Here is a 72,089-nt window from a genome sequence, read left to right as displayed (position 1 = left end):
TCTAGTTTTACCTTCTCCCATTCATAATAATTCATAGTATTGTAATAAAGATAAGTACTTCCTCAATCCAGTTGCCTGCAGTTTGTCAAAATTTGGAATTTGTATTTTAATTTTCTTTGGGATATTTGTGAAAATTAGTTTGGTCCAGTATTGAATGGTAAGCTTAAATTTGCTCTTAAGTTACTAAGCTTTCAAATTGAATTTTTCTCGCATTATTCAAAGGCAGTTGAAACTATAGAATCATAGAACGGTTTGGGTTGAAAGGGAATTATAAACTTCAAATAGGAGCCATTTATCAGTCATATATCAAGTCAAATCTGAGAATATATATTAAATTATTTTGAAAGCTCATAATTTTCTAGTTTATTTTCAGCACATATTTATTTAAACTTTTCCCTTAATTCCTAACATGATGGGGATATCCACTCAGTTGTCATTGCTAGACTGTAAATTCTAGAAAGCGAACATTCAGCATTCAAATACTAAGTCAAGTAGCAAGAACTTGACATATTTTATTGAAAAATCTAACCCAATTAGTGAACAAAAACAATTCAAATCATGGAATAAGTAATGTTAGGTTATCAATAAATAGCTGAAACGACATGTTTGCATGAAGGATGTGTTTACGTTTACAAACTTCTCAGGCAATACATCTCTGGTCTAGGCAGCCTTTAATAAAACCTCCATGATTCTGGTTTTGTAGGGCACACAGCTTAAATTGGAATAGTTGAAAAACCTTCCTCCCAAAAATGTATGAGGATTGTTTTTTCATAGATTCATTCATAGATTCATAGATTTCTAGGTTGGAAAAGACCTTAGAGATCGAGTCCAACCGTCCCTAATCCCCATTAAACCATATCGCTAAGTAGATCATCCACCCTATTCTTAAACACATCCAGGGATGGGGACTAAACCACCTCCCTGGGCAGCCTTCTTTCTATTTCTTTTTTAGGTAGCAATCCTAATTTTAAATTGCTTTCATATGCTTGATATTTTAACTAGCTAGCAGGAAGCAAATTTTGAGAAGTACACCCCACCCCCTGGCTCCCGAATTCTCAACAGAATAGTAGTAGAAAAATAAGGAAAATATCACCATTGGGCCCAAAGACATCTTACTAGGATACTCCAGATGAAAACTGACTAATTTTTCAGTCTTGTTTAGAAAAATAGCTTAAAATTTAAAATTTCATTATTTTGGAACAGTTCTAGTTTTAACACTAATTTAGGAATAAAGCCAACACTTGTGCTGTTGCATTTTTCCCCCTACACGTACTAATTAAGGTGTGTTTAACTCCCATACCCAGGACCTACTCCCTCCATTATGAAACTAGTATTAATCTTCCTACAAAGCAGAAGATATTTCTGTGCCTTCAGCACGATGAGGGGAATTCACATGACTGATAGCAATCAGTTATTCACCCCGGGTGAGGGAATTGGTAACAGACTGGCAAGTTAATGAAGAATTAGCTGTTGGATCTGGGATCTGGGAAAGATTTCTTCAGAGATTATTCAAAACATGTTAAATCTTTCCTCTGGCATCAAAATCACCACCTGAGTTGAAGGGACATCAACAAGGAGACTAAATCACGTCTCCCACCTGCCAACTTTTCACTCAATGACTCCCATCAAGTCAGCACAAAAATATGCCACTGCACATGGATGTTGCTCAGTTTCTACAACAAATAAATATGAAATCAAATGTTTTCATCATATAAAATACTGCAGACTGAAATCTCCACACCTGCTCATGCAAGCAGTGTTTTACTCTGAGGACAGCAGGTCCCTTAGGATGAGGGGGATTGAGGTTTTGTGGCATCCAGCTCCAGTCTGGTTGCTGGGCAGGACTGAGGTCTCAGGTTAAGAACCTAGATGTGTGTTTCTCCTGCGTAGCATCCCACATACCTCTTAAACTTGCTCTGGCTTTGTATACAGTTTTCCAAACATAGGGTCAGCCTCTGAGCTGAGATGAAGTCATCTTCTTAATCAGTAGTAGAAGTTTTCAAAAGGAGATTATCACTCCAGGAGCCTCGTGTTCAGCGTGTGTATTTCAAGATCCCATATGCATTTTACTGGGCTCACAAAACTCGAGGTCCCCAAAAAGGTGGTCTCTTAGACACTTTGATTTACATGGTCTGTAGGCTTCTATCCTCCTTTAAAGTAACGTAAAGATTTACCTACATTTTTCTTTATCTCACATTGAAACATGAATGTGGACTAAGCTTCAGAAACCTGGCAAGGAACAGAACAACTTCTAAAAGCACAGACCTGGATGCCTCCTGGTGCCTGAGGGCTAAATCCTGGTGTTAGTGAGTCCAGCATGCTATTTCTGTTTCTAGGAGACAGTTCCTATCCTCTCCCTAAACAAAGAGGTGTAATTCCCAGAGCCAAATTCTGAGAGTTTGGGATCCAAGTAGAAGACAGACAAACAGAAAATAATCTGTCAAGACACTTGGCATAACGTAATGCATGAGCATGGGAGCAAAATTCTTTCCTCTTCGACATACGCCTTTACTCATCAAGAGGAAAAAAAGAAGACTCTTTTCAATGACTCAAACAGAATTTCTCTTAGCCAAGGGCTACCTTGTTGCTTTGTGAGTCTCAAGCCTTCTTTAGGTAAAGACGGAGACAACCTAGTGATGTACAAAACAATTATTCTGACGAGCGTGGGCAGAAAAGCGATGTGTTAGCCCCAGCAGTTCAACTGCCTTTGTGAATAAAACAGTGGGCTCCTCTTTGCATTTGTCACATCTGCAATATATGCTAGCCATGAGATAATTGTGAAGGGAACAGGAACATAAGGTTTTATCACTATTTTCCATAGTCTTCCTTTATTAGAACAAACCTTTGTACTCTCAGGGATTAGGGTTAATCAAGGTCTGTTGAGCTCTCAGCCACCCTGTTGCTGGTCTTTACACTAAAGCATAGAATATAGAGTAAAAAGAAATTATTTGCACCCAAATCAGAGCTTAGACATTAAATGGCTCAAAGTACCTTATGCCAAATATGCTTTAGCACCTAACGAACAACTCCTGTGGGTGCTGCCCTGGGACAGGCAAGTGACTGTCCTGACTCCCCTGGAGCCTGCAAGCTTTCGATGGGAGAAGCGAAAGTAGAGCTAGAGGCAGGGAAACATGCTTCAGACTTCACCATGCCTGAAATCTCAGGAAGTTCATCAGAGAAATGAGGTTTGGGGTTTGATTGTGGGTTTTTTTCTTTTCAAAAACCACAAAGAGATGCAATTAGCTGTTGGCTAGGCAGACACTGCCCACAGCTAGAGCCTTCTAGGCAGCGAACATTTTCTGTATGACACTCAGTCAAATACAGCTTTGTTTAAATTTTCAATTCCTCTCTGTGCAGTTGGTTGGTTAATTATGTTTCACTAGTGGCAATTTACAGTTGGAGACAACACACTTTTTCCTAAACAGAAGTCACCTACCCTCAAGTCACTGTATTCAGCTCTGATATAGCTAGTATACTCAGCCTGTATGGTCTATCCTCAGTGATTAGTCTTGATTATTTCAAGCTTGTTTTATAGAAGTTCCAGGTTTCCTGAAGTGGAAATTTCTCCTCAGCGAAAGAGGCAGTGTAGAAGCACAAGCTTGGAATGCAAAAACCAGAGAAAACAACCTGTGTCCAACAGCCACACCAAAGAAATCTCCTTTTTTTGTGCTCATTATCCACAAATCTCATCACATTTTAACTGTGAGAACCATGTGGTGATGTGGGTATGATAAGAATTCCCAAATGGAGGACATAGTAAGACCAGAGTGTGATTCCTGAGACAATCTGCCCTAAATTACAGCTTGTGTACCTGTCTGAAAGTAAAAGGATGAGATGATAGGAGGTCTGAGGAGCAGCTAGATGGATATATTGTGTGTGTGTGTGTTGGCCCATGGGAGAAAGTGAGTATGCCAGAGTCAAACTGTAATCGGTCTAACTAAAGAATAGAACTAATTTAACCTTGTGAGATATAGTCCGTTCCCAAAATGAAACACCTGGGCTGAAAGGAGGCTTTCCATGGAGCAGAAAACAAACCAGATAAACCTTGAAATTCTGTTATTCAAAGCATTACTTCTCCTTTATTCATGCTAAGAGCTAAAGAGGGCTTTTGACAATCAGCTCTGATGTCTTCCCTGCTCTCTTGTCCATGAGATGTCACCATCTCTCTCTTGCCAAAGGCAAACTCCTACCTAATCCCAGGTTTCAGTTCCTAAAAATGCATAAACATTCAATGGAAAAGTAGCAGAAATCCAGAGCCTTCCTCTCCTAACTGAGTGTCCTTATCACTAGCATACTAGGTCACATTTACACATTTTCTCTCCCTCTGCTGAAGGACATTTAGCAATATCTTTAAAAGGTTAGCATCAGTGATGAAGCCCATGTAAGAGTAACTGGCAGTTATGACATGCCCCAGGGTTTGGGAAACTTTCCCAGAAGGGCATTGGAGTTGAGTCTCCCACATCCTTGGTGAGTTCCCTAAATTCTGATTTTTCCAAAAGGGAAACTGAGGCTGGAGCTTCATTGATCAAAATGTAGGTGAAAATTTAAGTATCTTTAAAGAGCAGCAGAATATGAACTGGGGTCATAATGGCTGAAGTTTCAGATCTAGGCACTAACAGGTGGTATTTAGCACATATGTTGGGGGGGACTTGATTGTCCAATTTATATTTGCATGTGTGGAGAGGGGTGATGCTGGATATGCAGGTGTTTCAGTTTTTTTCTAAGTGAGTACTTTACATAGGAGATGCCATTCTAACTTCCTATAGATGCTTAAGCAAAAAAAAAACCCAAAGAAACATGAGGGACTCAAATGCTTAGCAATGGGTTGAAGAACAGGAAGAATAAAGACAGTTGAAGAACAGGTGCTCCTACTTATGTTTGGATTGGTGAGAGTGATAGACAATCCATGGTCTCTCAGCCCCTCATCTGAAAGTGATGAACATGGAGGAGAGGCAGGGGAAGGAATTCACCCCTCAAGTCTTCGCTATTAGCTGAACAGTGGAATTCGGTTTTCATTCTAACTTACTGCAAGTGGGCACAAAGATGTCATGGGTGCTAGTTTTATCCTTAATCCTTGAAGAAGCAACAGGGTTTGTGGATAGGGCACATGATTCGTTCTTGGGAGGGGCAAAGGGAGGAGAAAGGAAGGAAGGATCACGGTGACACTGGTTACACGCACCTCAGCTGGGAACAACATGTCCTCCCTCAGTGCAGTTTTGACATTCAGCAGTCTAAATCATCATTGTTCATCAGATGTTTTCTTCTTTTACTGCCTGCTTTGAAAACCCTCTAGCATGCTTTTGGCGGAGCAGTTCTCCCTCATGAGCTAGGGCCCTCTCTCTAGAAGTGTCAATTTCTTAAGATAGCCCTGTGATAAAAAAGTGTTTATCACATAGTTCTCCAATTTCTCATGTGTCTCTGATGAACTCACCTGCTCCTTGCTCACTAATCCATCTCCCTCGGGCTGCTCTCAGCATGCCAGATCTCTGGGGAGTCTTCTGCAGCTGCCATATGTGAAAAAAAAAGAAATAATTTATCGCTAAAATGTTGTTCTCTTCTTCTGCCTCTCAGTGTAAAACTCCCCCAAAATGCAGCAATAGCTATTCACCACATGTTGATGACTGGTACAAAAAATTTATCTGGCAGAGCTCAAAACAAGAACAATTTTAATAAATAAGAAGGGAGAATGATGATGTCACTTGCTTCCAATCCTGGGCATACCCAAAAAGTTAGTTCTTAAAACTGAAATATGTTTGTCTCTAAATTTTTCTTTTTTTCTTTTTTTGGGTCTTACTGAACTCCAAATAGCTGACTTCATAGAAGTCGAAGAAGTTTATAAACCCTATAAAAACTTAGGTTTATAGGGCTAGTGACACAACTAAAAGAAGCAATTATAATTTAAGATATCCAATTACATGAATATGTGTGGATGCATTTAAAACTCCACAACCTGTCTAAACCACATTTTTCCTTTAAATATCCAGGTAAATACAGAATATTTGTTGATAAAATGAAGCATAAATGATCTATTGCCCTCTCTTTGAAACTTTCTGACTAATTTACAACCAGTTGGCATGACAACTATCTCCAAATAATCAGAAAAATCTCTTATAGATCATCATGTCAATTGCCTTTTTACAGATAAGTAACAATTATAAGCCTTGAACATTAAAATAAACTCTTTCTTTAACTTCAGGGAAATTAACATAATCATAGCCTACCACCAAATTCCCATTTTCATTAAGATTGTTTATTACATTCCGAAACTCTCTTTGCATCATGTTTGGTTAGGCATCATGTTGACAGTCAATAAAGTCAGAGACACAATACCTGAAGGCATTTAGTCACATGAATATTGTAGACCCATATTGGTAACCTCCATGGAAAAAAATAGATAGTTCCTCTGAGCAATAATTTGTACAGTTGACACGTTTGTCATCGGGATTTTGGTCTGTCATGACACAATGACTTAGCTTGATAGGTCTCACTCCTGTCACACTCTGTCTTTAAAGAAAAGTCTACAGTGACTAGTGTCAAGGAAAGGAGATAGTATAGACAACAGGCCACATTTAAGGGGACTTGGTTTCACAAACTAAAGAAAATGTGTTGAGGCTACTGTGGTGAAATGTTTTCCTTTTGCACTATTTCCTGCTTTGAGGGCTATGAGCACTGAGGTGGCAGCTTGTCGTGGTTTAGGTCCAGCTGGCAACTAAGTACCGCACATCTGTGACACTAAACTGGGAGGAGTGGTTTTAGTGACAAAACTAAATTGGGAGGAGTGGCTGACACACCTGAAGGCTGTGCTGCCATTCAGAGAGACCTGGACAGGCTGGAGAGTTGGGCAGGGAGAAATTTAATGAAATACAACAAGGGCAAGTGTAGAGTCTTGCATCTGGGTAAGAACAACCCCATGTACCAGTACAAGTTGGGGACTGAACTGTTGGGAAACAGCACAGGGGAAAGGGACCTGGGAGTCCTGGTGGACAACAGGATGACCATGAGCCAGCAATGTGCCCTTGTGGCCAAGAAGGCCAATGACACCCTGGGGTGTATTAGAAGGGGTGTGGTTAGTAGGTCGAGAGAGGTTCTCCTCCCCCTCTACTCTGCCCTGGTGAGGCTGCATCTGGAATATTGTGTCCGGTTCTGGGCCCCTCAGTTCCAGAAGGACAAGGAACTGCTTGAGAGAGTCCAGCACAAGGCCACAAAGATGATTAAGGGAGTGGAGCATCCCCCTTATGAGGAAAGGCTGAGGGAGCTGGGTCTCTTTAGCTTGGAGAAGAGGAAACTAAGGGGTGACCTCATTAATGTTTATAAATATGTAAAGGGTGACTGTCATGAGGACGGAGCCAGGCTCTTCTCACTTGCATCCAATGATAGGACAAGGGGAAATGGATATAAGCTGGAACGTAGGAGGTTCCACTTAAACATGAGGAAGAACTTCTTCCCAGTAAGGGTAACAGAACACTGGAACAGGCTGCCCAGAGAGGTTGTGGAGTCTCCTTCTCTGGAGATGTTCCAAACCTGCCTGGACGCGTTCTTGTGTGATCTGATCTAGGTGGTCCTGCTTCGGCAGGAGGATTGGACTAGATGATCCTTTGAGGTCCCTTCCAATCCCTAACATTCTGTGATTCTGTGATTCTGTGATCTGCTCCCTCACTCCTCCCTGTCCTCGGTGGGATGAGGAGGAGAAGATATAACAAGGACAGGGAGGGATTACAGACCAGTAATGGTGACGGGCAAAACAGACTCGACTTGAGAAAAAAGTAAATTTGTTACTGACCAAATCAGAGTAGGATAATGAGAAACAAACAAACAAAATCTTAAAAACACCTTCCCACCAACTCTCCCTTCATCACAGGCTTAGCTTTACTCCAGATCTTCTCTACATCCTCCACCACAGTGGAGCAAGGGGACGGCGAATGGTTGTTGCAGTCAGTTCATCACATGTTGTTTATGCCGCTACTTCCTCCTCAGGGGGAGGACTCCTCACAGTCTTCCACTGCTCCAGTATGCGGTCCCTCCCACAGGCTGCAGTTCTTCATGAACTGCTCCAGCGTGGGTCCCACCCACAAGGTGCAGTCCTTCAGGAACAGCCTGCTTCAGTGCAGGCTTCCCATGGAGTCACAGCTTTTTTCAGGTGCAGGCACCCGCTCTGGCATGGGGTTCTCCACGGGCCATGGGTGGATGTCTGCTCCTACATCATCTGCAGGGAGGCAGCCTGCCATCTCACCACGGGCTGCAGGGGAACCTCACTGCTGGCACACCTCCTCCTCCTCCTTCTTCACTGACCTGGTGTCTGCGTAGCTGTCTGTCTCACACCCCACTCCTGTCGAGTCTCAGTTTAGGGGGATGAAGGTGCTTAGCTGCCGACGCTGGGCTGCGGGGAGACATTCCCAGGCCTGGAGCCGCACATGGGACTGCAAGGTGCTCCACTGCACAGCTGTGCAGATGCCCGCCCATGCCTCCCCCCTCTCTCTGCTGCAGGTTCCACCACATTTTTTTTTCCTTTCTTAAATATGTTATCACAGAGGCGCTACACCATCGCTGATCGGCTTGTCCTTGGCCAGAGGTGAGTCCGACGTAGAGCCACAAAAGATTCTTACAGGGGCCACCCCTGCAGCCCCTCCCTGCTACCAAAACCCCACTGCACAAATCCGACTCACAGCTACAGCCTCAGATACTTTACCCAACTAAAAAGCTAGTGGTTTTCAGCAACTGAAGATCATCAACAGGCTGAAGAAATACTCTTTGGTGTCTTCCTTTGTTTCTTGCCTCGTGTCTTCTTGTCCAATGCATGTGAAAAACCAACTTCAACGCGAGCAAGCTCTATCCAGGATTTGAGGACTGGAGCATTGCTTGAGGATTAATACATTGCTGTCTTTATCTCCCAGACTGCACTGCACCAGCAGCAGGACTGAAATTAAGAAAGTAATAACATGGGCTACTTGTTTTATAGCTTTTACATGTGTTGGTTGCAACAAAAAAGCTGACCTATAATTTTCAATTGACACAGGTAGGTACAAGCTATGAATTTGAGTAGCACTGTTCACTTCAAAGAGCCATTTCAGGACAGAGTGGTAGGAAATGCATGTTTACAAACAACATACTGCACAAGGTATTATTATTTAAGTTGAGAGAATATTTGCCATTATTGTCCAATAATTTTTTGCATTTTTCTAGAAGGATAGCAGGCCGTGTTTCACAGTAACTACGCAAGGACTGGATATCACCCTCGTGGATGGCTGCTAGCCATGTGGCTCCTACCTCAAACGTGGGTTGATGCAGCTGTTTTGCAGCTTTAGCCTCTTCAAGGTGTGAGAGCAACTTAAAAGATTTTCCTTACAAAACACACTGATAGAGCTCAAGAGAGCATTTTAAGCCTGAGGAACAGATTCACTTAGTGGAGGCATAGATTGCACTGAACTAAAACTAGTGATAGGAACAGTAAAATACACATATGCCTAGATGGATATAAATGAAATTTAGGACATATACATAGAGAAAAACTCAAATAATGCTATGCAGAGCACTATTATGTTCACTATAAGATAGTTGGCAAATGTTGGTTAAAAATCACAGCCCCTTGTAACGCATATAGGAGTCATCACACAATATGTAGGGATGAATTTAACAGCTCTTTAAAATTACGTATCAGCACTCCATTCTTTGGATCCTTTGCTGTGCAAGGGAATATCTATGTATTTACCTGAGTTTGTTCTGTTTTCTCTTTTGCTCTGTCTTTTTTTGCTAAAGCTGGAAAACTTTAAATAAAATTTATCTAGCATTCAAATCTATAAATTAATATCTAGAGTTTCTGCCTAGATAAAAACATACTTCCTTTCACCTACTGGTGACTTCCAGCCTGCTCTAATTTCTGCCTCCACTAAATCGGTCAAAATGACAACCTCCACTTTCCTGGTAACCCTTTCAATCATCTGTCTAATAAAGAGTTTTTAATTACTTGTAGAGCTTAAATTTTTGTCTCTGCATGTATGTTAGGTAGAAATAGACACCAAGATAATACAGCTTGAGACGTGGTGTCAATACAATAACCTTAAAAGTAGCCACAAAGGATAGATAAGAGACGATGTGATTTTAGAAGCTTGCTGAAATTTCACAATTTGCCATAACATTGTGCATTTGAATAGCACAAGCAATTAGATTCTTTAATATCATTGGTAGATAAAATTATTATTAAAGATACACTGCATTCAGTGGTTTTGAGTTTGCAAGTCTAGCTATTACAACAGCACACATAATTTGCCAATTGAAATCTGTGTTGGAAAGACAAAGAATGGGAGAAAATCCATGATTCAAAGAAATTTCAACCCAAATGGACAGGGTGTGTCAATTTTCTCTGTTTTCTCTGCTGCATTATGTAGCAATCTGGAAAGGTTCACAGAAATCTCACCCATTTTGGAACCATAAAATAAACTACAGGAAGACTTTTGAGGCTGATGTTTGAGGATAGGAGCAGGAAAAAAATACAGCATACTTGAAATGAGGATGAATTAACATTTTAAGAACTCAATCTCTTGCCCTGTTAAACATTTGTATCTTGAAATACTGTACAAACTATTTACATAATCTTTCATTCTCTTTCCCTCTGTTTTCTACAGAGTTTGTATAATTTACACTTGAGTGCGGAGATGAATCTGTAGCACCTCTCACAAAAAGCTACATACCCAAATACCCAGTTCCTAACACAGAGCTTTGCATGTCTTATAGAGTCCCATCTGGTGTACTTGTAGCCTCTGATGCTGGATATTTCCTTACCAAAGGCTGAAGGAAGAGCACTCCTCTGTCTTGGGGGACAGTAAGCAGTTTGAGCAGATACAGTGTCTCCAAAGCATGAAGGACAGCCACCATATGTTCAGGTAGTCTTCTACAACCTCCCTCTGTCTCCTCCCTGACCCCTCTGTAAACTAATCTCCATAAACTCTGGAGGTACTACCTGGTGCAGACTCTTCTCAAGGTACCAGAAATATAGCAGCGGTGGTGGTAGGCCCATATCTCTTTGAAAATAGAAAGAAAGATGCAATTCATAAAGTCGTTTTGCTGCTCATTTACCAATTTTAATCCTGACTTGGGAGTTATTGCTACTGTTAATTTAAATATTATTATGATTATTCAAATATATTACCAGTTCAATTCTTCTCTGGAACATAAAATGAACCATCAGAAAATTTTCTTCTGAAAAAATACAGGTTGTAAAGCTGGTGCAGTAGTATCTGATTTATTCCTTCTAAATTGTCCAGGAAAGAAAGAGGTTTTAGGAGATAATTTAGAATCACAACATTACTTAGCCACCTTGTTGGGATATCTCTGTGACTTTCTACTTCTAATTAATGAGTAATGGCACTTTGAACTTATGAAAGCAAGTCTCTTTGACTACATGAGAAGAATTCATGTCTAATACTGTAATGCTGAAGTGCATTATGGGAACGAGGTAAATCACAGTAAGTCATTTTGAAGATAGCCTGACTGTCCACACGGGCATAAAACATAAAACATCGAGCTTATAGTCCCACTGGAAAGATTTCTTTTCATTGCCATCCTCTTCTCTAAAGCATCTTTTGTCTGGCATTAGATTAGACAAAAGTTAAAAGCAATGCTGATAATTGTGTCACCAACAGAATTTAACCAAACATAGTTTATTTCCAACACAGAATTAAATTCCTATTTTAAATAGACATGTCCATCTTGGATCCATTTATCAAAAGCAAATGTCTAGGAAACTAGCTGAAATTAAATTAATGCCACACACTTTATAGGCACTGGCTAATATCCAGAGTGCTAAAATGGCAATGCAGAATTGTAAAGGCACAGGCATATTGTTTATATGCACTGGCTGAAATCCAAAATGGTTACAGTAAGTAGGAGAATAAAACATTAGTTACAGGCCCTCTACTCCTCAGTTTAGCTGGGAATAGGTGATAATTATGAAACATCGGCACATAAACCTCCAGGCACAGATCCTTCATGATCCTGAGCGCTCACACCTGGCAGACACTGGAGGAGAGAAAGCAAATGGCATAGGCACACTCTGACAGCCTGACAAATGGACCAAAGCAACAGGCTTTGGTTCTGCTCCAAGCAGTGTGTCTGTCAGATGAGCAAGGGTGCTGATGGCTTTTCAAGGGTGCTATGCTGGATTGTATTTTATTTTACAAAATTAGAGGCTGAGCGTGTTAGCCTCTAACACACTCCTAGCCTTCAGCAGGAGCCAGGAGAGGCTGTATCTCAGAGAGGCAGCCAGTCTGATAGTTGGCCTTTGTGAGAAATGGTGCTTAGCAGGAATACCCCTGCCATCTGCAGGGTCTGGAAAAAGCTTTCTGCAGCCTAATGAAGAGCTTTCCAAGACATTTAAGGCTCTCCAGCAAAATGTCCCCAGTTCCTTAAGTAACAGTAATGTAGCAATGGCATGGATCTCATTTGGTATTTTCAAAATTTATTTTTTTTTTAGCAAAAAGAAGTCTCCAGAGGCAAGGCTTCATCCTGTTTCACGGCTATGCAGTGCTGACAGTGCACACAGGAAGCAGCACGGGTAACCTAGGCTGCTTTCCAAAGGTGGGAAAGACATGTCATAAGACATGTCAAGATTCTTGAAATCTGTATCCGCATCTTAGAGAGGTCATCCCAAACTCCAGCTGAGTGCATAACTCACAGAAATTACATTGATTTTGTAGTCGTTAATCTATTTTTCATATTTATTTGCCATTAGAAATTATTGCCCAAAAGCTTAATAATAGATTTGGCCCAGAGAAACAGAATCAACATCCCATGGAAAATGTTGAGAGACTGGAAAACAAGTTCGTATTGATTCACAACAAACACAACAAAACAGAAAACCCAGGCGTTGTTCATGGGATAGGAATTCTAAAATATTCCATTTTGGGAGTTTGGTGGCTTGCTTGCTGTCCAGCTTGAAAGTATCATTGTTTCTGCTTTCTCAATGCAGGAAGAAAACCACAATAATTTAAATAAATAAAATAAATTTTTTTTTAAAAGCACCCTTTTAGGTTCTATTGTCTATGAACTCTTTGCCTTCTTCATCATCACCTTTTTTCTGCATTCAATCTTGTGCTCAACTCCTCTACAGGCAGCCTTAACGTCTTTACTTTTCTTCAATAAAAATGGAAGATTCAGAGAGAAATGGATGAGAGTCTTCAAGGCAGGCTGCTGGGAAGATACCATTTCAATTTTCCGAAGAGAAAACGGCAATATTCCAGTAAAATTGTAATTGTCCCATACAGGATCTAAGTTGTTCAAAACCAGAGTTTTTTCATCAGGAAAATAACCCTCCAACGAGTCTGCTTCATCCCAAACAGTCTAGACAAGGTCTGCAATTAGCTGCTGGCCATTAGATGATTTATAGGCAACTCACTACGAAAATTTGATTCAAACTCTGCAGATTTATTAAGATGTTATAGAAGATGAATAAATGGAAATATCTCTGAGAACTGTCTGAACACTATTAGTACTTTTGTATCTTTATTTCAAAGGCTGTGATTCAATTGTGTACACACAAGTATCTGGTGCAATTTGGGACACTTGAGGATATCTAAGACATTCACATGAGTTAGACAGAAATGACACAGGACTAGTGAAAAGCCTACCCCTTCCGAAGCAGTAGCTCCAGACAAACAGGATATCAAAGAACAGCTCAGATTATATTAGGTGCTGACGAACACCATCCCAAACCTGCTTTTTACATAGAGCCTTTAAGATTTGCTTTTTCAAGTATCTCTACCCACAAGTGTATTTATGAAAATTTTGTCCAAAAGTAAACCTACTTTAAATGAGTTCCAGCTCATTGACTTAGTTCTAAGAAGATGAATGTTTTGAAAAACTCTTCTTCATTAAACTGCTGTCTTTAACTCGGTTTCCCAGGGACATCTGTGCAATGTTGATACCCACACAGGCTTTCTGGAAGAGCAGTAATAGGCAGTTTGATAGAGTAGTTGCTTAACGTTCTGCAGAGGAGAGTTTGTATACACATTTGTATGTACAGGAGGGAGATTTCGCTCTTTTTGGCAGCACTAAAAAGGATGAAGGCTTACTTTTATGCCTAAAGAAAGCACATGTGACTGACTGCATACATAGTACAGAAGCGTTGAGCTAAGGGAAAGGATCAAATTCTCAATGATCACTTTTCAGAACAGAGAAAAAACTTTTACTGTCACTTACTATTACTAGTAGGATCACAGGGTATAGCTGAAGAGAACAACCTCTGAAAGCCACGACAGTGTATCGATCATTTGACGAATTTCTTACCCTTATCTCTTACCAACATAAAGGTAGTAATAACAGACCAAAACATGGCTTTATAAAGGCAACACTCAGACTGTGTTGCAAAAACTGGTTTGGAAGTCTTACAGAGTGTTACACTATCATAAAATCAGGTATGTGTCCAAGACACTGCTGTAAAAGATTGTGGTCATGTTTTCTCCATTTAAATAAATGTTTTTCCTTATACAAACAAGATAAAGATTATTTTATCTTTCAAGGGAAAATATAATGAAAGAAAGATTTAATAACACACAGAGATAACAATGTACAATTTGACCATTTTAAAAGAAAAATGGATAAAGAGGAGGTATTGTCAGACAACAAGAGAAGATTCCTGCATTTCACTGGAATGATGTTAGGAAAGTAGTTCTTCAGAAACATGCAGTATCCTGGGGCGAGAGCTATTTGTGATACATCTGTGATGACAGCAGTTTGTTAGAGACCCAGATTATAGGGAAATGTTCCAGCATGCAGAAGACTTTAAGGCTTTAACAATATGAAAAGGACGGCAATGGCTCGACAGAGCAGAAATCCTAAGGGGAGCCACAGTCGAGTTTGAAGATATTCAGGGTATGGTCTAAGCAGTTAGTTCACCTCATATCCTGGTTGAGAGAGAGCACGTTTATGTAAACAGACGGTATAAACTCATTGCAAGGGCTCTTTTTTATTACAGCTCCCACTTCAAAGCTGCTCTGCTTAACATCACTGCGAACCTCCACCGTGCAGCTCAGCACAACACCGCCATTCCCTGTCTGTCAGCTTGCTGTGGCCCTGTCTCACACATACAGCTCATCATGGGTGTTCAGCTCAGCTCCTGACACAGCAGTAAATAAGCTTGTTCGCCTCTTCACAGCGACTCCTTGCCCTCCACACTTCCAGCATTTTATAGCACTGCCATCACTTACTTGCATGTCTCGTCTTTCAGCTCCTGTTGTGCCCCAGACGGCACGTGTCTATGCCACTTCCCGTGTGAATGTTGTTGCAGCTGCTTGATTGGGGAGCATAATGGGCCGTCTTCACCTACAGCATCTCGCTTGCAGGAGCTACCATGGTTCTTGTGGCAATAGACCAGCATCGGCACTCATGGTCATCTTAGAATCATAGAATCATAGAATCATAGAATGGTTAGAGTTGGAAGGGACCTCAAAGGTCATCTAGTTCCAACCCCCCAGCCATGGGCAGGGACACCCTCCACTACACCAGGTTGCCCAAAGCCTCTTCCAGCCTGGCCTTGAACACTTCCAGGGATGGGGCATCTACAACTTCTCTGGGAAACCTGTTCCAGTGCCTCACCACCCTCTGAATGAAGAATTTCTTCCATATATCTAATCGAAATCTGCCCTCTTTCAGTTTAAAGCTATTGCCCTTTGTCCTATCACTACACGTCCTTGTAAAAAGTCTCTCTCCAGCTTTCCTGTAGGCCCCCTTTAAGTACTGAAAGGCTGCAATAAGATCACCCCGGAGCCTTCTCTTCTTCAGGCTGAACAGCCCCAACTCTCTCAGCCTGTCTTCATAGCAGAGGTGTTCCAGCCCTCGGATCATCTTCATGGCCCTCCTCTGGACTCGCTCCAGCAGCTCCATGTCCTTCCTCCAGAGCTGAATGCAGTATTCTAGGTGGGAAATATCATAATGAGAGAACATATGGACTGGTGATGACACAAGCAGACAGAGAAAGAAGATGAGCACTACAGGGAAAAAGAGACTTTAGTAGTTGGATTTTTTGTGTTTGTTATTCACTGCTTAATTTAAACTACTAATGAATTTGAGAAAATGAAATCTTGTTCAGCTTTTAGCAGAATTTGTCTCCTTTAGCCAAAGCATGAGATCACATCATATGTATCTCTAAAGATCCCCAGAAAGGAAGATAGAATTTGATGTGGCATTCTTGAGGATTTAGACTGAAATAGAAAGGGGAAAAAACAAAAATAATTCCATCCCATCACAACTAGTCTCCTCCAACAAGTGTCTTTGCACTTCATAAAGAAGCAAACACATAAAAAATACATGTACACGGGTCCAAGATTTTCAAAGACCCTTTACAAACAGCTTTCTAAAATATTAAAGAGAGGTCCTTTATTTGAGGTAAAGGTTTGCTGCATAGCTTCAAGAGGATGAGAAGTCATGCTTTGATTAATTCTGGTCTCAACAGTCACATGACTTTGCTGCTTCTTCCCGATCTGGAGTGTACAAAAAGAGACCTTAGATGAAATCAGAGAATGTTGCAAATATTACCCAGGCTCATGTAAAACCATGATCTCAGTAGGTGTGAGATGGAGTAGAACTACTGATTCTGTGATATGAGTAGCCAAACCAAGTTTCTGTCTAGCACACGGATGCTGCAAATTGTGCTTATAGAAAGGAAGCAAAAACTACCAAACAAAGAATACAAGGTAGTGTATCTGTTCATCCTGCTATCCAGCAAGTTGTTTGACAGTGCTAGAGAATGCCAGACCTCTCACTATCTTTTCTTAGGGAATTTTAAAACTACCTTTAATATTATAACCAATATCTAAAGAGCTTTTGATTTAACTCAAGCTGTGATGAATGAACTCAAATACGAGACGAACCAAGACTCGTTTTTACAGCTTCTGTAAGGAGGAACATGCAAAAGAAACATTTGGTGAGTTGCTGCTCTCTACTGGGGAAAGGATGTAATAAAGACTACCCAAGAAGAATCACATGGCACATGCATTATTTAGTAGTTGTATCAATTCCCTGTATTAAAAGTTATTCCAGTCTTATCTGTGAGCTGATTTATTAATTAAGTGATTTTGATACTGACTTCCCGAGTTAAGTCAGCATAAGTAATTTCATACATGATTTCATATGCATGCGTATACCTATCTTAAAATTTCAACAGACTAATTTGCCAGAAATTTACATCTTCTCCCTCCCTCTCCCAAACACACACATCACCATATTATCACATGGTCCATCTAAAACACATCTTTTCTGTAAAGAAATTATCTGATTCATCTTAGGCTAGCATATTCAGATTTTACCAAATCATTCAAAACAGGATCTGGCATATGTGGCACAGGGTATAATGACTGACACCAGAGTATTGTGATGATGACAAAAGAAGGAATTAGGAAACAAATAGGCTGACTGAGTGAGTCAAATGTGTATGATTAGCTTTGGCAACACACTTGAGCACGGGTCTGAAGATACAAAGCAGAAGATGAGGTTACCAAACAGCAAACTGTTTGCCTAGTTAATGTGCTTTTGTTGGAGCAAGAAACACTTTATTCTTATTAATGGTCACTGACAAAGCTAATGGGACAAGATAGAGGTCAGTGCCCCCAGAAGAAGGAGTCATGAAAGTTATATCTTGCTAAAAGATAGTGTTATTAATCCTCTCTCTCCATATTATAAGTACTGGACGGGAATTTAGTCCTGAGATGAGTCTGAAGCCTGGCAGGACAGAGGAAGTATGAAATCTTTTCTGATGCTCATTTTGGTTCATGCCCAAAACTGTTCTCATCAAAGCATCTACCTTCAGACTGTTAGATCACTTCACAGCCCTAGTGGGAGAAACACTCCCTGCCATCTGCACTTGACTTGCAATTGTGCCTTACTCTCTGGGATATGGGCTTGGCTGCTCTATATATAACTTCTTGCCTAGGTTTTACTGTAGTTCCAGGAGATGGAAACTAAATTTTCCCTCTGAAGTAAGCTGCAGCTGCTCTTGAGTACAGCATCCACCTCTTCCCTCTTTAGAAACACAGATGAGTGGGAATGCACTATCCTTATTCACTGCTCCTTCCACTGACCTACCAAGCATCAAGTCTGGTTCAAAGACCGTTGTCCAGTTTCAGAGATACGCCTGGCTGTGGCTGTCACTGATTGCTAGGCTAATTTCTTCCACAGTGAAGACCTCACACAACTGTGAGTCAAGAGCTACCTTATTTCTCCTTGTGCAGAAAGCACTTTTCTTCTACTAAATGCAGTCAGTCTGCTGGCTTCATGAAGAGTGAGACTTGAGAACCCCTACAGGCATGACTTGATTCATCCTTGGCTTGGTCAATCTTAAATGTTGTTACAATGCAACACAGATAGATAATAATCTCTTAAGACAGCTGCATCCTAATCTTTTTGGGTCAAGCACTGGTACCTCGAAATGAACCTAGTAAGAGCTCACAGTCCATGCTGCCCTGCAGGTAACAGCATTCAGCGAAACCTTGCCCTCTGCCATTCCAAAAGCACCAGAATGGCGCACTTACAGCACCTGTCCAATCCATGGCCAACTGACAGCACCTATGCTGAGAATGGCAAATTACTTTTGGGAGTTTGGCATAAAGTAAATGTAACAGTCTCCTCATCTTGCTTGTCTTTATTACTGCAGAAAAAAAACCACAGTAGCAGCACAGAAATAAGAGAATCACAGCTCATGGCATTCCGGGCATTTTGATATTGCACACAGGTATTTTTTGGTTTGTTTTTTCAGTAGGATAGAAGTAGTTGAAAAACTTTCTAATGTTTTAGTTACCTTATACTATGACAAGCATTAGACATTTCGCGGCCAACACCCTAAGCAGGTTTCTGCTTTTCTTCAGGACTTGGTGAAAAGAAATGATTATTTTTTATATACTTCATCTATTTGGGGTATGCAGGATGATTGAAAGCTCTAGCCTCAATGCATCACATGTTTGTGAAACCCCATATATACATACCAGCATATTATAGGTCTCCTGACACACAAATCACCTGTGGACCAGATGCAGTTTGATTACAAGACAGAAGCTAAATCTGGGGGAAATTTTTTAGGACACTGCAAGAAATCTGAGTGCAGATTGGTTATTAACATGGACTGCAAGCTGGTCTAACTGATCTTGATTTAAGCTATTTTTTTCCAGAGTTTTTATAAAGCATTTATAAAACATTGAAAAAAAAATATCAGACCATTCCCTAAGTGAAGCATACCAGTTATAAGATCAATAGGGGCTAACTAAAAATTACTTTCTAGAAGTGTTTTTGAATTGAAATACGTATCTAATGTGTATGTTAAGTACAGAGTGCATGCACCTAGCTTTTAGGGGGGTATGTACATGAATTCCTCCTCTTAGAAATTTATTAGAACACGGCTAGAGTTGTAAAGTCAAGCATTTAAAGATAGAAAAATGTCAAAAATTAAGTTATGTCTGAAGAATTGTAATTCAGCTTCTTTGTCAGACTGATATGTGATAAATTCTGGAACTGAGTGATCCTAGTCCTATTTTAACTTTTCCTTTTAAAGTACTTCTCTCTTTCTCTCTCTCTCTCAGTGCTCAAAGTGCTTGGCCTGGTCTGTACTCATTTAAACCATTCTCCTCATTAATTTCACCTCATCCTGTATGTGGCCTCAAGACACGCTTATTCAAATCCTGTTCTGAAGACAGAAGGCTTAATTTGCCCATGGGATTTCCCACAAGTAGCAAGTGTAAATCATCTGCCTGAATCCTTCAGTGCCACAGTGAGGGAAAGTGAAGACACGCTTGACTGTCTTGTACTTCTTTCTTGCTTGGCAGCACCATGTCTGAAGGCTTCATGAACAGGAATGATGTTACCCCCTAAAACATCCTTTACCACTGGGGACAAGAAACAGAGAGATGTTAAAATAAAAAGTATCACTCGTGACAGTCTAGTTTGAAAGCCCCGGTTATTCAGAGTTCTTAGCAAGATTAGCATGCTCTGTATCTAATACCCAGTTTCTGAGATATCAGTTGCAGCCATGAGGACTCAGAGCTCCTGCAAATCTAAAACCAGGATGCCAGGATGCAAAGGCATCCACCGTAACACCCAGTGCTGGGCATGATTCAAGGCTGTGCTCTGAAAGATGGTGCTGTTGGAAAGCTCCTCAGATCCACCCATTGCATTGACAGCAACCACCAGGAGTCCATCCTGAGTCTCATATTTGGCAGAGTCCATGCGTGTGTACTACCACGTATCACACATCACATCTGCTCTAAAATTGCCAAGTGAATAAAAAGGAAACTTAATCATATGGCATTTTACTGACACTTATGTGAGTCACCTCGATCTAATCTCAGTTCCTGGAGATTATGGAGTAGATGACAGCTGCAACCATTTAGCATTTCTAGTGTGAACCATCATATTTTGCCAGTAAGCTGCAGAGCTGTGTGCTGGCACAACTCCTGGGTTCCCTTCCAGTTCTAGGAAGAAGTATTTTGTTGGCTTCAATTCCTTTTGCAACTAGACCTTGTCCACTTGTTGCCTTTAGGTACTTTTCTTCTTTTCCAGCTACTTCTTACTTGACCACTTGCCTCCATTCTCTTCCTTATCATGCCTACCCCATTTCTCCTGCTATATCTTTGCTCTTGTCAGACATCTATCCCAACGCTCACCAAATTTACACCTAGCTTTCCTAATTCCTAATCCACAGCTTTCCACTGAGACTGAGGAAATTAGTGAATTTGTGGTTCTGATCCCTGCGTCAGAAATAATTTCTGTGTTTTATAGGAAAGAATCCTTGAATAAGAGCCAGCAACTGTCTTAGAAATCACCTGGAACCTGGAACTTGGGCAACGTGACATGAGTAGTTACTGCACAAGTATAGACGAGGTAGATAAAGCAGTTTATCAGTTCAATTCAGGTTCATGGACAAGATAAGCATTATGCACAAGGAGGTACAATCTTGCCAGTTCTGAAATTTCTACCAACTTCAGTGAGGCAGGGATTTTTCCTGTAGTGTCTACTTTAAAGTAACCAAAGGCAAACATCTGTAATGTAGGACCCTTTAAATGCCAGACTGCAAGAATTAATCAAACTGTGCTCCTGTCTCTGTACTATTTTCTTTTTCAAATCTGAGGTTCATACGTTATGCACTCTCACGAGTCGAACATATATTCCCATTCTATGCTGTGTAGAAATTCCAAGTAAATTGTACTCATTTTGGCAAAATTACTTTAAGAGAAAAGCACTATTCATTGCAAATTGGAATACACACTGCCATTATAAAGTACTGGGACAGACACAGCTCCACAATACATGTTCTGTCCTTAATCATTGTGGCTGTTGGAGTGAGAGTTTTACTCTACTTTCCTTTTAGGAAAGAGGAAAGCTAAATTTAATTGTCTTGAACTTCAAAAATAGGGGTTTTTTTTAAGTCCTCAAGTCATAACTTCCCTCTTTTATTGCATATGCAATATATTTACACCCAGATATTCTGGACTTACATTACATTCATGGCCCAAGATAATGAATGCCTTCAATTCATATCAGCTTCCAGGTTCAGGCTTTTGAACAGTACCTATTCCAAGAGTAATCTATAATAAAAATAATGAGATATTGACATTGGAAAAATAAATTGCAGGTATCTAATACCTGAGGTCTGATCCGGTACTCATTCACATCTATTTAAAACAAAGGAGTTCACTTAAAATCAAAGGAATGACACCATGAGGAGACCGAGATCTAGTCTTGCTCCTGCACTAATTTGTTACTTCAGTAGGCATAGGATGGTTCAAAATAAGGAAGACAGGCACTGCAATTGTCCTTCAAAATGTTCTCTTTTTGTTCCCTGCTGTTCCCAACCCCAAGCCATTAAATGACAGAACTACTGTTAAATGTCTGACCTCAGAATAGTTCCCAGAACAACCAGCATGTTGTTGATCAAAGACCTCAGCAAGACAACATCTACCCAGAAGGGCATGAGTAGACCTTTGAAAATCTTTTCCTCTGTTGGGCAGTTTGATCCATGATTTGGGCTGCAGTCAAATGCTCCTTCCAGACAATCTCCAAAATCCTTTTCTAAAAGGAAAGCCACTAAACCTGTTTCTCCCCATGGGCACCCACATAAACCTTAAACAAGGTTCTTTGTTTCCAGATGAAAGAAGTGACTCTTTTGGCAGCAGTAATGGCTGTTTACATGGGCAGTTTGGTTCCAGAAGGTACTTCAACACCCCTTGTACCCAACAGCATGTCAGAATCTTGTTCAGGATTCAATTTACAGAACTTGAGCTCTGCCATCGAGGCAGATTGGGGTAGCACTCTGCATTTACAAGAAGTCAAACCCGGAAGCCAATCCAAAAAAATTCTCGCACACACACGCACACACACACACACACACACTCTTCATTGTATCCCCAACGTGTACTTTGCCTAACCTTACAATGACCCAGGTTTCCACTGTGCTTCCAAAATATGTTGTTTTCCTCAGTCTATCTCTATATCTACTGACAATCTTCCAGCACTCTCTTCTCCCGCTCAAAGCAGAACTTAAAGTGAAGTTTATCTGCTTCCAAGACATTTTTTCTTCTGCCTCATAAGGTTTCTGACAATAAGGATCTCATTGTTCATTGTTATTACCTCGGCGGAGACCCTGCGAAAAGAATTGCTGCCCTCAAAAATCTACTCAATAGCATGGTCTCTGAGGGCTACATGTCATATTTTCAAAGAATGCACACAAAAATAATCAAGCAGGTATCACAAAGAGAGAATTTACTTAGTTTTGTTAGAAGTTCTCAGAGTTAATAGTCTGGAGTGGTTTAGAAATCTGATAACCTGAAGTCCTGAAGACCTTTTTCCTGCTTCTTAGTAGAAACAACTGTGGTTTGTTGGCTATGTATAGAACTGCACGTCAGCTAAACACAGAAATGCCATGAGAGCTAGAAAATCATCTGACAGGTGGATGGTCCTCATGCACAAGAGAACTAATGGTGTAGGATGCAAAGTTAGTGTTCTTGAAGGTAAGAACTGAGCCCAACCAGGTATACACCACCTTTGCCATTGTCACCTCTGATGTCACGTAAGGCCTTCGTCTAGAAAGTAAGGAATTCAGTATAGTTTCCTTCTAAGGCTGTGGAGGCTTAAAACCCTATCCCACCACTTAAAAGTGGATTAATGGCTAACCAGGGAAAGTGGAGGTGAGGTAAAAAGCACTCTTCATTTCACCCACTGAATTGCTTTGCAAAAAAAAAAAAAAAATCAATACTTGTTGCCTTGAAAGCAGCGTCACTCCATGACATTATGCTTAATCATGACCAACTTTTCCCCAATATTTAGCTAGCTGTGTTTTCTGTCAAGGCAATTACTTTCCACCGTCAAATTACACCAGGGAAAGTTTCCACATAACTGCTTTAAAACAATGACAGGAAAATCTGGATTTTTGCAGTTCGATGTTCATTAGTACAGTTAATTATCTAATAGAATACAAACATTTGACTTATTACAAAGACAGGGCACAATATCAAAATAAAGCATTAACTTTCCAATATGCACTAGGGAAGAGCTCATGTAAGTGTGAATATCCTTTTGTGTATCTTTTATTTGTGCTTTAAGAGTTGGAGAAGAAACCCTGCAAAGATGCTGTTTGTATATCAAAGCCCACTGTGGTGAAACCTGTAAAAGTTGTGGTTGGGATATCTCTGTCCTTGCTACTAAAGACAGACAGGCAAAATCTCTGGGATGCTATCTATGTAAACTGATCCAGGCCTGATCCTCCTTTACATGAATGCTCAATTTGGCAACATGAAAGAACTTAAAAATAGATACAAATGATGATTTAGTTTCACTGCCAGGACAGTATGAAGGGGAAAAGAGGGTCTTAGCATGAATGCGACCCAAGCCCTACATGAATGGAGTTGGTTCTTTCACAACTGTGGGCAAACGGCGTGTTTACACGGCTCTCTGCAGGCAGCTGAGGCAGTTTGCCAAGAGTTGGATATGCCCCCACAGGGGTTTAGCAGGGACTTGATCAGATTTCTTGACTTTGCTCCAGTCCGAGACTCAGCAGCTCTGTAGTGTCTAAACTTTCATTACTCTTAACTAGAGGTCCTGCTTTTTTAAGAACTTTGTTTCTGAAAACAACATTTTAACCTTCCTGGAGTCTTCTTGGTTTTCTGCAAGAGAAAAGGTGGCCATTACAAGGAGCTGTGTTCTCCAGTCAGACTCATGGTGATAATTAGGCATCAGGTCCAAGTGGAAATCCCCAAATTTAAATTACGAGCACCCTCCTGGCACCCCTCCTCCCCTTCCCATAAGTTTCCCCATGCCAACCATACATATAATTTCTGCTTCTGCTCTGAGGGCTATCACACACCCTGGTATGCAAGGACCAAATACAACCCCCCGGAAGCACTGATGGTGTTTCTGATCCCAGGTTTCTCATTTTTGGGGTGTGAACAACTTCTCTCCTGCTGCAACATCCAGGCTCCTCTGAGCAGCTCCACTGGGCAGCTCGGACACTCCAGCCCCCTCCTCACTGTTTAATCAACCCACGAATGCCCTGTCAGCGGGTGCATTCATTACCTTAATCTGCAACATGTGTGGGAAGGCAGATTCCACACTCTATATTCACTACACCTCTGCTCAGGACTGATTTAGAAAGCTTTCAAGCAGAGTCTGCTCAGATCCTTTCTTGGTTGTCCTCTTCCATCTGCCAGCAGCAGGGCAGTAACATTTCTGGGTTGGCTTAGAGCATCATCCCATTGCCCAAGTATGCTCTGGTGGGATTCACACAGCTAAATTCACCACCAAAAGCACTCCATGGTCCAAACCCTGAAACCCCATTGTTTCCCGAGAGCCTGCCTAAGCCATGCCTGAACAAGAACTGTAGGGCCTCCAAGGAAAGGAGTCGGGGGGAGAGGCTTAGCATTAGAAAGGATGGGCATGACAACAAGCTTTCAGAAATCGTGTTTCCTCCAAACTGACCTGAAAGGACTTCACTCACTACGATTTGGATTAAATGGCGTGAAGAATTACCCAACAGACATAAATCAGAGACAGTCCAGGCTCACTTCAGACTGGCTGCAATAGGTGCGGCTGTTGAGCAGTACGTCTGGTCTAATGAGATAATGATACATAGCTCCTACATAATCTACATAGGCTCCCAATAATCAAATGATACCTGGGATCCACCAGCCTCCTCCATTTACATAAAACTCTTCCCGACTTTACTTTAAAAGGAAGAGAAGGAGAAAGGACATGAGGGGATTCCCATGAGGGAGATTTAAGCATTTGACTCCAGGTTGCGGTTGTGACTCGTGTCCTGTGACTCTCTGAAAAAGACTTAAGATGATCCCATCTCCTGCTCTTCCCCCACCACCTGTGCATTTCCTGCTGTATACTGTAGGGTGCTGTCATGCCCTGTCCTAACATCTGGACTCTTGTAAATGTTGCTTATTACAAGGACCCTTTACCTTTTTCAAGGATGTGGCACCCAGTATGGGAGAAGGAGCAGGTACCTGCAGCCACATGAGGATCCAGTGACTGCTCTGCTGCCAAACAGTTCTGTATTAACATCCTCACCCTGTGCCTCACTCTATGGCAAGGGTTTGCTGGGTGAATAAGCAAAACGTCCTCTTACGTGTGCTTCCCTAGAGAGCATATTAGTATAGTAGCAACCCTAGTTTGGCTTTTATTTCAGAGTATCCAAAAAGAAGCCAGTTCACCCACTGGATGCCCTCAGCTTCACAGGTACACACAAAAAGTGCATACCTCTGTGCCCATACACATACAAATGCAGAGACACCAGAATCATTATGTCCTAGGTCTGGAAGAACCATCTTGAAATTATCACTGTTAATGATGATGGGTAGCTGAAAGAGAAAGGCCCAGGGCCTCTCTGCTTGTTTGGTTTTTTTTTTGTATTTCTGTGTGCAGGAAGTCCTGATTTATACAAAGGGAAGAACAATATCCTTTCAAAAATGCCCAATAAAAATAAAACCTTACTCAAAAATCCATAAAAGAGTTTCTCAGAACAGCTTTGACTCATTTGAGGAACATCCAGTGTTTTGATATGAAAGTGTTTGATAGAATCAAGTCAAACCACAAACATGCCTTTTTAAGTGTACTCTTACTCTGCAAACCCTGTCCACTTTCTTTCACAATCCTCTCTTGGGTCACAGAAATCTTTTATTCCAGTACATTTTCTGAGAAGGCTGAACATTTGCATAGTTATTTGAATAGACAGAGAATATAATATTCTTTAGAAAATTGCACAGCACAAGCAAAACTATTTTTTTTCCTGTTACTGCTTATTTTATTATATCGCATAAGTCAGAACAGCACAAAGAGGGATTAATGTAAGAGAGTCATAGAAAAGAAACACAAAATACAGGGCCAGATTTGGTATTGATGCTAAATAAGTATAGAGCTATTGATAACTGAAGAGCTTCTTAACATTTGAAGATGGAGAAAAATCCCCTCTGAATAATGCAGAAACATGAAAGAGGGAAAGAAAAATAATTAAGAAGTGAAAATAAAAGCCAAAGTAAAATAAATGGGTAAAGGAGTCAACTGAAAAGTCTGAGTGAATCTTTAGGATTATGAAGGAATCTTTATTGAATTATTTGCCATATACTTTGCAACCTCACAGCAAGCTATCTTTACCAGCCTAAGTGGAACTATATCAATTGTTTGCATCTACCATAAGGTTGAGCTGGAAGCCAGCAATCTCTGCCCTATGCATGACAAAGAAGCAGTACTTGACTACCTAATATGTCCTCTTCTACATCACTATCTGATAGGTCCTCTCCTTGGTTTACAAAACCAGATTTAGCTTACTACGAATGAGAATAGAGAGGAACAAAGCGAAACCCACAGAAAATTATTTATATACCACACACTTTCTTTATTTTTATCTTGACATTTTTGTAACATGTGAGAGAGAAACCTTTCTATGTTTATAAAACCTATTGTAGCATGTATTTTGAAATAACAAAAGCAGGATAGCTGTACTTGAAATAAACTAAGCTAGAAAAGCTCAGACAAGAAAAGATCAGACAGAAGCTTTGTGGTCAAAAAAAAGGATTTTCCATTAGAATTTAATGGGTGAACACAGGACAATGAACGAGTAGTTGAGTTGTTTTTTTATTGAAGACTTCTTCAATAACACTCTTCATGTCATCTTATGAGACACATATATAATGTATATTAATATATACGTAAAAACATTGTTTTGTATAATATGTATGCATTTACATAAGCACACATGCATTCAGAGGCAGGGATATACATACATATACACTCTGTATTTTACTAATGTTTTCCTAAAACCTCTCCACATTTTTAGGCCAAGTTAATTCTCAAACCTGATCGACCAAAACACTACAAGGAAACCAGTTTTATGTGAGAGATATGACTGTCCCATTGTACAACACTGAAAAGATTGCTCTGCTAATTCTTCAGTCCTAAAATCGAGTGTCACAGGCATGAAAACAAAAGCCAGTTATAGCAAGAGTTTCTTTGACTAGTGTTAAAAGCAACCAGTCTAAAACTTCAACTTGAAAATCTTTTAAACCACCTTTCTGAAATAGAGTTTGTATCAACTGACTCATTTTATTAAGTGCATCCCAGTTCACACCAGATGCAAGAAGATGAGCAGCTGGTCACGGAGTTCTAAAGTCTAAGCTACAAGCACTCCTTTTTTCCTACTCAAAATCATCAAGTTAAAAGAGAAAATGGAAATAATGAATCAACAAAGGAAACCAGTAAGATAAAAGCCAGAACAGACTAAACAGTTCTGAATACGACTTAGTTTAGATTAAAGGCCAATGAAATATGGAACCCAAGCCCATATAGATTTACCTGGCTTAGCTTGTGAAATGTCAGCGTAACAGACCATTGTTGGAAAGATAAGCAGGGCCATGGTCTGAAGAGGAACCCTTAACAATGAGAACTGTGTTAGAAAAGTTTCCTATTCTATACATATTTATTAGCTGCCATTTACTTCATTTATTAACAAAATCTTGTCCTGGATTCTTGTCTGATGTCATTAAGAGCCTTGTCAGATTGTTCTATTCTATATGGTCTTTATTTTGAACTACACTTTGAGCAAAATAAATCTAAATGTACCTTGGATTTTTAAGTGAAAAAAGCTTCACCCAAGTTCCCATCTAACTTTTGTTGCTGGGTACAATGAGGCATAGAAAATGAATGCAGTGGACATTTCCAGATGGTGAATCAGTTTTTTAGTGATAGCCATCAGAGAAACCTCCATAGTACTTCAAAGCCTGTGTGGAAAGCACTGGGTGTTTGTGTCAGGATGAATAGATATTAGATCTCATTATTCCTATTAAAATCACTGGAGAAGCATAAAAGGTGCACTTTGAGTCAGCTCTAAATAAAGGCAGAAAATCTCTTCTTACAACAACAAATTTATATTCAGTCTATGCAGTAGGATATCAAGTGACCTGGGTAAGCTGTTGTTTCTGTTCCTCAGAAACACACATTTCTTTTACACTTTTGTTGAGGAATTGCTTGGAGGAGGCAGGTGTATTCCCCATGCAGCATATATTACGGCTTTGAAAACAAAGAATCTTTCTGCAAGAGGATGAAGCCCAAACGATGAATTGCTTTGCCTAGCCATTTAAAGCAAATAAAAATAGGGAAGAAGTTTATTACAATATCTACTGTAAAGTACTACAAAGGCAAAGAAGCCAAGATAGACATTACCCATATGAAGGCGTGTCTTCTAACAGAACAATTGTGTTTAAGAGGGAAAACTTCTTTAATTGGTTAGAAGTATTATTCTGCCCTGAAATGAGACCTATGGAGACACTGGTTTCTTCATAATGTGGTTGCATCTGAAAACACATTGGGATCCAAATAAATGTGTTTTCTGTTAGTTCACATACCTGTACACCCAGCACAGGCAAGGGCACTGACACATCTGTTTCTGCTCCAGCTCCAGCTCCAATCAAAGGATCAGAGACGTCTTAAGGTCTCAAAACAGGACTTACATGAGTTTTACCAGGTGCATATGGCTTTTTCTGGTCCTTTGCGTGTTGCTCAGATCATGGATGGCATTAACATAGTTAGATGATCACTTTCTCCCCTTTTCCATATCTTCTAGATTTGTTCACGGCATTTTGCACATCTTTAGCTTCTGGAAGTCCTTGCTACTAGGAGTTTACACCAAGGTCTGAACTTCCAAAAGCATCCTACAATTTTTGATGGACATCAGAAGGATTTTTATTTTTTTTCATTAATGGACATTTTTTTAAATTTTGGCCTGATCGTAGAGATGGTGTATACAGCGTCGTTGTCTGAGGATTTTCAGACATTATCACTAACATCTGGCACAGCCACAGAAGTGATCTCCAGTTCTACATACATGCCTTTCTCTGGAACTTCACCCGTGACAGGATTCAGTAACATGCTCATCATTCCTGCTCTAAAATATTGCTCAAAGAAAACAGAAGTTAGACAAATGAATAGTAGGTTGGTTTGCGTAACTTTATCTATTTCCATACAACCTGATTAATTACAATCACTGTGTACTATTAGCTTTAGGTGACAAAGCCTTTAGGTACTGGTAAAATGTTTCATTACATCAGCTTTCATAGCTGGAAACAGTTGAACAATTTTCAAGTAGATAAACCTGATAAGCCTGGAACTTAGTGTTCATGTTTACAAGCCAGCCCACTTAGGATGGCATATTTAAGATTTCTAACTATGCTACATCTTCAGTCAGAATCTGTACCATATACTAACACATGATTCACACCATGTCTCAACACAGTGGAAATGTATGGGTTGTCACTGCATGCTGCTGCATTCCACTTTTTTAATAACAGTACTCAGAGCAGGTTCATTTAAATCAAGACCATTCAAATCAGTGACTTAATTCCATAACTTAAATCATATTTATGTAAATTGCTGATTCGATTTAATTTTATTTTTTAACATAATCTTTATCGAGTGTGACAGCCTTGGTAAAAATCTGCTCAGATTTTGATTTCCTTATTTTCTGAGTATGAAAACTCCAAATGTGAAAACTTTGAAGTCTTGAAAGCTGGTTAACAACATTAAAAAATATTTACAGGTAGTGAGTACTGTGTTTCTTTGGAAAATATAATACTTTGAAATGTCAATAAAACAGTAACAGCTTTGTAAAAATTAGTAAATGTAATTAACATTTTTGGCCTCTCTCAGGCATGAAAAACTAACGATTCTTTTCAATTTAGGGTTTTTTTTAGCCACGCAGTAGTCCCCGGATGTTACTATACAACACAACATCTTCTGCCTCTTCTTTGACACTCTCTGTAGTTATCAAGTTCAATGTTTTATTAGCTCCTTCTAAGTACTTGGGGTTGGCAAGTTTATGCCCTCAGCTACAGTCTCTACTTCCAGGGCTAATATGCCCTTTTTTCTTTCTTAACAGGAAGAAAGAATTACAGAAGTTTTCAGGAGCAGCAGTTGCAAATTTCTTTTCTCACTCTGGCTGCTCTTACTAGCAAGTGTTTCTCCAGTCAGGGCTAACATGACAGGAATAGTCTGCAAAGAGGACATGTCTTATTAAAGTTACAGCCACCCACTTTGCTTCCTTACTCTATCTGGCCTCCCACATCTCTTGCCTGTCAATCCTTTATTGTGCTAACAGGAATAAAAAAGAAGCAAACATGAAGTGGCAGACATAGCATTTCCCTCTCACCATAGGAGCTGTAAAAATTGAATTTTCAGAGGTGGAACCAACAGAAGATCCCCATTATTAAGTTTGCAATTGATTTTTACAGGGACTGCAATGGGAGGCTGAAATTCACCTTTCCCTTAAACGCCTGCAATGGGTTTGTCCCAAGGCACTGGTCACCATTTGTGGTTTTTCATGAGGTGCAGAAGGACTTTTTTCTGTTGCTTTAGGTTTCCCTGGTTACTTAAGCAAGTTACTTCTTGAATTTAAGCTTTTATGGCTCGTGGCATCACATTACACGAGCATGAGCTATTATTGATGCACCACAGCCTTATGCCTCTGAGAACAATAAGTAGAAAGAACGAACCTTTTTGATGTAGCAGTTGCTGAAAATTCCTCCTGAGGTCACTCATCTGAACAACAGCTCTCCATTTACAGCAAAGACTTGTCAAGGGATATTTTTAATGCCTTGGATAGTTTCTATGTAAATATTAATTGGTGGATCCTACACAAGCAAGTGCAGCACTAACTTTACACTTGCTAATATTGAGTAATCCGTTGTGTAAGTACTAGTTGCAGAGACTTCTAGAAATTTGCACACACTGGGTTTAGTACTCTTTTTCCCCTCTATATCACAGCTATATTGTGGACTTCCAAAATGTTCACAATGAAGCTAGGAAAAGTAGAACTTGTAGCAGGCATCCACATCTGGATTTTCTTTAAGTAATTGCATTTAAATGGGCCAGAGGAGAGTACTTAACCACAAAGCAGCATACCATGTTTCAGAGGTGAGAGTAAGCATTCAGCTGAGGTACTTGAAACAAGCATGCAATAATCAGCAGCAGCCTGCCTACCTCCAGTTGTAGATGCAACAGGAAGGATTTAAGGAGTATGCCTAGCCCTCTGTACACTAGAACAATGCATATGTGTGTATATACACCCACGCACATAAAAAAGTCCATCAGACTGTGAAGCCTGCATGAAGAACCAGCCAAGCAAAGCTGGCATCGCACTTTTAAAGTAGTGTAAGCATGTAAGAAAAAATTTTTTGTAGCTGCATGCTCTCAGATGTAAAGCTCCATGGTTGAAATATCAAACCTGAACACCAGAGATATTGTATAGGGATGGCAAACAGTAAGGACCTGTTACGCTGACCTTGCAAAAAGAGACATCGAGGAGGGAGGCAGGTCACAAAGGACTTCTGCATCCACGATGAGGTGGCATCTCTTCACTGTTTCTGGCTCTAAGGGCGAGATGTGAAGGACTGTGGGTGGGTTCAGAACACACAACCCCATGGCAACGGCATTAAGAGGAGATTTAATGAGAAATATTAAGTGCCTTTGACACCTATCAGTGAACTGATGATAAAAATAGTATTAGGTCATGCGAATCTGTAGAGACCAATATTATTTATACTCAGAGAGCCGAAGCAACCAATGAACAGTTTGGTTTCAGCTGTTTGGTTTGTTTCAACTGCAATGATTAAAATAGACAAAAATATAATTGTTGATACTGTGTATTAGACATCCTTTCAAGCCACAAATGTACACTCCTATTTCTAACATTTCCATAGGGACAGAACTGAGATCATGGATTTAGGTGCCTGCCTTTAGATGGCCAGTTTTGGAAATGATAAAAGACTCAGCCAAGGTCACATGAGTAATTTTTGGTGGAGCTCAGATTAGATTCAGGATGATTTGATATCTCATAATGCCTTACTTCAGCAACTGTTTTACTGGGGTCACAATGTAAAAAATCCAATTTTTTTTAAGTTTTTTTTTCTTGTTTGGGGATTTTTTGTTAGTTGTAATAATGTGAAGCTACCCTGCCTTCTGTCAGGAGAGAAGATAGTTGCTACTTAAAAACTGCTAATGAAAGAGGATTGGGTCTTTAAGTCAAAACGGCCTTTCTCAAACAGATTTCACATTTAAACAAGATAAATTCATTAATAATTTTATCCTGAACCTAGTTTATCCTTCTAACATATTCTCCTGAGAGAACAGCTTCACCAGATTGCCAAATCACTGCATATAAGTACACATATCAGGTTTGAATAATATCGCCAGTTCAAAAATAGAGATACACATTTTCTTTCCTTGAGCATTTAATGCATTTTCCCCAAATAAAAAACGTCCTCTTAATATACTGTTAGACTAATGTATTTGGGATTTGTTGTTTAGTTGGTTTTTATTTTGAAGGTTACTAATACATGCCTGACCTCAAAAGAATATTTTCTTTAATTAGAAAATGCTCCTAGCTAGAGATGTCAAGCCCTAGCTTCAAATAAGGAATGTCTAGTTAAACAACCCAAAGACAAAAATCTCTTAATCCATAACTTTAATCATATCAGATATTTTATGTAACCAAATATGTACTTAAACGAAATTGCTGCCCGATTCAAGGAATACTGGACAATTTACTTGAAGTGAACCTATAAAGAATGGTCTGACAGGCACAAAAATAAACTGATAAAAATATATAAGATGCACTGAGAATTCATGAGATAACTGACACAACATGATTCAATGTCCCACCATAGCCAGTATAAAGGGTCCTAAATTTTCTGACTAGCTTGGATTTTCCAGCCTCACTGTAGTTTATTTGCTGATAAGAGATGCTACTCTCTGCCTGTAACAAGGATAAGCAACTTCAAGTTGAGAATTAGTGAGTCAATGACAAAAAACATTCTGTGCTTCAAGGCTTCTATGGCCAAATGGGAGCTCTGGTTTAAGGGCAGGGATGTTATACAAGCAGTGTCTGCTATCTCATAAAATCTTTGGGTAGGATAAGACAACTTTGTCCCAGAATGCCACAAGAGAGTCTGAGACCTAGATATGCGGACAGGTTGTCGTAGGTGACTTTGAGAAAACATTGCTATTAATAATATAGTATAATAAATAGTTTTGCAAGGAAAGGTGTACAGTTACATGGAAACAGAGAACAGCTGTAGTTGAATAGTATTAAATCAACAAACCACCCTTGTGACTCCACCAGTCCTAATATTTGTGAACTCACATATCCCAGAGAAAATCTAGCTTGTTCTTCCCTTGCCTTGCCTGGATTTGGGGCCCAGGCACCATCTCCATCCCTACCCCATTCACTTCCACCCCCTCAGCGTCAGGCTAGAGTGGCAGAAATGCATTTCACTGACAGACAGGGTAAGGATCATGTTCCTTTTCACCCTCAGATTGCACCATGGCCTCCAAGGGCTTATTTAGATCTGTCTTTGGCTGTTCTCAGCTCCAAGAGGAGCTGCTCTGGCCCCTCACAGACCTTAAAGCCTGCTTTTGCCATAAAAATAATAGCTTACACATTATTCTAGTAATAGCTAAGAGATTACAGACAAATTAAGGCAAATATCTACCTGAGAAGAAACAAGAAAAATCAAACCAAATATTTTTCCTTTTAGCAGCAACGGGCATTTTAGTACCACAACTAAATAGCAGTAGTAGACACTTTAAATACCTCTCTGACTGGGACAAGGTTTCAAATACGCTTTCCCTGACAAGTTAATTCAGATTAATTAATTCATGTCCATATCTTAATTTGCCTCAAGTTTGAATGACTTCTCATTAAAGTCACACAGAAGTGAGTATAACTGACTATGTCCACACGCTACTTTCAATTGTGTCATCACCAGGATTTGGGAGCTCATATCCATGGTCCTTGGGGCTACACAGACCCAAGCCTCTCTCAGAGCCTTTCCTGGGGACTTGTGAGAAGATCCTCCTACCCTTTCAAGTCCAGAGGGGAAAGGAGAGAGTGGTTTAATCTGTGTCCTTGCAAAGCAGCCAGCTCACTAGGTCAAGAAACAGTATTGCTTGGCTTCTACCTTTTACCTTAGGCTACATGAGAAGCTCCACATATGAAACATAACCATGCTCACGAGTCGTTTAAATGCATGAACTGCAGCTGGGTTAAAGAAAAATCTAGACAAAAGTTTTTTCACATCACACTGAGAAATAATTATCTTGTCATGGTCACTAAGCAACATGAGCACTGGTATCCTCAGGATGTTTCTTTAAATATGATCTAATGCATTTTCCATTGGAGCTGTTTGCTAAAATTCAAGGCAGATACATGAATTGAATATGTCAGCTCAACAGGAGTTTGAGAAACCTCAGACGAAATATGTGGATAGTTGCTTCTTTAAAATTCCTGAAGGTCCATCTCTCTGTCTTTTTCCTGCCACTAGCGTTTCGTTGCATATGAACTCCCTTGGGTTGCAGCCAGTATGTTACAAAGTTTTATTGATGTCTATACATAAAGAACCGTATCATGAATTAAAAGGACTATTGCATGGAAAAAAACCTCAAACAACACTGAATAGTCAGTAATGGATGCTCCTTCATCCTGGATCACTGGGTAAAGTAATTTATAGATTTATTTCTTAAAAGTGTACTAAAAGCCACTTCAGAACAGAAGAAAAGCACAATTAGTTAACAAATAGGTTTTCCAAAGCACAAAGTGAATTTAAATGCCTATGTGTCCATAACTTGGCATCATTGAAATGTCTCACTGGTGGAGCGCACAGAAATATATTGTGATGGTTCCTGCGGACATTATTTCACTTAAACTGCCCAGAAAGAATTTCAGGGTTTACTTTCTTAAATATGCATTGGAAGAAGAGGTTTTTCTTTCTTTTTTTTCCCCTTTAAATATTTATCATTTCTTTTACTGTAATTCAAACACATAGCATCTGAATAAAGGTTCAAAGTTCATCAATGAGACACTGTCAGCCCCTCACTTTTGCTAGATTTGTTTGGATTTACTAGTCAGGCACTGTCTAGCCACGAAACTGCAGATACCAATTAAATCAATTTAAAAACTCATACAGCAAAAGCTTAGACTTGCATTTAAGTAGGAAGCAGCTGCACTGGGACAAGATGTCATTGACCTTTGTTATTTGTTAACACTGTTGTGGGGAAGTCACTGCTTTCATAATAGTGTCTGTGGAATGGCATGTGGGAGCATTTCTCAGATGCTTCAGCGCAACATCTAGTAGTTTAACTTGCCCTACAAGACACAAAGAGGCAGAATTTCCCTGCGGTGTGTAAGGAAAGTGCCTGCATTCTGGCCATTGCATGTGGTGGGGAAATCCTTCACTGAAAGGGCAACAGCATCGTAAAACACTGCAGCTGCCTGTGAAATGATCATGTAGTTAAGCCTATAAAAAAAAACCAAAAAACAAAAAACCCAAACCAAGAAAAATCCAATCAAAATCAACCCTCCCCCAAAACCTATGAAACCTTATCATTGTTAACTTCAGATAAAAAAAATCAAATTGCCGTTAAACTAAGGCAGCATGAGATTAGCACTCATTTAATCGTATTGGTCTTGAGATTGTTTCACCAGTTCAGTTTGAATTGGCATCACACAGACAAGGTCCAAAGTGCTGTAAATTTACAGGAAAAAAAAGAAATGCATGTTTGCCATAAAGAGCATATTGTTGGGCTTCATCTGCACATAATCCTGTACCAGGTGAACTGAAAGTGTATTTTTAGATTAATTTTGTTAGCTGTGGTATTGTATCCATAAATCTATGGCCTGCATCTCATTTATTCTAATGACTTTTTGCACTATTTTGGCAATAAAAAGCAGTCTTGAAACAGGAAACAGGCATAATTGAAATCAGTGGAATACCTCATATGCTTACAGCACTTCAGCACCTTTGAGGGCTGGATAAAAGTGCAAAGTGACATAGACCAGAGCACCACTGTGCTACACACTATGTAGATATACATGGTCCTCGCCTGGTGGAGCTTAAAAGACAAGAAACAGAAGATGGCTACAGCTGAAACAAGGACCATCAGGAAACAGTACCAGATGAGAAATTGTTCTCTCTGCTCAATCCAGCTAAGTAACAGCTAATGGAAAAGGGGATGGAGGAAGAGAGAAAATAAATGTGGCAAAGCATAATATATGGCACGCAACTCCTTCCACAGTTGAAGGACAGGCCAGAGAAAGCATGTGCTCATCTGTGCTCAAAAATCACACAGTTCAAGCACCTTTAAGCTCGAACACCTTTCTGTTGAGCTCAGAAGAGACCAGTTGCAAGAGAGGAGAAGGCAGTGTCACACTAGATTCTGCAAGGCAGCTGCTGTGGCTCAGCAGTCCTCGTGTTCTCTGTAGAAAAAAAAACACCTTTATTTCTACAGTCTCAACTTTGCAGATGGGCCAGGAGCAGCTGGGAATCAATATCTGCCCATACTGTTGTAAAACAGTAGAGTAGAAATATGATTTTATCAATAGGAACAGTTTATGGTCATCCAGTGCTAAAAACTTCTTCAGTCAGAGCTACTAATGCAGCTGCACTATCATGTTGAGGGTAATGGTCAGACTGACAGCAGGTTCTATCTTTGAAATTTAAAAAAAGAGACTGTTACCAGATAGAGTTTGAAAGGATAATGCTAAACTCTGGGACCAGGCAACACATTGGGATATTCACATCTCCTCTGAACGGACCAAAAAAGGAAACGTAACTTTCATGAGCATTTCTGTACAACCTATTTTTTCCCACCGCCTCCCATGTACTGTAACAATGCATTGGGTAAAGTAGGTGTTCATCCCATACCTCCTGATCAAATTTTGTTTACTGTCTTCTTTCCCAGACTTCACATTAGTAATGACCTCCAAAAAGATGCATTCAAGCCACCGTGAAAAACTAAGCGGGGGTGGTAACAAGTGCACCAGGGAAAGGAGAAGCTGGGTTGGCAGCCGTGCCCTCCAGTCCAGCAGCACATCACAAACCTTTACCTTTCATGGAGCTTATCGCTACATCTCAACCTTAGGAAGGAAATGAATCAGAGGTGGGATGACCCAATTCCAGTCAGTCACACCCAGGTCAGCTGCAGCCTTGCTTCTAAATCAGTTCTGAACAGGAGCCAATTAAAGGGGGGGGGAAGAAGTGTATCTTGAATCTGTGGGAAAAGGAAGTAGAGCCTGCCCTCTACGGCTCAGTCCCACCTGCCTGCCACAGTGTAAAATTCAAGCGGCTATGGAGCCCAGCCTGCCTTTGCCGCTAAATTGCAAAACGGCGGAAGCCAATTCCAGCTGTCTGCAACGTGCTGGGATTTCATGGGCCTCATTAGTGTGTTTAAAGAGGATGACTGAACTTCCTTAAGCATCTCTGCTCTTTGCAGTTCCCCTTCTGCACCCTAATCTCATCTCTATTCAGGCTGCTGGATCAGGTCAGCAGGGAAAATACCCTTTGATTGAGTCCTTAGCTGGAAAAATCAATGTAATGTAAAAGTCACTGTCTTGAATGATCAGATGTCCCAAGTCACATAAAACCAGTTTAATAATTTCAGAATCAAAGTTAATAATAACCCACTCTGGAGGCTTGGCACGGTACTTCATAGCATCAGAAGCCTCAGGGGAGGATCTTTAAAGAATGAAAAATGATTGGAGATGTCTGAGGTTTTCAAATTTTCTGAAGACAACACTCCTTTCTTCCTGTGACGGATGATCACACCAGCACTGAACCACAACAAAGGTATCATTGCTAGAGATGGAAGAAATTATTTTTCACCAAATTAAACAAATAGATGCCTGATTCTTAATGTCAAAAAAGTTCAAGAACTTAAAAATTTTTGCATTCAGCTGTTAGCAAAAGTAATGCTAGTAATGTAAAATAACTTGCAGTAATGAGAAATAACTTACATTCTAAATGGGGCTAAATTTGTGGGCACTGGATTAATTATTTTTACTGGCCAGCCTTCTGGATTGACTAGCAATTCAGGACACTCATTTTCAGTCAATTTAAAAGGGCGTGATATTTCAAAGGGTGAGTATATTAACCAGCTTTCTTGGGCCCCTCTTCCCTCCAGGGTTTCATCCCATTGTACTCTACCGAGGAGATCCCTGAAGAGGCCGAAGTCTGCTCTCCTGAAAACCCAGGTAGTGAGTTTGCTGTGCACTCTCCTTGCTTTCCTAAGAATCTTGAATTCCACCATTTCATGATCACTGCAGCCAAGGCTGTCCTTGAGTGTTATGTTCCCCACCAGCCCTTCTTTGTTGGTGAGAACAAGGTCCAGCAAAGCACCTCTCCTCGTTGGTTCCTCTGCCACTTGGAGAAGGAAGTTATCATCCATGCATTCCAGGAACCTTCTGGATTGCCTATGCTCTGCTGTGTTGTCCTTCCAACAGATATCAGGGTGGCTGAAGTCCCCCATGAGGACCAGGGCTCGTGAACGTGAGGGAGCTCCTATCTGTCTGTGGAGGGCCTCATCCACCCTATCCTCCTGGTCAGGTGGTCTGTACCAGACCCCTACTACTATGTCCCCTGTCCCTGCTCTCCCTTTAATCCTAACCCATAACTTTATGTATGAACTTGTATGAACTTTATATTACTAGGCATCTAAATTAGAACTTTGTTTCTTGGTTAGCAATTGATAGGAGTGACTCTATATCCCTGTCCTCCCTAAAGCTACAAATGATGAATTCTCTAATTCATTCCCTGGTAAAAGGATAATGTGAGAGTTCCCAGAATGCATCTACGTCTATTTCAGGAGGTACTAAGACGGCCTATGAAAATGTATGGAGATGTAGAAGCATAGATAAGGAACAGTCATCAGGGACTGAACCATCAGTCACACTCTTGAACATGTCAAGACTCTTAAATGTAAGAGTGTGGGCGAGCGAAAACGACCGCACATTGGTGTCAAGTGGTACCCTCCAGCTATTACCAAGAAGTGGGGGCTGAGGCAGCTTCCGTAAGTTCACCTCCTGCTTATCCCACTCCTTGTTTATTTTTGGAGTCTGCATTGCTTGTGGCTGTAACAGGGGATGTTGAAAAGGAACTGCCAGGTTCAGGGCAGTTTTCCCAACTGGCAAGGGTCATGCTCGCCAGTTTTGAGGACAAGCAGACTAAACTGGGGGAAAGCGGAGACCTGTAGATGTTGACGCCTCCTGGTTCATTGAGGAGACCTTGAGGGGAGGTGCTTCAGGGCAGTGCAAGTCAGAATCACAACCTTAAAGGTTAAGCTGAAGACTTAGTGCTCTTTCTCAGGCAATTGCAGCATCAAGAGAGAGTGATACCTGCTTTTTGAGCTTGATCCTGTGGAAAGAAGAGAAGCAATAACTCAGCCAGCCTGAGCACCCAAAATGGTGCCATCAACATAAGGTGAGTCATGAACAGATGATGTCAGCATACTCTCCGAACCACTGCCTGCTACAATAAACATCCAAAGACTATGCACATCAAGGAATGAATCTTTCCTCCAATTTTAAGGAACTATTTGCATCTTTTTTCCTGTTTTCCTACAGGGTGGGATATTGTCCATTACCGTTGTCTCTGATATTTTTGAAGTTCGAAGCATGTGTTTGAATTTGAGCATACACAGACAAGTTCTTATGAAAAAGACATCTGTCACCATTTCCTAAACTTATTAGCTATGCAATTCTTACTTTCAAAATTGCCAGGCATCTGACAGTGAAAAGATCCGGCAAAGGCCATGCTGTGCTTTACAGGAGGAAGCGAAATCAGCTAACTGCTACACCATCAAAAAGCAAGTAAATTGAGAGGGGCCACATCAACCATATCATATCCAAGCGTATAGAGATCCAGGAGTCTAAATTTGTTTCAAGTATCCGTGGGTAAACAAGTTTGGGTTTGCTGTTAAAAATGTTTACTTAACTCAGTCAATCATTTTGCTGTAAATGTTTCTGTAAAAGGTTTAGCATTAAATGGAAGAGTGTCTTCTCTAGCGGTTAGTATTTTACAGATCTGTTTTCATGCTGTGTTACTTTCATTACATGATTATTGACTGTATTAATCTGATGTCTCAGCTAATGGACAGATCTCTATGTCCCACCTAATTAATTGATTTTCAGACAATTGCAATTGTGACTGTTACTTGCTCAAATTCATGATTAGCATATCTGAACTTTGTGATACATTTGCCTGATTATAACCAATTTTATAGACTAAGATTTAATTGAAAAATTAATAATTAAATTCCGAGATGCTTTTCTTTATACCATTTTGAATTGTCTTAGACTCCTAGAGAAAGACCTGCAGAACAAGAAAGGCTGAGAGCTGCTGGGACTTACATTTAGGTCAAACATCTTTAGTCTCACAAGAATAGTCTCAAGTACCCGCAGAGATATTCTGAACTAGCATCAGCCATCAGCATTGTTAAGCCTTGTTACTAGTTGAGCTGAAAGCATCTTTTCTGAAAACTTCCAGGGAAATTCAATACAAACTGTGTTCATTTCACCAGAATGAATGAAGTGTGGAATAAATTAAGTGGACATGTTTCACGCTCTTAACAAGCTGATGGAAAAAGAAGGGGAAATTTCATTTGATGAATAAAGGGGACTGAAGGATACATAAAGTTCACTAATTCATTTGTAAGGAGGGGTTCCTTTGTTTAATGTACATGTGACTGTAATGGTGTCTGAGACCCTTGGCTGGATCAATTTTTCTTTTAAATAATTCCATATGACAAAGCTACAAACTAAGAACCTTTCTGCACTAGATAAAGCTGTGCTACCTTTCTCAGTTCTGTGAGTTTATCCACATCGAAACCTGCAGCCAAGCGCTGAAGCAGAACTGGAAACTGGTAAATACTCAGGAGAACCTGCAAGATTGTAGGCAAAGAATGGAAGAGCACGTGGGACGGCATGAAGAACTGGTCAGTCTGCGCTCATCCAGCAAAGCACATGATGTCAGATTAAGTGGCAGCTAGGCCTTGGCAGGACAGTTTCAACATTTGAAAATAATTAAAAAAAAAAAGTTTTTCTAGTATATAATGAATGAAAAATTAAGAAAAACTGAAAAATATCCTGAGAGTCTAATCTGTAGTAATGGAGAGAGACAGTCACCTTCTGAAAGTGACCACAATACTGAAGTTGTACTTCTACACAATCTGCTGAACAGAAGAAATCTCTTGGGAGAGACATCAATGAGAAGAGCTTTAAGTCTGATATGTCAAATCACGCTCAGGAAAACAAAAGGAGACCTCGCAGTCACCAAGCAAAGCACAGACCTCTCAGGCCATAACACTGACTCTTCACTGCAACAAAATGCTGTCACTCCTTCACTCCTGTGAGTAAGGATGTTCCTCAGCACTGCACAGGTTTCTCCAGAGTGCTCCTTGCTACAGATTGTCCAAAATTGATTGCTTTCCCTGTTGAAATGCTCAATGCAAATTATTTGTTTAGCTACATTCACCTAAATTTTGTTACAAATGGTTAAGTTGCACTAAGTCAACATAGCTAAATTTTGATAAATTAGGGAAATGTTTTCACTGAATCAGTGCAATTGATTTAAAGATTTTTTTTATTCTTTGCTGAGAATGCAAAATGATTTAGCTGAAAATATTCTTATTATTGACCACATTCAGGAGTCATGAAGCCTTGCTGGATATACTGGTTGTTTCTTATGTCTACATCCTCATATGAGACCTGGGATGCCTGGATGAACTGTGTAATCCATAAAGTGTGCACATGCCCCACAACCATTTTCTCTATGCAGCCAGACCCTGGAGACTGAAATCCTTCCTCCTTCCCTTAAAATAAAAAATGTAGGACAACAAAGACTTACAATCTCAACAATTAAGTTTTTTGTTTAACGGTTCCAACAAAGCTAAGATAAAATGCAACTGCTTGAATAAGGAAAATTTGTTCCTTTCCATCTCACCCAAAACCTCACTTCAGATCTGCTCCTTGCTGTCTGTAGGTCCCCTGTCCCTTTCCCTGTCTCCTACGTCACTCTCCTGCTGCAGGTATCCTGCTTATCAGTCCCTCCCTGACTGCTTCAGCCCAGACTGTTCTGTCAAAGCATGTGTGCTCAGCTGCTCTCAGAAAAGAGATCTTTCAGGGAATTTAAATTGATAGGAAATGGAGAAGCCATGGTGCAGTGAGTGAGCAGCATTCACGGTGACTGCCAAGCCTCTTTGACAGAGGAAGCTAATATATTTACACAGCAAAATAATCACAAATTCAAGTTGTCTACTGTCTAGTGAAAGTGCCCCATGTATTATTCAAATCAGTTGTGTTCCCAGATCACAGAATAAAACAATAATTTATCATAAAATTCAGTTTGCATTAAATATCTTCATTCGCAAATGCGTATATTTCAGTCTGTAGCCAAGTCCTGAAAAGAAAAAAAAAATTAAACTTATCTTACTCAAAACCCTCATTTTTCACAGAAAACATAGTTACAGATTTTTTTTTTAATGATCTTTAATCTGAACTTGACCCAGTAGATGTTAAATATTTTTTCTGGAATTTGTAGAAAATACAGCTACCTATTTACATATATGGAATTCTGAGAACCTTATTTTGATTCTCTCTTATTTTGAGTCTCCCAATAGAGAGTGTTTGATTGTTTGTGGTTGTTTTTATTATTTTATTTTTTAGTGGTTTGGGGTTTTTTGAGCTTTGGGTTTTTTTGGTGGGGTTTTTTTGGTTGGTTGGTTTTGCTTTTTTTTTTTTTTTCCAGATAAGGAAGTGCTTAGTTGCCATTGGAAGAGATGTCAATTTAGAATCTGGAAGGGAAACAATTTGGAAAAAGATCTTCATTAGATATATGCAATATTGTTTCAAGTTTAAAATATCACTAAGTATCTTCTAACATGTAACTTAAGCTCATAGTAAAAGAAAAAAAATTAAGCCAACAAATACACTTTTCTGACAGGTTCCCTATTTTAGACCAGCCACACTTGTTCTCTGAAGAAAATCAGATCTCAAAAACATTGAAGTGTGGCATGGTATATCTGGAATTCCTTCTCTTCTAATTCATGCCAAATATCTTGTAAGCAAACAAATAATTCTCCTCTGCTTTCTAGCCTGCACCCTTGAGTTAAATTGTGAAAATGGCCTTGCTGACTTCTGTAGCTTGTCAGTTTGCAGTACAAAACATTTGTGTTTTCTAATTTTTTTGCAGGGTTCTCAACCTGACCTGACAAATGAAGCTTTACTTTTTTTCATGTGATAACAAGGTTCCATGAGCCAAAATATGCTCCAGTTTACCCTGAACAACCATTTGTTTTCCAATTAAACATTAAAGACTTAATAATGAATTATTATTCATTAGATGAAGTTGTTCAAGTGTAATAGAAAAGATACTATATTCTGAAGAAACTCAGTTATTTCCAAGAAATGATCCATAATGTGTCAACCTCTCAACTGAAACAGAAGATTTTCTCAGAAATTCATGAAATCCTTGATTTTTTTCAATGACTGATCCTACTCCCATCTAATATTTCAGTAAATCACTCTGAACCATATATGCTATGTAGGGACAGTGCAACACTAAGATTAAAAAATTTGAGATTTTCAGATCATTTCTCATTTTCATTTTCTCATAATCAACACTCTCTTCAGGTTAAACCATTACACAAGCAAAAGAAAACATTTCTTAGGACACAATCAAGGGTCATTTACTAAGCATATTACAAGAAATTACAAGGAACATATTCTCTTGCGTTTGTCCAATTTTAATATTTAAATCTGTAACAAAATAAAGTTTCACAAAATATAAAATTGGGTTCTAAAAATAAAATGTACACATGACCAAAGAGACCAAATGATTTCAGATTGGTGGATCTTAAACTGATAATGCCGTACTGGAATATAAATAGGCCGTTGCAAACAATAAGTTAGTTTTGCGTAACATTTCCACCCAAACCATAACTAGCCTTACAGCTCTATGGGCTCACGATGTAGACTTCAATCCCTTAAACTCTCTTCAGGATGATTTAAGCTAAAACATTTTAGTTTGCTGTTAGAATAAGCAAAAAAACACACCCCCACATAGTCTTAGGTGGTTTGTTTGAGCTGATGAGCAGTGACTCATTAAACCAGAACAGCCTGACTACTGACCTCAGAGTTGAAGACACAGGGTGAGAAAGAACTCCATGAGCCTGATTTCTTGAAGATTTTCCTTTTTTTCCTAAACAGCAAAGGAAACATAATTTGACAAGTACCATCAGAACTGGAGTAGTTCCCCAAAAGGGGGACTATTTGCAAGTTTGCAAAAGGTTTTGCAAAACCTTGTATGTTCTTTGAACCATACCAGCGGTTCTAGAAGACTATTCACATATACCTGTGCTTTTCAAAGAGCAAGGTGCCAACTTGCAAGATATGATTAATTTGGGAGGACTGCAGCACCGTAAAATAGTGGCCACAAAATGTTTCCTTGTGCAGTCAGACATTACTGAACCTTTCCAGAACAGCTCCTTGCCTGCCTCCAAATCTCCTTCACAAATCTAAAACTGAAGAACTCCCGTTTGAACACAGCACAGATGCCATTCTCCCCACCCTGCATCTATCTGTGCATTTTCAGTCACGAGTGAAGTGATAGAGCCACCTCTGTGAAAGCTCCACATACTCCAATAAAAATCATCTCATAGAGAAAAAGCAGAAGTTATTTTGTGAAAGAGAAAGAGCTCAAGTATGATTAGCAAGAAAGAAATCAAGGTCTTTTTTAGGAATTCCCAAGATGAGTCTATCCTCATCAAGAAACAACTGTTCATGACCTTACAATTGGAAAGTTTTTATTTCCTACCAAAAGGAAAAAAAAACGTCCCACACCAGTTAACAGCTGAGTTTTGATCCAACAGCGAAGTAAAACATAACATCACAGAGGCTCTGATTCTGTGCTATGCTAAACATCAGTCATTTTTACTGTAAACACCATTCCATTGGCTGGTGCAATGCACCCAGCATGAATTTCAGCATGTTATAGGGTTTTTGTTTGCTGTTGTTCCTTAATAAAATGAATAACTACAAATTTTAATTGGAAAATAAAATGAGAATGTGGATACAAAGCATATAAACTGCAGAGTTAAGATGGACACTGTTTGTATAGTCTGAAAAGAATGTCCAACAGCTGCTGGCAAAGAGCTTTGCATTTATTTTATAGCTTTTTTTTTTTTTTCCTCATGTGAGTAAGTTTGAAAGCACCCATACTAAATCTTAAGCTTTTATGTTCCAATTTCTGATTTACCTTGAGTAGAAAGGTCAAACTGGGGAAAAAAAAAAAACAAAACCCACAACATTTTCAAGGAGTGTAACTTCCTTTTCCCTGCTCGCTTCTCATGATACCTTATCCTACAAGAATCTTATAGACAGAACTTATCAGTAAGACAGCCTTTTCACGTAAGAATGATCAAAGGTAAAATTATACCTCTACTGATGTAGTGCATTGTGCACACAGTATATATACAATGCAACTAAAGCTCCCTGAAAAAAGAAAAAAGTCCAATCACTTCCAAGATGAGGCTTCAGTCCTACAGCTCCGCTTTCATAGTCCTCCTGGTTTCAAAAGTCATACGGGGGAAAAAAAAAAAAAAAAAGAGGATGGAGTCTCAATTTTAATGCAGAAGGTGAAAAGAAGTTATATGTAATTCAATAGAACAGGAAGTGAAGAATAGTGTATAAAATTAAAATTTTAAGATGGTATTTAAGAAGAGTGTAACTATCAAACCTGAAAATCAAAGACACTGAGTACCTTTGTTTTTAGTAAAGATTATCACCATTAGTACAATTGATCAGAACCTTAGTTTTCTTGTTGAAACAAGCTGTAGGCAGCTTTAACAAACCAGCAACTCTTTCCATCATCTTTTACTAGTCATCTAATGCACTTTGTCATTCTTTATTAAAAATCCCTCAAATTTACTGGGGCCTTGGCTCACTGTAAGCAAACCTGACTCCTTTTTATTTCATGGTGACTTACATAAATATTCTTAATGAATCTGCTTCTCTGTTGGATGTACATAATTAAGGTGTGGCCAGTTATCTACTTAGTGAAAGATAAGAAGTGGAACTGTTTGTTGAAAAACTTTGGTTTTCATAACATTTTGCAGAGTAATGCCAACTCGTTTAATTCCTTGTCAAGAAAAAGGTTTGAACAATGTATTTTAACATTCTCAATTGATTTACATAATCTTTAAATATTTAATTTGTATAGTTGATACATTTTAAGTTCATGCCAGAATTAAAAACTAAACTTATGTATATGCTTATTACAATCATATATTTCATTACATTCCACTGTATTTCAGTCTATTATCAGAATAGATATTCTGACATTTTCATCTGTAGTTTTTTCATTTTGTTTCCATGGCAAAGTCTTACAAAGATGGTTTTCCTTGCCTTCAGAATGAAAACAAGAATTAAAATACCGTCCTTTTCTGGGGAAATTTCATTTGGTAAATAAAAGGGACTGAAAGGCACATATATACACACAATCAACTTTTTCCCACAATGATTCTAAGTATCTCTTACAGTCAAATAAAGCAAGGCTCAGAAAAATTATGCAGTTGACCAAAGTTTAACAAGCAAAATCAGAAACAGAATCCAGGTGTCACAGATTTACAGTTCCACAGTCAGAACGACATTTTTTTCTTTTTAAGGTTCACAAACATCCGTTTGAACCTCATGTCACTTAAGTAACCACTCTTTGAGCACCTCTTTAACAAAGGGACGTAAAAGAAATTTCCAAAATTCAAGGCAGACTGACCTGTTTTTTGTCCTTTCTTACCACTTTAAGCTTTTGTGCAAGTTTTTCAAGAATGGAATCAAATATTTCATTACCACTCAAAGCAGTTTTTCTTCCCACGCTACTTCAGACTAAGTGTACAAGCTTTTTATTTTCTCCCATAGACACTGAAACTCCCCTTATGTGAGGCATAACTAATTTTGCTGTTACTTCTTGCCCTTTATTAAATGAGCTTGTATATTACATGTCTATCATTACAGTCCAGAATTTTTGCTTTTTAAAACACTTTGAATACTTTGAGGGTGGTCTATCTATGGGCTTACATATATATGTCTTTACAGTGGTTTATTTTTAATCCAGCATTATGTTTCCCAACTCTTTGTCTACAACTCTTCTCATTTGGTTAGATCACTATTTGGTTTCTTGTAAAGATAACAGCGTAACAGAATCCACTTTGTATAAGAGATTTTCACTGTTGGTTTGACTAATCCCACTGAAGACTGTGGTAAAACTCCTACGAATTTCCCACCCCAAAGGCTGGCTGCAGTACAGCATCACCCTCAAACTCACTGTCAGTGGAAGCCCGTGCTCTGGAGCAGCCCAGGAAGCCAGCAGAAGGCAGGTGGATTTTGGTCCCCAAAGCCACTAATTTAGTTTTGGAGTCAGAACTTCCTTATGAGAAAAGCTCAAGGTATTGATACTATTTCTTGCCGATCAGGCAGCTAAGAAGATCTGAATTGAGTCACAAGGAAGCTATACAATCTTGCAGTCAAGCTTTTAGCTATAGTTTTCTTCCAGAACAGGGAGATAAAGCAGCCTGTGTGGGAATTCCCTTGGAGTTCACTTGAGTGGCAAAAAAGATGGCAGGCCACTCTTATCTACTAAATGGCTGAGGGTGAACAGATGGAAAGAGATCAAGCAGCAAAATCATATCTTATGGTGACCACAAAATCTCCTTGCTCTTCTGTCAGGAGTCAAACAATGTGGCCTTTTCACTCTCAGTCCCTCCAGACCTTAAGGACTTTACTGATGAAGCAGCATTGTGACAGGCTTGCTAGTCACATTTCATCCTAAGGAAAGGAGATGGATGAAGCATTGAGCAGTCATTTGGTGGTGGAGCAAAATTATTTGACTAGCAGAGCCTGTGAAACGTTGCCCAACTAATAGAAAGAGCTGTCTCGAAGGCAGCTCTGGGAGAGTCAGCTTTTGATACGACTATATTGTGTAAGACATCTAGCTAATGATCTAGAGTTGTCTCATCTTCTTCAGTGGTACTACACCAATTCACACCAACTACATGACAGCCTTGCCCATTATTTGTGAAGCAGCCTTTTTCTCCATCCAAAATGCTATCTGGAATTAAAGTGAAATAAAATACCAGTTAAATATGGAGGCCTAAGTGGTATGATTCTTTTTTTCCATCATTACAGAACAGCAACTCAAAGTTTCAGTCAAGGAATTCATTACTCCACAAAAATAATAAAAACTATGCATAGTGAAAAGAATAAACTGGTTTAAGCATATTTCTTGGATAAGAAGAGTTTCAAATTTTGACTAAAACTGTGGTGCCCTTAATGTTGTTTAAATAGGAGAAAAATGGGACTGCTACCACAGCGTGTGCAGTACTCAACACCTGCAAGACATCAGCGTAAGACTGAACTGTACAGAAGCTCAGCTATCTCAACATTCCCTTCATTTCTCCAGAAAAAAAAAATAAAAATGCTGTTTTCCAAGCAGCTCTAAATATGGATAATTATTCGTTCTAGAAATGAGTAGTATTTATATGGCAAAAAAATAAAAATCACATAATTCACTTGATCACTGTGTCATTCTCCCTGCCTTCTCCCATTACACTGTTCATGTTGTATGTCAAAGCAATATTAGACTCTTAGTAGACGAAAATATTTTTGAAGAACCCTAAAACACCTAAATAAATACATGTGCATTGGGTAAGATAAAAATAATATAAAATGCAACGTTTTCAAGTTCTTAGTCACCATCCTTGTTCATTCAAATAGCATTTATTCATTAAAACTACTTGTAGATTACACTTACATTACAGTAGTATCTAGATGCCCTAGATGAGACAAAGATGCCCTTGTTAAGAGGAAAAAAAACCCAACATATAACTAGGAGAAAAGATGATTGGAAACTGAGACTCGATTTCTGTACAGAAAACATGCATCTCTCCGAGTCTATCATTGTTCTGTCACAAACAAGATGACACATGGCTCTGATGATTCGTGTGTATTGAAACTTGGCAAGAAGGTGACTGAACATGGTTTTATTGCAGGAAGTGTAACTTCTCCAGTCTGTCTCAAAATAAACCTTAAAAATTAACCATAGCCAGCAAGATGTAGAGAAACCTAGCATTTCCAGAGTGAAAATCTCCAAAGTAAGGTGGTAATTGTCTCATAGCGTCAATGGTAGACCATCACATGTGCAATTGTGTACTCTTGCATTCTTGGTTCTAAGCCAAACAACTACTGGAAAAGGCCAGATAACAACCATGAACCAAAGAGCGACTGCTGGAGACTGAGATGAAGTCTGGCAGAAGTGACTGGCAGTCTGTACGTATTAAATGGGAAAAGCAGCCATCACTAAGCTCCAAAGTGAGAAAACAATCCTATTAAAGACAAGACCTATTAATCCAAGACCTATTAAAAGATGAAGAAATCAAAGGTCTACTGGAACAAATCAATTAGATAATGAAACCCTGGAACTAGATCAAAACTGAAAGGGGGAAGAGAGGAAAAAAAGGGGGGGAAATGAGATCAAATAACAGCTGTAGGATGCAAGCTGCAGAAAGTAGAACTGATTGAATATCCTCAAGTCAGACCCAGAATGAGGCAGCATCTGTCAGGAAGAGAGAGAAGAGTGGTGGGAAACCAGAACAACAGGAGTAGAGAGTTTGGGAAAACTGGCTGGATGACGCTGCATACAGAATATCCAGATGGGCTGACTACACAGACATATTCAGACTCAAATGTACCCAGCTCATTTTGGAAGCAGAAAGCAAGCCTTACCAGAGGAGGAAGATAAGGAAGTAAAAGACAAGGAGTTCATGAGATATGAATCAACAAGATAACATCAGGAAACAAGGATGAAGATACTGTTAATGTTCAGTGAAATAATATTCATGCCCAGAAGGATTAAAGTTTTATAGTGATGCTAACAGAAATACAACAAACATAGCACACTGCAGATATGGTGTTCAGGTTTAACCCGGCTGGCACTAAATGCCATGCAGCCACTCACTCACCCTCCCCCACCCCTCGGAGAATGGGGAAAAGAATTAAAGGGGAAAAGGGAAGGAGACTCATGGGTTGAGATAAGAACAATTTGATAACAAAAATAATATAAAATTAAAAGTAGTAATAAGATAATAACATATGAATATATATATAATGATAATAACATATACAAACAAGCAATGCACAGTATAATTGCTCACCACTCGGTGACCAATGCCTGTCCTGTCCCAGCAAGCGATCCTGAAACAGATAAGTCCCGACACCACAATCCCAGACAAACCAGACACTCAAAAAGAGAGAGAAAGAGAGAATTCCAAGAGTCCAGGAGTCTGAGAAGAGACCGAGAGAGTGCCCCCAGAAGAGAGAATCACAACTTATCCGTCAACCCTAAGCTATCTACTGGGCATGACGTTGCATGATATGGAATATTCCATTGGTCAATTTGGTCTTCAATCCTAAATCTAGTTCAAATCATAAAGGGAGTTGTGGGCCCTTTGTCCTGACCTTGCGTCCCCCACTCTCCCCAGCCTGTTGTGCTCCTGCACACTGGCAAAAACATGGGAAGCTGATAAGTCCTTGATGTCACCAACTATAAACACCAGTGCACTACGAACATTCTTATAACGAATGCCGTACTGAATCCAAAACACAGAGCTATTCTAGCTACTACAAAGAAAACTAACTCTGTCCCAGCCAAAACCCAGACATATGGACTGACTTGCGTCAGAGTATCACATTTGCTGTTGCATAGTCTAATCTCTGTAGCCTTTAAGCCCGATTCATTTTCCATTACCATGGAAGTTTGTGGGAAAGCATTCAGAATCTGTTTTCCGGCCTCTTCTTACAGAAGATATGTTCCTGATGAGGGGAAGGGTACCACTCCACATGGTCAAGAATTATTTTCCAGAGAGAGATGTGATCCCAGTTTCTTGAAGATACTCAGATACCTGACATAGGGAGGTCTTTTCCTTTTAGTTTTTTTCTTATAGAGAGAAAAATCTGGCCAAACATTTAAAAAAAACTCGGTGCTTTGCCCTATTCAGGTGCATCACAGAACCTCTTTCATATACTAGGCTTCCTAAATCCCATGAAAGTTTTAGTGAAATTAAGGCGATGAATGTTAACTATTTTTAAACAGGACTTTGGATGACAAACTATCTAAATTACTTTAAAAAATTACAATCCAAGAATTTAATGAGATGACAATAAGTTCTGACTTTCTAACACCAGTAGGGTAGATTGAACTTTTACACTTCTGCAAGGAGTTACCTGTGTGTATAGAATGAGCTTGAATAATCTCAAGGCATGATTTCCTAAAACAATGAAGCTAACACAGTCACAGCGTAAGAGCTGGCATCATCTCTTTCCTTTCTCTCCAAGTTACTGCCCATTTTTATCCAAAATTATCAGAGGAATGGAAGCGTCAAAAACCCAAGGTTCTTACAAGTTCCAGGAATAGTAGGAGAAAGAAAGAGAAAAAAGCTGAATTGATGCCCTACTATGAGCGGAACACATAAACTCGAGCCAAACAGTTCGCACTCCTGTTCTACGAGTTTTCCCACAGGTAGGTCATGATCAGCTGTAACATACATTGCTTCTTGCCCAAACTATGAGAAGAATAAACCAGGAGAAAGATGGGGGTCTTTGTTTACTGCAGCAGGAATGAGATTATTCTCATGAGATCCCAGTGAGATTTTTCACAAATGAGAAACTGTCATAGTGGAAAAACAAGGTTAAAAGCAGGATCTGTAGCAAAGACTATTTCCTTTTCTTTTACTCCACTGATCCCAGTAATGTTTAGCTGAAGTATCACATTGTTTTTATTGATTGGTTAAAATAAAACGACTTTAATCAAAAAGCATCACTCAGGCAGGTGGAATAGGGCAGAGGAATGTCAGCAGAAAATGTTTAACTCTAATGCTAACATTTTGTTTTTCTGTTGTAAAGTAAAAGTTCCAGCTAAAATGATTAAAAGAAATAATAATAAAAAAAAAACAACCCTGAAGCAGCTGGTGAAAGTAGACAAAGTCTCTGCCTCGAGTGGTAAAGGCTGTGGCCTTCAGGGGACAAATGGCCCTGAGCACAAATGAGTGTCTGGGGAGCTTAAAGCTGCAGAGCACTGAGCACAAAAGCATTTTACTTTCAAAGCTGTCGTATCAAACAAACTATATGTGTCATGTTACAGATTAAAATGTTTTGCAAGATGGACACGGAAGGTACTGAATAATCATTTGTATCTGTACTTTACTTGTCCTTTGTTGTCAGCCTGTACAAATGCTGAAGATCAGCGACCAGTATCACAGCCTGAAGAAAAAAAGAAAAAGTAAAAAAAAAAAAAGAAACCTTATTTTAAAATGTCTATAACAAAGTAAATGATGTGTACACTGCATGCTACTAGAGCAAATGGGAACTCAGCATTTAGGTCTGTGAGTTCCCACAATTTTACCACACACTCATCACCATTTCAGCATCAGATTTTTGCAATATCATGTTATATTTGACACATTGCAGCCTGAATATACCAGCTAGAGGATCCCACTTACAGCTCTTACATACGGAAAGAGCACATTCCAAATGTCAAGGAATATATATGCCCTAGATTGTTCTTTTTATGGTAGCAGTTTGTGTCTCTCACTATCATTTTTTCATGGCATGAGACATAGTGTATATTCTCATTGGTTTAGCCTTAGAGACTAGACCTGTGCAACCTTTACTTCTTCATCTGTTGCTGTCTCATTGCAGGGTCTTAAGTCACATATTCCCCTTGGTACCTCCGTTTGTCCATCCAAAGAAGTCAGTGGCACAAGAAAACGTACAACAGGCACAACAGATGCATTTGACAGGTGAGGGTAGAAGGTTCACTCACGAGCTGGGGCAGTCCAGCGTTAGGTGGAAAGTTCTGCAGCAGAAATCTTGCTCACAGAAGAGGGATACAAAATATAGGCACAGTAAATAAATATATGTGCTGTAGAAAACTCAATTGGGAAGGATACTTGGTAAGTTATTAAGGTACTTAGCTAATATGTTCTGCTTCATCAAGAAGAAACTCTGCTACCACACCAGAGTATTTAAGCACTCTTGTGAATGCGGAATTGGATTCTCTCAGGTTTCCTGTTATGCTTATTTCCTTTTCCTTCATGTGGAGTGTGCAGGACTGATTGCGGAAGGTGAAGGACTACAGGAACAAGGATATTGCAGTTATGGGCAAGATTCTGTCCAGTGTGAACAGTGAGGCTCTATGCAAGTTGCCTTCCTTCCACTGTTAGAACTTTCTGAGGGCTGTGAAGTTGAGCCAGAGCAAAAATTGCTGCAAAGAGAATAATCTTTTCATCACAAAAATGTCAGTACATTGCATGCAATCATATATTTTAAAGGACTGACTTCATTTACTATTAAAGCTCTGAAAAAGCAGTCTCTGAAAAAAAAAAAGGACCACATTTCCCACCCCAAACCTGCAGTAAAACTATAGTGATAAATATTCCTTTTTTGCTCAGGGAGCCTATGTAATTTAATGGATATATCCTTTCCCACCCTCCCCTTCAGCCACCTTTGCTTCAGCTTCAAATAAGTCCCCCATGTTCAAGGCACTGGAAGTCTAACAACATCACAAAAAAGAGACAGAAGGTCTGGGATAGGAAGAGGAGAACAGGCAGATGTGGCTTGACAAGTGAGGAGGAAATAGGCTTTCAGGACACTAAACTCAGGACAGCTAAGCTGACACTGTATCCCTGAGAAACAGAAGGAAATCCCACACCAGCCAGAGAATGGCATTACTGAGTCACTAGAGCATATAGGAGTGACCAGCAGGCATGATGGTATTTCAGAACAGGCAGACTGAAGTCATGAGAATATGAAACACCATCTGAGAGGAGGCATTCAGTACAAAATGCAAGGAAATCTCCATGGAATCAGCTAGGAGGCATGTCAGGAGCATGACCAGCAATGCTGGCTGGAGTTCAAAAGGTTCGGCTCCACATCACAAAAATCATCCAAGTGTTACAAATATCTTTGGTCCTGTGTATGTATCGTAAGCTAGTTTTACATTAAAATTCCACGATTCTCACCAACCCCTTTAATCATGAAACGGTGACCTCTCATAGCACCTACCACATGAGGTCATGAAGAGCTCTGTGCTCATTTTGACACCCCTGTGAAGCGTTACCTTGACAGATGGAGATCTGAAAACCAAAGGCTGCATGCTTAAGATGATGCTACAAATTAGTACTAGATCTTACAGCTTCCCAAAGCAACTCTTTAACTACTAACACAGATTTCTCTCACAGTTGTACTGGAAGAACAACAGCTCTTATTTTGTTCTTTTTCCTGAACATTATCACTGAAGAGCCTTCATAAGCCAGCTACAGTAAATTAACAAAGCCATAAAAGTGGACCTGGGCAGTATCAAGACCACAGCAACTTACTGAGTGCTTTACATCCCTGTTTCATTGCATTTGAAAAGACGGGTGATTTAAACATCATCTAAATGACAGGCAAAACAAGTTTCTGTAGATGCAGATAGCTCAACAGAAAACATGGCCTTCTAAACAGGTGGCATGGTATCTGATAAGAGAAAGGAAAAAGAAAAAGGAAAAAAAAAAAAAAAAGGAAAGTCAATATGTGAGGCTAGATCTCGATAATCCATCTTAACAGTGCAAGAATACCCTTCCCAAGGTCTGATCCTCCATTCCTTCGTAACAGCAAATTCTTGCATTACTAACAAATGCAATTTAATAATAAGCTTCACAACACACAGTATTTCTCCTAAAATGCTAGGCACTAATATAAAAAAGCCATATCGTAAATTCAGCTTCTCCTAAATAACAGTAACTTGCTGTAGGACACCAAATATCTGTCCTACATTTTTAAAGAAATGCTTGAAACAAGATCTAGCAGAAAATTCAAAACAACTCCTTTTCACAAGAAATAACCAAATAAACCTTCAAATACTGTTTTCATTTCAGGGCAAAATGAGAGACTTTTCCCTCTCAGACTCCTACCTCTCCCCAAAGAAAAGAGGCGTATGGATACTTAACTCACAGTACCATGATGGAAAACTACCACCTTCTGGCTCTTCCTTCTGCAGTGCAAGTAACCATCTGTATCTTCCAAGGCTATGCTTGGAGACTAGGATGCTGCCAAATACAAATTTGGCATTAATGAGAAAAACCCTGTTTTCAGGGTTAGAATAGACAAAATCAGAGCATAAGAATGTGGACAGAATCAGGGCGTGAGATAAATCACAGTTCCAGTTTGTTTACATCGAAGGACATGGTTATCTGCAGGACTCTTCCTGCTGTCTTCATTCAGCCTGGCAAGCTGACTGTAACAGCTTACTGAATTGCAGTGTGAGTACTTACCTCTTGAGTTTGAGCATGACTGGCTCATGGGAAGCTGCGTGTCTGAAGTTAACCATGTGCTTAAAAATCCTATCAAGTAGGTCCTCTTAGAGTAAATAAAGAGACTCATGCTTTGGGGTTCCCATATCAAGGAGTTTCTATCCTCTTCTTGAGAGGACGAATCCTTTAACACCAACATTTGCAGTTGCCTGGCAGGAGGTGTTGGCCAGGCCTCTGAAGTTCCTTTATGGGGACAAAGGGAGGAAAGGTCCAGCACTGCTTTATATTGACATAAGTTTGTTGAAGTATGCACTTCAATAATACAACCATTTCTGGCACCATTGTGCATGGCTAAGCCCATATTTGTAGATAAAAGAGGGCAAGGACATGGTTTCAAATACTGACCGTGCTATTTAAACTGTTAACATGATTTCTCCCATACAGTGTCCGGGCATGGTGGGTGACAACAAGAGCCAGTGGTGGTTCCCAGTAGGCAGACTGCAATCTTTTCAATCTGTTTTTGCAAGAAAGAAAACCCAGTTGCACAGGTGTGAGCTGTGCCATGCCATTTTGCATAAGAGACAGCGAACAGATCCCATGAATTTTACACAGCAGCACAGCTGTGGCTTGTTTTCTAGAATGTAGTCCTGTGAAAGGACAATGATGGCTACAAGAAACTGTGAGACAATTCTCAGGCCTCTTCCAGGTTTCAGCAAGCTGCATGCTGCACTTGTCCTTCCTACCCATGCCCCCAAAAAAGGAGAGCTGTACAAGCCAAAATTCTCAGTTTCAGGTTGTAGGTTGAAAGCTTGTATGGAAACCTATAGTCTGAAATATGTCTGAAGTAGTTGTAAGAAAATTTAAAAAGTGAGAGAGCAGGAATGAAAGTTGAATTCAGATCTAGCAAAAGCAACCACTGGTTGGTTCTAGGAATACCTAGTTAATTGACTTTTACACCTGGAGTATGAAGCCATAACCGGAGACTAGAAAGAGTCATCTTCCACTCAACACTTATGCCCAAGGCTTTACCTAGACTAATAATATTAGCTCCAAATTTTTTTAAAAAAAAAGCTTTCAGACAACCAAGTCCTGATAACTCTTTGGAGTAGTATAACATGTACTCCCTTCCATTTCCTTGGAAATCCCACCCTTATCACTCAGCCAAAGCTATTCCGGTGTTAGGCTCTAGGCTGATGCAACTTCCTGATGCCTCCTGTCTTGAAGAATGTTTTCTTGGGTACATTGCTCTTATTTCCTCCAAATCCAAAGGATTTCAAACATCACTCTAAAGAAATATAAAATAAAAAGAGTGCTTTTGAATATGGAAAGATGACATTAATTACATACTCAGCCTGAACTAGTTACTCCAGTCCTACTAATTGTTGCTTCATGAACTGTCATTGCTGATGCTGTTCTGTTTCTTACAGAAAGGTATACTGCATCTTCTTTTCTATCTAAAATCTCCTCTTCTTCAAAGAAGGAAGTCATCACACCACCATACCTGCTCTGGCTGCTATGACTCCATTACATGTCCTAGTTTTTTGCCCTCTTCAGGAGAAACCGATTAATAAAGAAACAGCAAAATGTGAAAAGAAACCAAACCTCCAGAGCAAACAAGGGAGCCTGGGGCATCAAAAAAGTGAAGAGATGTCAGTAGAATAGTTCAGCAATGATCTTAAAGACAAGTACAACAGCATGATCAGATAATAATCCAGGCTCAATTGGAGACGTTTTCTATTTGTGAGAGATGGAACGAGGTACCAAGAGTCTGGTTCCCAACACTGGCTGAGTATTTCAGGAAGGACAAAAATCAATGACTGGACTGCAATGTTAAGCAAACCAGGGACCACTCTGTATGTAGATCCAAAACTTTTGCAAGCCCCTCTTACAGAGGGAAGTAGCTATCCACATAAACAGAGTCTGCAGGGACATGGGAGGACTGGGATCTACCCTCAGGCAGAAAGATTGTCAATATGTTGAGAAGCCAACACAGGATCTGTCCTTTGCTCAACATACTGTGTGCACTAAGCCTGTTACTGCATAGGCACTAAAGTCATTGCACTGATTTTTAGTACAACGAGGAATAGCAATGCTACAATACAGCAATAACACTGTAGGAGATAACTATTTACATAGTGGACAGCCTTTTGTAAATATACAGAGAGACAGGTTTTTCCATGCAGAATTGCAAACATGTTATTCATTCAGTCAAACACCTTCCACTTTCTGTCATTTAAACATACACTGCTTTGAAATCAAGAAAACAGCTTTCTAAGATGTCTTCCTGCTCAATCAGAAGCTCTAGGCTCACTGCCAAGCATGGCTTCATAGCACGTTATAAACTCAGAGCAGGTATCTGAAGATTCATTCCTTTCCTGTCTTAAAAAAAAAAAAATCGACTCTCTCATCCCCACCAATGACACCAGAGTTATCCCAATTGCTGTTTTCTGTATAAAAATATTTTCCTTTTCCTTAGGATTAGGCATGTTGGACGCTGCCATTCCCATGATTGACCCCTTCTCAGCTCACCTCACAACCAGCAGTGCTCTTTTTCCCAAGAATGGGAGTGGAGGAGGATCTGTGCGTACCCATCAGCAGACATAATCTTTCAGTAGCTTAGCTCAAAGAGCTATGCAACCCAAAATGTCATTTTTCGCTCCATCAGAAGGAGAAAAAGAGAAAAAACATCTATTTATGGCTGCCAATTCAAAGGTCAATGAAAATAACCTCATTTGCTTCCATGGGTTTTGGATGGGACCCACAGATCTTTATTTTTAGGTATGAAAGGATCTATTGCTGGCCGCTTAAAATATACCATGACTGACTCCTCATCCATGGGACAATAATCCTCCATTGCCTTTGTTGCACTTTGACAATGAAAGATCCTTTTTAAGTTTTGTCCAGCACACACTCATTTTCCCCAACACACACTAAATACTTTGTTTAGAATGGTTTTCTGGAACAACATTTCTTTCCTTTCTGTGATGAAAAAGGCTTCAGTCTCCCTTTTCACAGCCCTCCCTTGTACAACTGAGCATCTGAGTCCAACGCATTTGCACTGTCCTCTGGCCATAGAGCTGGATGTCTCTGTGTGAGTAGACTATCACAGCCACATACACCCGTTGTAATGCACTCTGCAAACAACAAAGTCCAAAGAATTTGCTATCTTGCTCAAATTGCTGTCACTGCCAGGAATCTCCTTGGGCTTCTGTTTGTTGGATTGGATCAAAAGCACCAGGTCAATAGCACTCCTAAGGAATTAGGGCCTGTTTTCATTAACTGTGTAAAAGAAATTTGTTGTATACTGCGAACAACATAGAAAATGAGTTTTATCAAAAAGTTTCTTACTATAGATGAAAACATACTTTTCCAGTCAAGTAAATATGTGCAAATAAGGTGCTGCTGTGGGAAGTCACTTGAGACTTTAAATCTAATCCATATTCTGCCTACCATGGCTATCTTGCCAAATGGAAATTAGACACCCTGGGACAATTTTTGAAAACAACAACTATAAGCCCCCAGAGCATCTAAATAACATCTGAAAGGATTTAAAGATTTGCCGTAATTATAGTGGCCAATAAATATCTGAGCAGAGTGGCAGATTTCTGTGGGACAAGAAGTACCCATATTGGTAGCTGTCCATGATTATATATTCCATTCTCCTTTTCAGACAGAGCGCTTATGTGCGCTAAGAGTTTCTGTTCATTAAATACACTATGTCAATTAAAATTGAGCCAGAAGTGGAAAGCACAGTTTATCTCAAAGTAGTTTATTCCAATCTGGTGAAAACAGATAAACCAAATACTATAAAACACTTAAAATAATTACACAATGTACCAGGGTCTTATGACTTGAATAAAAATAACTTCAAGCATCCTCCCAACTTAATTGTGCTGTTTATGCTGTTAGCAGAGACAAGGAGTTAGTTTCCACGCTACTCAGAGTCTGTGGATCAGTCTTATTTTCAACAGTGGCTATCATTCTTAAAGAAAACTTCCCTTCTTATAATGCCAAGCCCAGTATTCCAGCCCTCCAGTATGTAAAATGTGTATTTTTTCTCCTGTACATATTCTGTCAGACTGCATTCCTACAATCTGAGAAAACAGCACACAAGCTAAATCAAAGATAATAAAAAAATACTTTCACAATGAACTCTTCAAAATATTTTACACTGTGGATGGGACTAAAGCATTCCCTTGCAAATAAAGTATTGGTTCCTTTTCTTATTAAAGAAGTTCTGAGCACTAACCAGTATTTCCTAGAGTTTTAAGCCATATTTTACTCCTGATGAAAGGATCAGAGGTGCAATTATTAGTGAGCAATTCTTGACGTATTTCAGGAATTTCAGCACCAAGAAAACTGAGATTAATGGATCTGCTCTAAAAAGTGCTAGGACAGCTGGATGTTACACAGAAAAAAGGAATCCGTTCTGATTAAATGAGGACATCTGGTCAGCTTCCTGTTGGAAATGATTATTCTAATTTTAACAATAAAAGCAATCCAATATAGCCAGAAGGCAGATACTCTAAAGAGCCAGACACTGAGTGTTGAAGACTGGATGTCACCTCAAAAGGAGATCAGCAGCAAAAGCCACCATCCGAGGCCAGGGAACAAGACAAGATCACAGCAACATCCTGCCTGCAGTCACGGCTTTTGCTACCACTGGTACAGAAAGCAAAGCTCTGCAGGAAAGCTACTGCCTTGCTTCTTCCTCTTCCTCCCTAGCTCTCCCTTCTTAACACATCTTCATGTGGGGCAAAGACTCAGGAGACCTGGAAAGGCATTTGCAATACATCTGCCCATCTCAGTCACATCACCAGGGGCCTGAGTCCTTGAGGCTAATGGGGAAAAAGTTTTCAGTCTCTACAAACTTTGAATTTTTAATTATCTCTGCATTTATTTTCAGGAAAATCCAGACTGATCTATCTTTATGCATACTGCACTTGAAACACAGGGAGCCTGAACAAGGCCCACTACTGGTGGATATTTAAGCACAGAGAGAAGTGATTGCAAGGAAAAATTTAGCCTTCTTCAGCACAACAAACCCATGTGCCAAGCCCTGGGGCCATGGCCATAACAGGTGTTGGGCAAAAAGACTAGTGATATCACAGAGATTTACAATTCACCTCCACAAAACCAGCAGCCACTCCCTCCACTGCAGGAGAAAACGGCAATTCCATAAGGACTGATATTGCAACTGTAAAATTACCTTTCAATAGGATGGTGCTACTTGGCCAGCCCAAGTCACTCACAGAGGACAGGATCTCCAGGTAACAAGCAAGAAGAGGGCCTTTGAACATCTGTCCTGTGCAGGAGGAAAATCAAGAAATAACAGCAATCTCATCTCACTTGTCTGATGTAAGCCTAAGTGTTCATGCTAGTATCTGTGGAGAGAGTAACACTTTTTCATAGTACTCAAGGCAATATTATTCACGGGAAGGTCAATAGCAACCAGGCCAGGTCATGCAAATGGCCAAAGTGGAAGACAAACAGAGCTCTGCAACAGGCAATCCTTTCCCTTGGACAATGCTGTGATACGATATCTCTCCTTATCTTACCAAATACGTCACAAATAAACTCTATATTTGAAAAAACACAATCCAGTTTGACATTCTTTAGTGCTTTGACTGGGTCAATGCTATCTTTGCATTTGCACAGACCTTTCCTTTCAGTTAAAAAAAAACAAAAACAAAAACAAAAACAAAACAAAAAACAAAAACCAACAACAACAACAACAAAACCCCGATTGATTTCTAGATAAGTTTTCTAAAGCTAATCTGGTCTGTTTGGAACAGACCTCCATTATTGTCTCCTACCAACCTTCCAACTTTTTTCCCTAAGGAATCTTTTAAATTTATGTCCCCTGGAGAACTTTGAAGGCAGATAATCTTAAACCACATCCTCTGGCAAGCTACCAGCTGGTTAGCTACCAGGATGTTAGCTATAAGTAGACCTTCTCTCAAATGACCTAGCACAAATTTATACCTGGTGATGGGAAGGATTAGAGCTTGCACTCAGAAATACCTAACTGAGTTGGAGTTGGAATCTTGTTTCTTCTTCAGATAGTGATGTTCATCTGCATAAAGCAAAGTGTCCTGCTATTATGTGCTGGGATTAGAGGACTATCATGACGATCTATCAGAAGATAGAGCTGGGTAATTTTGTATTTCATGTCCTTCCCTGGAGCCCTTAGAGACTCTCTAGATGGAATACCAATATAGCAGATACTTTGTGACTACTAAAGAGAAAACTCAAACATCCCCAGGAGTACTCTGAATATGTGATAAGAGGCAATAAATGGAGAAGAAACATGGGGAACAGACAGGGACTCTGAAGAGACAGGCTACAAAAGAAACATGTCTCCAATAAAAAGGGTATCAAACTCAAAGTGATTGTGAGAATCAAGAAAGACTGAAAAACTTGCTGAAGCGTGTTTGTAAGGTGATCTGAAGGATGAGCTGCCAAGTCCTGTCAACGTACTTAGGAAATATGGTCCCCCATTTCATTCACATGCATCCTTTCTTTCCACAAATGAAAAGAGACACAGAAGGTATGGCACAAACAACTAAGTAATGTAAACAGGCTGAACAGGCTTCATCCTAATCTGAAAGAAGAACAAAACACATGGGCATTGGTGCAACTGATGTACCTAGAATATCTCTACCATGAATGAACTTGAAACTTTTGTTGTTAAAAGATTCCACATATACCTGCAAAGAATCTCCTTCTTCATGTACAGAGGACAAGATGCCTTTTGATGCCTTCACCTCCTAGTCCTTTCATGATACATGTCAGGACAGCAGAGCTGGTAAAAAATTAATTCACATCATTTCATCAGAATGTCTTACAGAACTCTGTAAGACTTTCAGATGATGCTTCAGGTTACTCAGGCTGAACATGAAGAATAACCAATCACCTACTGAAGACCTCAGACAACATCCTCTTTGGGAGGACAATGTCCTGAGACAAGAGAAACACAGATCAGATGTCTCCACTAAATATGGCAAAAATTATGACTTGATCTAGAAACTTCAGTACAAGAACTTCCAGCTATAATGCAAAAATCTGGGCCTACAGACTCAAGTCCCTATGGCTCCAGCTGGGAAATAGCTTCCTATCTTACTAACAATTTTGATATGGTGATTTTCGTTCTTTTCTTTCCTGTATTAGGATAAAACCCTAAAGATCTAAAGAAGGGTGATCTTTTGCAGGAAAAAAAGATCTTTTTCAAGAAATGAAGGATTCTATTTCAATCTAAAGAACAAGAATAAAAATAAAAACGGAGTTTAAACTTGAAAAACATGTTGTGCAAAGTGGTTTTAAGCAGGGGAAAACAAACAAACAAACAAACAAAATCCTCAAATCCATTAAGTCATAGCACAGACCATCTGGAAACTTTTTCCTCATAACATATTTGAGTCTGAGATTTTTCAGAAGCAAAACTTTGCTGTAAACAGTTGCAGTTTTTAAATCAGCATTTTTCAGAAATTGAGGTCAGAAAATGTTCTCTAAGTGTAAAACCACCAGACCAAAGGTGGAAGAAATATCAAATGCTTATATTTATGAATTCCCATGACAGATGCAGGAGAAATGTTTCAGAACAGAGTGAGAATCAGAAAGACGTGAAAAATTTCGAATTCATTTGTCAAAAATTAGGAAAACTTTGTTATTCACATTGCATCCTCAGAACTGGGATTTTTTCTGCTTGGAATTTTACTTTGAAAGCTGCTTTTTAAAGTTTTCACTAAACAGAAAATCTCCAAAAATGAGTTTTCTATGTTGCATTCAGTCACAAAATCACCTTAGTGTGAAATCACTGGCCACTCCAGTATCACCATAATGGCCTCTCCTCTGCTCTGGTGTCCTGAGAACCACCACTCATTGTGGGGAGTGGAGGGGGAAGGAAGAAAAATCACTCCCAACTGAAGATGCCAGGCTGCACAAGAAGATTCTGAAGCACTTAGGATCTCTAGTTACTGCTGCATAATGTGATCTATTTAAAAATATAGTCACACAAGAATTTCACTTTTTTTTTTTTAATTAAAATCTTAGTTAAATGAAAAGACAAGCTTGACAAAGGTACTGGAGTGTGCTGCTTTGCTTAACAGGCTGTGGAAAGGATCCAAATTCCAGTCAGAATTGCAGCAATCGCATGCGCTGTCAAGAAGTACGAGTTCCCTCTGACAGAACGTACTGCAAATTTTATGAGAGATAATTGAAGCCAATTCTTGTAACATCCATTAGAGTCCCTTTCAATCTGTCTGTGCAAGGTCTAGAAGAGTGTGAGCTTTCCCAGTCAATTCCCCATATTGGTAACTAACACCTTCCAAGTTCTCCGCTGCTTCCACCTTTGAAAAAGGCCTTTGTTCTGTAGAAATCATTCCTGGCACCTTTAAATCACTAACCTTTGCAAAAGTTTCTTGCTTCAGTGTCTAGAATAGAGAAGCACAAAAATATGTGCCTAATAATGAGAATAAGCTGACTTGATGCTGTATCTCATCTCCCACAGTGAAACGTTGGTGGAGATCTCTGTTTACCTGGCTTAGTAAAGTATGCAGAGGAAAACAGCTTTATAAACCTCCTGTAATTAGAGCCTCTGCAAATCAAAGATAGGGATGGAGGTGAAAGTTATAGCACAGGCAGCATGAAGAGCATTGTTGGGATGATCCCAAGGACAGAAGTGGAAAGGTTTGCAGGAAAAGGGGCTCTCCTCTATTAAAGCAACTGATAGAGTTTAGCTCCAGCTCTGTTAATGGGTATAAATAAAGATATATTGGGAATAAATAAAAAGCTACACTGTCTTTGAATAGTAAGTTTTAGTATTCAAGATGCAGCTACGCTCTGACACTACCCTGTTAGACACTCTTGATCTCCTTATACTCCCAGTCCTTCTTCCCACCCCCCTCTGCGAATTGCCCTGTTTAAGTTGGGACAAAGGAACAGGAAAAGGTGTTTTTGCCCAGGAGCGAGGAGAGAAGGGAGGAGGGCACTGTCCCGCTCCTCGGCTCCCGGCCGGGCGGCTGCCTGTGTCGGGCTGGCACCACCCGCTGAGGATGGCGGCGGCGGAGCCATTTGGGGAACTTGGGGAGCACCCTGCTCCCGGGGTGCCCACTGGGCTGAGTTCACCCAGAGAGGACTGAGATCTGAGAGAAATGGCCACACCGACACCAGGTCAGTGAAGATGGAACAGGACGAGGTGTGCCGGAGTTGAGTTTCCCCTGCAACCGGTGGTGAGACGGCAGCGGCCCCCTGCAGCCAGGACGGCCTCAGTGGAGCAGAGACCCACTCGCAGCCCATGGAGAAGCCACGTCAGGGAAGAGATGCCTGATCCTGAGAGAGGTCGTGGAGCATGGGACTCACGACAAGGTAGAGAGGCATCTAGAGTCCATGGGACGGCCCATGCCGGAGTGAGTGGCCACAACTCCCTAAGAATCCGACACTGTGGTAAAGCCCACACTAGAGCAATCTGATGGGGAAGGATTGCATCCTGTGGGTAGGACTCACGCTGGAGAAGTTTGTGGATTTTCCTCGTGAGTAGGGGACCCACTGGAGCAAGGGAAAAAGGGTGTAAGGACTCCTCCTCCTTTGAGAAAGGAGCGGCAGTAACAGCATGGAATGAACTGACCTGCACTCCCCCGTTCCCTGTCTCCCTGCACCGCTGAGGGGAGGAGGTAGAGCTGGGAAGAAAAGGAAAGGGGGGGAGGGGGAAGGTGTCAGTTTTAAGATTTGACTTTGTTTCTTTTTATCCTCTGAAGTAACTGGCTTTGTTTCCCTTTGTCCTTTTTAAGTAACTGTTAATAAATTGCTTTGCTTTAAGAAAACTGAGTCTGTTTTGCCCAGGACCATGGTTGGTGGGTGCTCCTTCTCTGTTCTTGTCTTGACCCTCAGTCCTTTTATTATATTTTTCTCCTCTTCATTTCACTGGAGAAGGAGTGAGAGCGGCTGCGTGAAGTTTAGTTGCCGGATTGGCCTAAATCACGACACACACACATTGCAGAAAGGTTGTACTAAGTGTTCAACAGTGTGATGTGCCTCAAGACACTACTGCCATTCTTGATGACATTATTGACGAGTAAATACACATGGTTAATAAAGATTCTCAGTTCAAGGCACTACACAGGCCTGCAACTCTGCAAGTTACAAATTCTGATCTTAGAATTAACAAAACTGTGGTTTAATACATTATACAATATTTAGAAGTATATCGTTCAAAGGGCTAAAGAGGGTTATTGACTAAAGCTCATACTTTCATTACTGGAAAAGATAAATTCCAAGGAAGGAAAGATGGAAACACAGCTGAATGACCATAGCCTTTTCAGTTTATTTGTCTGAGACATGGATAACCAAACCAGTCTAATCGTCTTCATTTTCAGTGCAAAACTCACTGCTTTAGATTTCCTGGAAGCTCCCAGTTTAGGAAGCTGCCCTAAATTAGTATCTCAACAGAAATATAACTTATTTTGCAAGGAAAGCCAGAATTTTTCTTTTGACTCTCCACCCTCCGACAAAGGAAAAAAAAAAAAAACCATGAACAAACAACGAAAAACAAACCACCTAAAGCAAAGAAAAAAGAAAAAGACCATGACTACACAGAAATAGCTTATCTACAGTGTAGTGCTCATTAAATCCATTCACAAAGATTGACTGGAGCTTTTTTAAACTCAATTTGCTGCAGAATCTTACTTCATCTACTTGAAGTCTGGCATAAAAACAGAACCAGGTTAACATACAACAACGCTAGTCCTGTGAGGAGGACTTTTGACACCCATAAATAAATAAATAAATAAATAAATAAGGGGAAATTAATAAGCAAAGGAAGAAAAAACATTTTAGCAAGCGACATCTTCCAGTTCACTCAGAGGGTGGTGAGGCACTGGAACAGGTTGCCCAGAGAAGTTGTGGATGCCCCATCCCTGGAAGTGTTCAAGGCCAGGTTGGATGAGGCTTTGGGCAACCTGGTGTAGTGGAGGGTTTCCCTGCCTATGGCAGGGGGCTTGGAACTAGGTGATCTTTGAGGTCCCTTCCAACCCTAACCGTTCTGTGATTCTATGATTCTATATACTGGGAAAACAATAACTTCTACAGATTTCTGGCTCCTACAGCATACTCAGCAGCCTGCTAGCAGGCGGAGAGGGAAGAACAGCTAGCAACACTGAGCACCTTTACGCAGTGCTTTTGCACCTAAAGAAAATTCTGTCTTACACCATTTTTGGAGGGATAAGTTTGTCGAACTAAAGGCGGTCCGCTTTTTTCCAGCCTCTTGGACGCAGAAACCTCGGCGATCCCTTAGCGCTCCACGGAAAGCTACGCTCTGGAGGCCCGCACGCCCCGCACGGCGCTAACGGGGCGGCAGCACCCCCCGCAACACGCCGGGGAGCGCGGCCCGGCCAGAGCCAGCGGCGCCGCCCGCCCCCCGGGAGATGGCGCCGGCGCTCCGCGGCGGCGGCGGCGGCCCCGCTCCGGCCGCCCGCGGGGGAGCTCGGGGCACACGGACACGCAGGCGCGGGGAGCGCCGGGCAGCGTGTGCAGAGCCGGGAGCAGGCGACGGGGTGGGAATGCTGCGTCCCGGTGTGGGCTGCCCACCCTGCCTGACCCGAGTGCGGGCTCCCCGGGGACATCCGCTGCTGTGCACGGGAGGACGGGAGGCGTAAAGCAGGGGCATCGGTAACACGAGGAGCTGTGATGCAGTGCGTATGTAAGCAAAAGCCTTGCGTTTCTACAGAAATCCTTGCATGCCTTTAGCTCAAGGTTTATTTCTTCACGTGCCGTCTTGGTTCCCAAACCAAAATTTCACCACACTGCTTTTACGCTGGCTGTTTCTCCTTGAACCAAAGCCCTAAATCGGGTCTGTGTTTCTTCCACCTTATTAAAACCCACCTGCTGCCACTTTCCCTTTTAGCAAGCACGGTCTGAATCCACTCCTCCTCCCTGCTCCACATTCCCGCATCCCCCAGACCTCTCCGACTCCCGAATCCTGCAGTTATATTATAAGCTGTGTGCTGTGCCTGTTGTGGTATTTATGCCTGGCCAGCCACGCTCCAAGCCCTCAGGCCACCTTGTGCATCTGTCACCCGCTCCTAATCCTGCGCAAGCCGCACAGCCTGCACTCCAGGCTGCCACAGCTCTGGCATCTGCCTCTCAGAGCAGGGACGCCCTGCACCCTCACAGCAGAGGGAACAGCAACGAGCTCAGAACCAGCAGAGCTGGGGCCACGCTCCAGAAACGCCCGCTGCCTCTCAGCCCTTTTAGGGGAAGACACACTGCGTATCAGCCTTATCAGCTGAACACGGTGGCGTGTGGACCACAGCAGAGGAGGGGGCCCCAAACCATGGACAACACAGCAGAGAAGATGCTGGGTGGCTCTGCAGGTCTCTCGCTCAAAGGGACGCGTGCTAGGCTACTGCTCAAAGTAACTCTCCACCTTTCCTTTCTCACATAATCCGATCTCCCTTCCACACCTTGTCCTTGTCACCCATGGCGCATAAAAGACAAGGGGGGGGAGGGGGGGGGAACCCTAAAAAACAGCAGGTCTAGAGTTGAACATGCATTGTTCCAAATGGTGGGAAGAACTAAAGGCTTGGACTTCACTATTGCTGTAGACAAGGAGTCACTTTCAAGTCCCATTGAGTCCCTTGGATGGCGACTACACATGTGACTAAGAAGGGACTGTGGCAGGTCTTAGCCAACTTCTTCCATTTCCTCTTCTCCACCTAAAAAATCCTCAATGTCCTGTGTAGGCTGGTATCCTGTCTCTGCAACAGGCAGCATCATCTACCTGATGATCAGCCACCTCTGGTTCACAGGAAACTCCAAGCAGTCCAAGGGAAAGACCCTATTTACATCCTTTTGCATCGATGACATCTGTGCTGGGTTGAGGAAAGGAGGAAGAATTATGTTTTAATATCTTAATGTATAATAAGATACAATAATATCTTAATGACAGGATCTTAAGACATCCTTCACTTTTTTATATGTTTGCATGAAATAGTTATCTTCCTGATTGCCAAATCTTTTTGAAGCGTTCTAGTCATTGCCCAGCTACACTACTGCTTTTGGATACTAGCATTTAATTAATTTTATTTTTTACAGCTACCAGAATGTGCCCAACTGAGAGGAGGTGATGCAACCAGGCTGTGTGGTGCAGTCCCTGAGCAAATCCAAGGTCAGAGCCAATAAGCTACTGCAAGTCCGGGGCAGGCTGGCTGGCTGTAGCTTCCGGAAGTGCAGTCAATCAGAATAGACTTTGCGCATCTGGGAGCAAATCAAGCCATAAACTTGGAGACATCACATATGCCTGGATCCCCAGGGGCAATGCTAAACTGAGCAAGGCAAGGCTTAAAAATAAAACCAAAAATGATCACACATGGACCCCTTACCCACACCTCAGCATGGTGTAAAAACCAAAACAGCATAAAAGGCTGGGTTGAACCCTGGCAGGTTGAGGGCAGATTAGTTAAAGAAAATAATAAAAATATAGTGTTTCTTTATTCTAATGTGGAGAGCTAGGCTTTCGTGGCAGGATATGTGCTATATTCCCTAAGGGTTTCCTTCCTTCGTATAAGCACAGTCGAACAGTATGATCCTAGATTAGTTTCCTGTTTGTGCTTCAGTACAACAAACTATACATTGTAGTAAAACAGATTGTTTCTATAAGTTCAGGAAGAATATTTAAAAAAAAAAGAGATTAAAGACATCAGGTCAATGCAAATCTGTTCTCAGCATTCTCATTCCCAGTTTACAGATTTTATATTTGGTTTCTTCTAACTTCTCTCTCTCCTTTTTAATTTAATTCAAGCAGCATTAATCATCCTATTTCAAAAACATCCCATTAAAAAGAAAATCAAGTGGTATTTGTATTAGATTTAACCTACTTTTCAGATATTTTGACAGAGACTCCAGATTTAACGTAGACTGCTGCAGAATGATTTCTTGTTACCAGAGAAAGCAAGCTGCTTACGGTAGGTTAAAACGAAGGAGGTAGGTCAGGCTGGTCTGACCAACAGCCCTTTTAATCAAAGACCTGGTCAGTTTGGTGGTTTTTATTAAATTAATTTGAAGTCAACAAGAAGTTTATGACTGACAGACTGTCAACGTGCCTCAACATAGGCTTTGCTTCAGCAGCAGCTGGATCACACCACAGAGCAATACCAGCATGATCCAGTATCAGCAAGGGAAGAGAGTAGAGCTGTTCAGTCTCCTGCCCACCTCCTCAATGATTTTTCTGCCAAGAGCCAGCTACGCAGGCCATGACTTGGCAAGTCCCAAGAGCACTGATCAAATCACTTTGTATGGGCCAGGGATTGTTGTTAAAGATGCGACTCAGAAGAACATGGGGAGTCAGGGTGACACAGATCCTCCTTCAGCCAGCCCGTCACCCCTTTTCAGAAACTGTGCAGAAAGCAGAATAATCTGCCTGGACAATTACCTTTACCCTGCTCTGTGCGCAAACATCGTAATTTATCCTGATCCCTAAGAGAAATTGGCCTAAGAAATGGATATCATATCCTTTCTATAATATTCCTTATGGTTAGCTGTAATTTTAAATAATAACCTAGCATTTTTTTGTTATTACCTATATCAAACCCTTGTAACCATTTCCTATACCCTATTAAAAAGTCCTCTTATGATCTATGAATTTTCCAATATCATTGGCCTCCTCCTAGTTTTTCGCTTTGTTTTGTTCTCCAAGTTACAGTTTCTTGCAAATATGATTGTTCACTTTCTGCTCTGAGGGCCATTCTTACACTTCTAATTGCATTCATTTCCAGTGAGATGTGGAGTAGATGCCATAGGGAACCTTCCTTCCTCTGCAAAGGGAGGCAACAGCCGTGGACTTCAGGAAACACGAATCATAGACTTGTTCAACACTTGGCGAAAACTAGGAGCTGGAGGAGACAGGAGCAGTAGAACGGCTGTCAAGGATGGGATGCAAGGAGGAGAGGGAGTACAAACATATGGGGAAACTAGAGGGAAGAAGATTATTGAAGATCAAATGATAGAAGAACAGGAAGGAAAGACTGAGAAGCAAAATCAAAAGGCAGAGAACAATCTGGAGGAAGAGGAAGACCAGCACCTTTAGCCTTTAACAGAAGTGCAGAGGCTAAAGTTTACTCATAATCAGTACACAAGCGTTTACTTAAAAGCTCTTCCATCTACTGATGTAACCAAGCTTTAAGTGAGGACAGCCAAAAAAGATGGTGATTGTTTCTGGAAGAGGAAGAGAGCTATTGCTATTGCATTTGGTACCTTTTCAGTAAGCCTCAGAGGAACTAAATGGGCACACAATCCTTCAGTTAAAATACATCCCATCAAGTCTGGGGAAGCTGCTTAATTTTGTCAGCATTAGGAATGAAAAAAAGAAAAAAGGCCTACATGATCACTCATCTCTATATCCCAATGTAGCCCGGTTTTGTATGCTGGTTTCTGAAGCTGGATCCTGCTAAAACTTGCCTGAAGGTGGAGTGCTTAGGTGCTGTTTGAATCCATAGGACTAGTCAGAGGTCCAAGCATTCAGGGTCTTAAGCCATTCTCGTTTAGGTAGCTTATGAAGGGGACTTAAAATTGTATATTAGATACACGTAAAACCATCATCGAAGAATCTACCATAGAAAATGCTAACAAATTAAAACAAAAGTAATCTCCAGAAACACGTGCCTAACCCCTAACTCTGCCACCTTCCCCGCAAAGGAAAAACACAAAGCTTGAGGAAAATAGATGCTTTCCATAAAACATCATGTCTAATGATCAAATTTCTGTCCAGAAGCCCCAAGAGAATTTTGAGATCATCTTAGTCTTGACCACCATCACTGGATACAGAAGCAGACCAAGCTAACACCAGGTGCATGTGAAGCAAGTAAATGACACTCCATATGGACACGGCAGCGTATAGATGCCATGCCAGCTCTTAGCACTATAGCACGTGTGTTGGAGGATACAGGCAGCTATAGACCTGGCAGCATAGCAGGGCTGGTTCTCCTGGCCCATGAATAATTATCTCGCTCTCCCGGGAGATGACGATTAGGAGGATACCTTGCTGCTATGGCAAGTAGCAGCTTTACCAGTTGCTCCTTCGTTGCACTTGGTAACAGCAGCGCTAACAGTCCCCAGCAAATGTACTTTGCAAATGAAGTTCAGAGCAGCTACAGATTTTTATTTACATGTCCTTGTAAAGTTTGCTTGCAAAATTAAATACTGCCTCTAGGTAGATTTATCTTTTCCAAATTTCCTCCACTTTGGAAAAGAAAAAGCCAATCTGACACATCACTTGAAGAAGTTGCAGGCTCCTACCTTACACTTCCTGTAAGTGCCTTCCTGATTGCCCTATTATAAGCATTTTATGTTTAGCACTACGTATATTGTAAATTACTACTAAAAATAATAGTAATAAAGTACGTAGAGTTATCTGA

Source organism: Tauraco erythrolophus, chromosome 4 (genome assembly GCF_009769465.1).
Source record: "Tauraco erythrolophus isolate bTauEry1 chromosome 4, bTauEry1.pri, whole genome shotgun sequence".
NCBI lineage: Eukaryota > Metazoa > Chordata > Aves > Musophagiformes > Musophagidae > Tauraco > Tauraco erythrolophus.
The sequence above is the reverse complement of the archived record's forward strand: the minus strand, read 5'-3'. Positions refer to the sequence as shown.